The sequence below is a fragment of the Orycteropus afer genome, unplaced genomic scaffold, assembly GCF_000298275.1.
Source record: "Orycteropus afer afer isolate SDZICR_OR568_19922 unplaced genomic scaffold, OryAfe1.0 scaffold00219, whole genome shotgun sequence".
NCBI classification, from domain to species: Eukaryota; Metazoa; Chordata; class Mammalia; order Tubulidentata; family Orycteropodidae; genus Orycteropus; species Orycteropus afer.
Genome location: NW_006921806.1, coordinates 2,854,029 through 2,919,805, shown reverse-complemented (window position 1 = coordinate 2,919,805; position 65,777 = coordinate 2,854,029). Strand labels below are relative to the sequence as shown.

Sequence of the window (65,777 nt, the reverse complement as noted above, 5' to 3'; positions counted from 1 at the left end):
TAAATAAAGTAATTAATAAAACAATCAAAATAAATGCACAGATAAATTGAATATAAAATGCATAATTAATAAACAGAATAAAATAAAAGCAAAGAGAAGTGAGCTGCAATAAAATAAATAAAATTAAACACCGTAAAATGATACATTAGTTCATTAAATTAGTTAAAATAAGTGACTAAATATATTAAATTCTAAAATAAAGTAAACAAAAAACAAAATGAAATTTAATTAACTAAAATAATTTATTAAAACTAAGAAAGCAAAATAAATGAACAAAAGTTATCAAAGGAACAAAATGAAATAATTAAAACAAACCAAAAATTAAAAAGTAAATTAAATTATCTAAACATAATTAAATAAATTAAAGTAATAAAATAAAATAAAGACTTTACTCTTTTCATGACACCTGGGACATATATGACCCACCAACAAATTTAAGCCTCTCATATTTCTTGGGAAGCATCTATCCCAGTTTGTTTATGTGCTACTGCCTGCTGGGGACCTCTATAACTTTATGAATCTGAAGAAATGGGCTTCACTACACCAGTCTTACCACCAGAGTCCACTTGGGACATATGTGTCCCACATAAGTATAAAAAATCCATATTTCCTCTAAGAAATCTTTTCCCTGGATTTCAACTTGCCTTCCATTACTGAAAACACATGCTATCAACAAAAATTTCAAAGCAGAAAATAATTTACTCATGAAAGTTTAAAAGAAATAGAATATAATAAACAAAGCTAGATTTTCAAAAAGTCACCTGCTGACTTTGCTCTCTTTCAGGGCTCAGAACTAAGGCAGAGAGCCAAGGACAACAGATACTGGCCTTAAAGCATTACTGACTATTATGGATATAATTTATGTTAAATTCTTAATCCCTCTACCTGTGAATCTGACTTTGTTTGATAATAGGGTCTTTGAAGATATTATCAGTTAGGTTAACCTGAAGTCACACTAGAGCAGGGTGGGTCTAAATCACATCTGAGTGTTGTCCTTATGAAAGAGAAAAAGAGATACAGAGACCAGGAGATGGAAGAAGGACGTCAAGTGGTGCTGCAGCTCCAAGCCAAGGAACATCTGAGGCTACCAGAAATGAGGAAAGTGGCGTGGAACAGATTCCTCCCTCAGAGGCTCAGAAGGAATCAAACCAACTGAAACCAACTGACATGCTGTTTTGTACTCCTGACCTCCAGAACTTATAGTCCACCAGCTTGTGTGAAGGAAAGAAGTCCAAGATGTATGGGAGGAATTGGTGAAAAACAAGGCTCCGGAATTGATGGAATACCCACTGAGATGTTTCAACAAATGAATGAAGCTCTGGGGGAGCTTACTTATCTATGGCAGGAAATATGGAAGATGACTACCTGGCCAACCAACTGGAAGAGATCTATATTTGTGCCCATTCCAAAGAAAGGTGATTCAACAGAATGTGGAAATTATTAAACAATATCATTAATATCACATGCAAGTAAAATTTTGCCGAAGATAATTTAAAAAAGGTTGCAGCAGTATATTGACAGGGAACTTCCAGAAATCTAAACTGGATTCAGAAGAAGATGTGGGATGAGTGCTATCATTGCTGATGTCAGATGGATCTTAGCTGAAAGTGAAGATACCAGAAAGATGTTTACCTGTGCTTTTTTGACTATGCAAAGACATTTGACTGTGTGGATCATGACAAATTATAGATAGTATTGAGAAGATTGGGAATTCTAAAACACTTAATTATTCTTATGAGGAACCTGTACTTACACCAATAGGCTGTCATTCAAACAGAGCAAGGGAATACTGCATGGTTTAAAATTAGGAGAGGTGTGCATCAGGGTTGTATCTTTTCATCATACTTATTCAATTTGTATGCTGAGCAAATAATCCAAGAAGTTGGACTATATGAAGAGGAATGCAGCATTGGGATTGGAAGAAGACTCATTAACACCTGCCTTGCTTGCTGAAACTTAAGGCACTTTTTGATGAAGATCAAAGTCTTCAGTGTGCATTACACCTCAACATAAAGAAAACAAAACTCCTCACAACTGGACCAATAAGCAATATCATGATCAATGGAGAAAAAGTTGAAGTTGTCAAAGATTTCATTTTCCTTGGATCCACATCAACACTCATGGAGGCATCCATGAAGAAATCAGACATCTATTGCACTGGATAAATCTGCTGCAAAAGACCTCTTTAAAATGTTGAAGAGCAAAGATGTTACCATGCTTAACTCAAGCCATGGCATTTTCAATCACCTCGTATGCATGTGAAAGTTAGACAATAAATAAGGAAGACTGAAGGAGAATTAATGCCTTTAAATTGTGGTGTTAGTAAAGAATACTGAAAATACCATGGACTGCCAGAAGAATGAACAAACCTATTTTGGAAGTAGTGCAGCAGGAATGCTCCTTAGAAGTGAGAATTGTCAGACTCATCTACTTTGGTCATGTTGTCAGAAAGGACCACTCCCTGGAGGATATCATGCTTGGTAAAGTGGAGGGTCACCAAAAAAGGGGAAGACCCTCAATAAGATGGATTGACACAGTGGTTGCAACAATGAGCTCAAATATAGCAAGGATTGTGAGATTGGTGCAGGACCAGGCAATGTTTTGTTCTATTGTACCTAGGGTCGCTATGATTCAGACTAGACTCGATGACATTTAACAACAACAAGAAGCTTCCAATGTTTTGTTATGGTAGCCCCAGAGAAACAAACACATACTGACCTTCTCTGAGCCTATTTCTTTTCTGTGACATAAGGATTTCTCTTGAGGAGTGAGTGAGGCACCCCATGTAGCCCTGGCCATGGTGCTGGCTCAGGGTGTACTACATTGTGACCACATGGAGGCTCTGACCAAACCCCACTACCCCACATACTCCCTGATGAGTCCACAGGCCTGAGAGCTCACAGCAGCCCTAGCTGCCCCTCCTAGGCTACAACTGGTTCCTGGACTGGTGGAGCACCCACAAGTGGCTTCTCTAACATTCTTCTCTAGGCCCCACCTGGTACTGGGGGCCCAGTCCACCCTCTGGTGCATGGTTACTGGACTCAGGATCCAGGTTGAAATTTCCTGGAGCAGATGGCACCCCCTAAGTCCCAAGAGAGGCTCAGAACAGGAACCTGGCTGGTGGACTTCTGAGCTATAGGCTCGCCTACCACTGGCTACTGACTCAGGGATGCTAGCTCTACCCCACAGTCCCTATGGTGGAGCAGGGAGTCAGAAGCCCTCACTACCCAAGGCCAAGGTTCGGCCTGGGACTGGCAATGACAAGGTAAATCTCTCAGTTTGTCATCACTGAGTATCATGACTCTCATGAATGAATCATGTTCCCCCCACAATTTGTCAACTTTACTGGGCCATGATTCTCAGTGGTTTGACAGTTATCTAATGATGTAATCACCCCCTATAACTGATTAGCTGATCACATTATAGGGGATGATTGGGATGGGATGTAACACCCTTACTCAGGTCACAGTCCTGATCCAGTGTGAGGGGAGTTTCCCTGGGGTATGGCCTGTATCACCTTTTATCTTCCAAAAAAACAAAACCAAACTCACTGCCTTCGAGTTGGATCTGACTCATAGTGACCCCTCCTTGGGTTTCCAAGGCAGTATCACTATGGAAGTAGATTGCCCAACCTTCCTTCTGAGGAGTGGCTGGTGGGTTTGAACCGCCAGCCTTCTATTAGCAGTCAAATGCCTTAGGCACTACACCACCACAGCAGAGAGAGAGAGGGACCTCAGTACCACCAAGAAAGAGGAGCCAGAAGCAGAGCATATCCTTTGGACTCAGGGTCCCTGCACAGAGAACCTCTTAGACCCAGGAGAAATTGATGCCAAGGCACATGGAGATTTCTGAGTCACCAGGGTCACAGATGTTGAAGGAAGACAAGGACGTTTCCTCATTGCTGATAGAGGAAGAAAACCTTCCCTTAAATTTGGCACTCTGGTTTCAGACTTCTAGCTTTCTAAACTGTGAGAGAATAAATTTCTGTTTGTTAAAGCCACCCACTTTTGTTATAGCAGCACTGGATAATTAAGACACTGAGCACTCGTGACCCCAGCCCAGACTGCTGCTCCAAATGTGTTTCTCAGGAGGACTGGGGACTCGAGTTAAAGAGTCACACCAACCCACTGAACCAGTAGAAGGCTTATCCAAACTTGTTATTTTCCAGGCATCTAGAATGGGCAGGGGTGAGGCTTGAGGTTCTGGGTCCTGGGTTCTGGTCCTGTGTCCTGCATTCTTGGTCCAGGTTTATGCATCCTGGGTACTAGGTCCTTGGTCTGGGGTCCTATGTTCTGGAAACTGGGATCAGGTTTCTAAGCTCTATGTCCTACATTTCTGGTCTGAGCTCTGAGTCCTGGATTCTAGCCCCCAAGTCCTGGCTTTTGGGTCCTGGGTCCTTTGTCTTGGGTTTTTACTCCTGGATCCTGGGTCCTGAGTGCTGGTCCTGAGCCCTGGTTTCAGGTCCTGGGCTCTGGGTCTTGGGTCCTAGGTCCTAAGTCATAGGTCCTAGACTCTGGCTCTGGTCAGGAGTACTGGGTCCTGGACTCTGTGTCTGAGTCTTGGGCTCTGGTCCTTGGCCCTGGGTCATAGGTCCTGGTTCCTAGTCCTAGACTCTGAGTCCTGGACCTTGGGTCCTGAGTCCTGGTTACTAGGCCTAGACTCTGGTTCCTGGGTCCTGGGTCCTGGGTCCTGAATGTTGAGGCTGGGATCCTGAGAACTGATCCTAGGCCCAGGTCCTACAACCTGGTCTTGTTCCTGAGTCCAGGGTCTTGGGTTCAGGGTCCTGCTCAATCCTTCTTCTTGTTTCTGGGCCTGGAGTCTTGGGTCCTGATCCTGGGTCCTGGGTCTTGGTCCTGAATCCTCATGCTCATTTTGGGCCCTGAGCCCTGTGTTTTGCGTCCTAGTCCTGATCTTGAGTATTAGGTCTAGAGCCCTAGACTAGGAGTTATAGGCCCTGGTTCCTTGTTCCACATTCTGGGTCTTGACTCCTGGGCCTGGGTCTTGAGACTGATTCTTGGTCCTGGGTCCTTATTCTGGTTCTTGGGTCTGAGTCCTGGATCCTTGTCCTAGGTCCTGAGTTTTAGTTCTAGGTCTGGGTCCTGGGTTTTAGTCCTGGATGCTGGGTCCTGAGTTCTGGGTCTGGGGTACTTGTTTCTGAGTCTTAGTTCTAGGTCCTGGGTCCTGGGTCTTGGGTTCTGGGTCCTGAGTCCTGGTCCTAGTGTGTCCTGCTCCCTCTGCCAGCTCCACCTTGGCCCTCTGAACCATCCAACACCAGCAGAGGGTGCCAGAGGCCCTCCCACGTGCTCCACAATCAGAGGAAAACTGAGCTGCTATTCCTTAGTGTTTCTGTTTCCAGGGTTATCTGGCTGTCTGGGAGCCTGTAAGGGCTGTGGTGAGAGGTGGGAGAATGTGTGGGAATTCCTATGTGTAGCCGGCATGGTAGACACCAAGATGGATCCTGACCCCCTTGGGAGGAATAAAGCCTGCTGGGAAGGATAGACTCAGTAGTGTAGCCTACCAGACAAAACTGGACTCCCACCCCCTCCAATGTCCTGGCTATGAGCAAGGCTCCCACCTCCACTACCCACCCCTCTTTCCCCCTGGCCCCTGAAGGCTGCCCTAGGCCCCCTTTCTGAACACACCCTCATGGGCCATGACAGCCACACACATGTCCAGATCCACAGGGGCTACAGATTTCCAGATTAGGGGCCTGGGTCTCACAGCTTGGCACCCATCCACCATCTCACCACCAGTAAAAGGATGCACACACTCCATCATGGCTACTGCCTTGTGTCCAACCCCATGTGCCCCCTGATGGAAGAAGCTGCATCCTTTCCTGACCTCTTTAGTCCTCCTAGGGGAGGCACTGGATTAAACCACCAGCCACTCAGCTCTGGGCCTGACCACTACTGGAAACCAAGGCCTGCTGGGACAGAGCAGGCAGTAGTCAGGACCGAGAGGTCAACAGTCCTCTCCTCCCCCCCCCCCCATACTGAAACAGCAATTACAGCTTTACATTTGAGGCTGTTTGCAGAGAAAAAAGTTGTGCCATTCTTGGCACAACTCAGGGGTCTCTGCCAGAACTGGGCAGGGGATGCAGGTCCAGGCACCTTTCCCTTCTCCCTCATAAAGGGGGTCACCTCCCACAAGTGAATCCCTTTCCCAAGCACTACCTGCCACCTAAATGGAGACCAGCAGCCCTATATCCCAGACCTAGCTTCCTACCTGCAACCTCAAGCTGGGTGGACTCTATGCTGCCCACTTGCGCCACAGCCTGGAGACTTTACAAGGAGCATCCCAATAGGAGTGCTCCAAAACACTTTAAGAATAATCAAGAACTGTGTCCCTGGCTGGGGAAGGTTGTGGTGCTGGGTGACGTGTGGGATTTGAGTCACTGTGTTGGATCCTGACAGGGCTGAGTGTACTCCACAAGTCTAGATATAGTCAACAGGGCCCACATCTGCTGCAGTGTTTGCTGCTTCAATCCCCAAACAGAAACGAAGGCCACAGGCCCCAGGAGATGGACTAGTGGGTGTCTCCTAGTCCATCTGGACCATGAGTAAGATGGTCCAGCTGGACCTCAAGGCTGGCCAGTTGTGGGTAGGGTCACCCTGTCACTGCTGTTACCCCCACATCCATTCCCTCCCTCTAGGCACATGCACCAGATCTCTCAACCAGGTGAGAAGACCAAGCTGTCCCTGGTCACACAGCAAAGGGTTGGCAGAGCTAGCCTGCACCCAGCTCTGACCACCACAGCACATCAGGCACAAAGGCAGCAGTGTCTAGGAGCCAAAGTGTGTTTGGACCAAGAGAAGGAGGGTCTGTATAGCATTGAAGGTATGGTAGTCCTGGGGAGAGACCCTCAGGAGGAAGCTCATAGGGCACAGTCTCCTGGGACAGGGACTCAATGACACAAAACAAAGTCATTCTATGTTTATCCCTGAACAAGAGGGAATACTCCCTGAACAAGAGGGAGCACTCCCTTTTCCCCTGGGGCTGCTGGTCTGTGAGGGACCCCCTGACCAAAACTCGCCCCTAAACCCTAACTCAGTCCTCACTGAAATCACTGCGTGACTGGGAGCAGACAGGGGATGGGATCATGGCCAGAGCCATCTGCAGCTAATTGTGCCTCATTAGTGAATAGGGAAGGGGGACCCCAGGAAAGGGGACACTTGCCTCACTAAGAAGGCAAACATGGAGTTTAACGTAAACAGTGAGGGGACTGAGCCTCAGAAACAAGTCCCCACCTAGCACTGAGCCTCCTTCAGCCTCCCTGAACACCAGGTGTCACCCACCTACACCTGCTCTGAGAGCTGGACATGGGGCTAGAAGCCTATTGACAGGACAGAATCCCCAAAGTGCCCCAGGATAGAGTCAGACGCCCCCCATCCCTGGGCTGAAAGTGCCTGGGGAGGCTAGGAAGCCAGCCACAGGACAAGTGAACGTGGGACCTTGGGTCTAGAGTAGTCCAGCACGACCTGATGCTGTGTTTTTCATAAGGAGCCTCACTCCTTCCTGGCTCCTTGCTGCCCCTCAGAGGTCAGCCCAGGCTGCTGGCCCCCACAGCTCCCAGAGCCACTGGGAGGTCAGTACACTGGAAATGAGTCTCATTCACAAGAATGTTCTGGCTGCCCTTGGCCATTTCTGGGACCCCGTGATAGGCCCGGGAGCCCAGGTGTCCAAGGGGCGGGTGGTGGTAGGTCCCTGTGGCCTGGCTGCCTGGGAAGCTCCCACCCTCCTGCCCCAGCTGGCCGCCCACCTCCCACTTGGCTCTCACAACATCTAAATCTGCTCTCGGCTCTCAGGAAAAGAGCCAACCTTCTCCCACAGGCTCAGACAGCTATTAAAGAAATATTACTGCCAGATGTTTTGCTTTTTCCACAGAACTAGAGGCCAGTATGAGGTAACTGGAAAAAAGATTTAACCCATCCAAACCCACAGCCGGCAGATCCCATGTCCCCTGGCATTCCGGAGCCCTCGGCCCTGGATCTACTGCATAGCCTGTCCTGGAAACCCCCTGAACACATGAAGGAAGGCAGGCAGCTGCCACACTGAGCTTGCCCTTTCACGTGTGGGATCTACATGCTTACCCACCCCAGCCCACTCAGACGAAGAAACATCTTCTTAGAAGAGAAGGGGTGCTTGCTCTGAGGACCCATAGCTTCCAAAGATCCTGGGAATATTGGGGAACAAATGATTAATGGACGATGTCTTTGGGGTCAGGAGTGATGGACCAGGTCAACCCAGTCCCATGCTGTTTGGGCCAGGACAGGAATGATGCTCAGACCCCTCATATTGTCCTTCCCTCCCTCCACCTTGAGTGTTTCCCTTCCTCTGTGTTCCCCACTCAAAGAGACAGGTGAAGAGGGACTCCCAGAGCAAGGACTATGTGAGTCTATGAGGTGGCGGCACACACTGCTGGGATGCCCATGGCCCCTTCTTGCTCTTTGCCTCAGAGGGCAATAGCTTCGTCCCACCTCCAGGATGTTCTGTTGGCATATGGTCCCAGTGATATCACAAAAGGGTCCCCTTTATCCTCTAAAAGGTGAGTTTGAGGGTTGTCTCCCTCGTGTGGTTCCTTTTGGTGTCCTTGTCCAGTCACTGGCATCTTTTTCAGTGGACTCACAGCCCAGCAAACCCTCTGTGTCCACTCTGACTGGACAAGAAAACTCTCAGATTTAGATAACAAAGCAAGAATAACCAGACCACGGCACGTGGGGAGAGCTCAGGTGATCTGCCAAGATCCTCGAGTGCAGGCAGCGATGGCCAACCCTCGAGCTGGGAAGGAGGTCAGAGGAGACATCCAGTGGCTTCTCAGTGCCCTATTACAGAAAATCAGAGCATTCATGCAGCCATAATTAAAATAAACGAGAAAGAGAGCCAGGAGGTAATTCCTGGTGAGCATAAAAGTCCCTCCCACTCCATCCCGACTGGCCTTGCCCTGGGTTTCCGAAACTCTCCCAGGACAAGCCAGGAACACATGGCAGGCTCTGATCTGATGTGCCTCTGTGTGCACTAGTACCACCATTGGGGGCCTCACCTCCCTCCATTCTCTACCCTGCACAGGTGGGCCGAGGATTGTTGCATGGACCCCCAGTTCACTGGACAATCCCATCCTCCCCCACAAGCCTGTGGTGTGTTACCTAGTCTTTTCTGTTATGGACCATGCAGCAACAAGTAGGCAGGAGCTTTATGTGAATGTGTCTGTGGGATGCACTCCCAGCATTAAAGGTATTGGGGTGGGATTGGTATTCCACTTTACTCCCCCAACAAGATGTGAGTGGGCTATTTCCTACACCTCTCAGTAATAGGCACTAACACACCCCCCCCCCATCACTTCTCCAATCCTGTGGGTTAAGAGCTTAGAGTTCAGTGCATTACGAGTACTGCCATGAGCACTGCCCTCTCCCCCTTTGCTTTGTTTTCTGCTGGGGTTTTGCACAACTTTTCTAAGGAAGGGGCAGAGGGATAGGTCATTACATGGGGGGACAAGGCAGGACTTTGGGGGCATGGTGGGGCTTGGATGACAGGGTAGCACTGAGAACAGGGCAGTGCTAGGGAGGGGGCAGGATGGGACTGGTGCAATAGAACAGTGCTGGGGCAGACAGGGTGGTGCTGGGAAAATGGGGTGAGGCTCGGGGAACAGGGTGGGAGGCCAGCCTGGCATCAGTGTGGTTCCAATGTCCACATAGGCACGGCAGTCTGGAGACAGCATATGTGACCGTGGAAAACATGACTTTCTTAGATGAATCATGTTCTAAGTCGAGAAAAAAAATGCACTCTATAGTTGAGGCATTAAAAAGAAATCAAAACAGTCTTTGTTCAGCAGATGCTCAGAGGTTTGGGTATTCAATGTATATAAGTGAAGGAGTCCCTCCACCGCTCAGCCTAGGACAGTCAAGAAGTTTGGAGATACCCACAGTGACCTTGGAGAGCCTGGCCCTCTTTTCAGTCCCTGTCACCTCCTTGGCTAAGAGCTGGCTCACAGGCTGGTCTGCCACACCCCTCTTGGAACTTCTGGGTAGAAAACCCCGAACTCTCTACTCCAAGCCTCCTTGAGGGTAGAATGCAGGCTCACTGTCCAGAGAGAATTCCATTCCTGCATATCAGAGTGGGAAGGGCGCCAGGAGGCGCTGCACTGGGCTGGAAAAGCCTGTGTCAGCTGGGGGACTTGATGCAGTTCTTACATTTCTGTGAGGATGCCCTCTTCCCGCAAAACAGGACACCAACAACACTAGAAGGACTAGGCGTGCAGGCCCTTGTCCCAGCTGCACTCTGTCCACTGCTCCCCAGCTCTGTGGTCCCTGAGGCCTCCTGTAGAGCACAGTTTCATGAGTGTGTGGGACAACGCATCATACCCAAAGGGCCCTGATGGGGAAGGAGGGGCCCAGCCCAAGCAACAAGGGTATCCATGGTCAACAATTAGGTCTGTCTCCCTGGCTATGTACCAGCCATGTGACTCAGTTCATCACCTGGGCATGTGAGGTGAAGTCTGGCCAGCCATACCCCCATGAGTGAACATTTCCTGAGAAACTCAGCCGGAAGGCCCTCATGCACTAAACACGTGGCTGTAAACATCCAACTATAATCAAGACAAGGACCTCTGATGGCATAGTGCATAAGGCATTTAACTGCTGACCAGAAGGTTGGTGGTTCAAACCCACCAGCCACTCCGTGGAAGGAAGACTGGGCAATCTTCCTTCCTTGGTAAAGATTTACTACCTTGGAAACCCAAATGGGGTCGCTATGAGTCAGAATCCACTCAATGGCAGTGAGTTTGATTTTCAGTTTTTTTATAATCAAGACACTTCATTTCAGACCATAAACCCATATTTGGTCATAGTGGATTTTGGTCCCAAGGGCAGTATCATCTGAAGGGTCCACCTGGCCATATGGTGGCTGTAGACTCTCATTCTAATCCTGGAACTGAAGGCTTGTCCTCTAGTACTCCATCCACCCAGTCATCTGGTCCTCTGAAACCCAGAAGGATCCCGTTTAGTAGGAGTTCCACTCCCTGGATCCAGGTCCTGCATGCTGGCTGAGTGGACTCTCAGAGCAGGTAAAGCATGATCAGGTTGCAGATGGGGGGCACAGGGTCACCCTGAGTGGGCCAGGAGGACTGGTCTAGGGAACAGTGAGCAGTGCATGGGACCCCATATGTTATTTATGTACCAGGCATGTGCCTGGTTGGTGAGCAGCCCAGGGTGATGCCTCCAATCCTTAGTGAGGGATGGGCTCACTGTTGGCCACTTCCCTTCTATGGAGTTGCATTGAAGGCATAGGACACATGGGGGTGTGAGCAGTTGTGTTTGTGTCAGGGAGGGCAGGAGGACCCTCAGCATCAGGAGCTGCCAAGAAGAGGACACTTGGATCCTGCACTTGGATCACTCGCACTGTGGAGATTATGTGCTGTGTGACTACAATATTGTTTGAGATCATATATTGCAGCAGTGACATCATTAGGAGGGTAGGGGGGTGCAGACAGCACTGGGCGACACTGTCAGAGTGAATTCTATAGAATTTTTGTGCAGTGTTTCAGCAGAAATTCATTATTTATTTTATATAAAAATACCCATCCCTGTAGTTAGTTGAGGAGAGCTCTAGTGACATAGTGCCTAAGGCAACTGACTGCTAACCAGAAGGCTGGCAGTTCAAACCCACCAGCCACTCCTCGGAAGGAAGGTTGGGCAATCTACTTCCATAGTGATACTGCCTCAAAAACCCAAGGCAGGGTTACTATGAATAGGATCCGACTCACAGTGCGTTTGGTTTTTGGTTTGGTAGTTAGTTGTAACAATGAAAACACTTTTTTGTAAACCCAGATTACATGTATCAATATACCCACAAGGCTAAAAGTCTAGGAGAATTTACTTTTTGCTCCTTCTAGTTCGCTCCAAGGTGGTGCCATGGTCAAAGCATTTGGCTGCTAACCAAAAGGTTGGCAGCAGTTCGAATCCACCAGCTGCTCCACAGAAGAAAGATGAGGCAGTCTGCTTCCATAAAGATTTACAGTCTTGGAAACAATATGGGGCAATTCTACTCTGTTCTACAGGGTCACTATGAGTTGGAATCACTAGCTGTTTTTCGGTATTCTGTGGTTAAAATCAATAATAAATATTACTAAGGGATTCCATATTGTCAGGTATTGGAGGCAGTTCATAGGGTGGGGGTATGTGACACCAACCCTGGTTAACACTGTGCTGCAGGTTAGAAGCTGCAGTGATAACACAATCAGATAGTAGACACTCTGAGTCATCCAGCTGGGCCCTGATTTCTCTCTGGCACTGAGGTCAAAGAATGCTTCTCCAAAGGCAGGCAGCAGGGTGTCACTGCCTGAGGTGATGTGCACTGCTCCCCCACACCCCAGCCTGGACAGGTAGTGGTCATCCCCCTTCTCCCAGGTCCCCAGGGAGCTTGGAGTCAATACAGACTTGGTTCCACACTTTGCTGAGACCCCATGTTCCCAGCCTTAGGGGTATAGGGCTGCTACAGAGGCCCATCAGATGGAGAGACCTCACTGGAGGCCCCACGGGAAATCAAGGAAGCTGAGCATGTTCTTGGAAGGTGATGGTGGGGGTGGGGGTCCTCCTGCATAGGAAAGAGAGCCTTGGGGCTCTCACTGCTTAGCGTGGGGTTAGACTTGTTCTAATGGCCCTTGTGGCAAAGGCCTATCAGGGTGCCTTGGCACCAAGACCAGAGGGCAGGACTTGGAGGTTGGAGGGAGAGAAGTCATTTCAGGACCCTGGTAGTATGCATAGTGCCTAAGGCATTTGACTGCTAACCAGAAGGCTTCAGTTCAAACCCACCAGTCACCAGCCACTCTTTGGAAAGAAGATAGGGCAATATACTTCCATAGTGATACCGCCTTGGAAACTCAAGGAGCAGTCACTATGAGTCGACAGGACTGCAGTGAGGTGTTTTTTTGGTTTTTTTTTTTAAATCCTGTTCTGGATCTGCACCTCCTGGCCCTGATGGTTTTTCCTACTGTCCTGTCCATTTCCTGGGAGCTCTGGTAGTATAGTGCCTAAGGTACTTGACTGCTAACCAGAAGGCTGGCGGTTCAAACCCACCAGCCACTCCTCGGAAGGAAAATGGGGCAACCTACTTCCGTAGTGATACTCCCTCGGAAACCCAAGGAGGGGTCGCTATGAGTCGGGTCCCACTCCATGGCACATAACAACAACCACCACCTTGGCCATCGCCCTGTCAGCCTCTGTAGTAGGGTTGCCCTTTTCTGCAGCACCCATCTACCCAGACGCTTGTTTCCTGCCCGGTGGGGCTCAGAAGGTCCCACAGGGCGGAGTGGAGGGAGGTGTGAATGGCCCCCTACCCAATCCAGACTCGAGACTGTGCTTAGTAATTGTGCCAGCTGGAAGCCGAGTCACCCTGAGGACCGGCCTTTCACTCTAGTCCATAGCCAGCACAGTAAATCCCGGAAGCGGCGCCTCCAGCCACCGCGTTTCCCTGAAGCAAAAGGCAGTGAAAAGGAAAGGTGGGAAAGGGAGGAGGAACAGAATTTAGCAAAGGAAGGACTGGCCTTGCTCTGGCCGCAGAGGGGGCGCTGTTACTCCACGACGGGAGGGAGGGAGAGAAAAAGGAGGAGGGGACCGGAGCAGGAAGGGAGGGGCCGCCGCGTGGCTCTTGCCGTCCTTGTGCGCCCCGGGCGCTGGCTGACTGCGCCCGCGGGCCCCTTCTGAGCGCCTGGGCGCCTGGGGCGGGGTCTGCCCCAGAGTCTCCATTTGCTGCTTTTAGTGAAGGAAGGCAAAGGCAGTTTCTGTTAGGATCCTCTTTCTTTCCAACCGCTTGTGTCCACTTTTATGTGTTTGTTTAATCTGACAAGAGTCCGAGTGAATAATGACTCCTGTTCCCGCGCTCATTTTTCGAGGCACTAGAAGACTCAGAAGGGAAATAAGAAGGAGGGAAAGAAAACCAGATGACTCCATTCCCTGGTTGCACTCATCCAAGCCCTGCAAGAGGCTCCACTTTGAGCCGACCCCCTACTCCTCGAGGGGCTATCCGCTCGCTGCTTTGCTTGCCCAGTCATTCACCCCGTAAGCATGGCAGGAAAGCGTCCTGCTCTGGGTTATGGTGTTCCTGGCGCCTCTGACCACGGCCCGGTGTCAGTAGGGAACCCCTGCTGCGGGAACAGATTACTTCTCTGCAACAGCTGAGAATCACTCCCCCAAAATAGCGCTTGGCATGGGAAATTGGCGCCCAACTCCAGTGACCAAGGAGCAGGGGGCTTCTCCCAGGTCACTGGTCCCATGATCCCTGATCCCCACAGGTCCTCTAAGGACAGTCCTGTCCCCCAAACCTTCTGGGCTCCTCCCATACCCACCTCCTCTCAAACCCACCTCCTCCCCCCTCCTCCAGGTCATGCCTGGACACCAGTTCACTGGAGGGAGCATTGCCTGCTCAGCCCTGCCCCATATCCCCTAGCTGCTCCCTCTCAGCCCAGAATATCTAAGTCTGGTGTCCCCCTTTCCCCACACACACCCGGCAGAATCTCCGGCTTCACCTGTACCCTACCAGCACAACACATTGTTCATGCTTGGTTGCTCTGGGTGCCCTGCAGTCACACCTTTTCCCCTGGAGTACTCCTTGCCTGGAGATAGACTCTGATGCCCAGAGTGGTTCTGGGCTATTCTGGAGTGTTCCCAAGCCAAGGAGGGCTCCCTCCTGTGTTTTCGCATTGCTGTGAGTGATAGGCAGCTGGTTCTGGATCTCAGACAAAGGACTTGCCAGGGCCCAGGCCCATTTAGGAGCTTGGGAGAGAAGTCCCAGCCTGCAATATCCTGTGAAAGAGGAAGCACAGGGTTGCGCCCCTTCTCCTCCCTGCACACTGGGACGAAATAGTGGGCTTACTGCCCTCCCCCTTCTCAATGGTGCCCTGGCTGCACTCATCAATCAACCAACCTTCAGCTCAGAGAAAGCATAAGGACAGGTCAGCCCCACATGCCCCAGCAGTCCTCTTTCAGGCACTGGTTGGGTAGAGCAAAGAAGGAAGAAGTGACTGCCCTATGGACTGCATTGGGGTCAGAAGTGCCCCTATGGTTGCACAGTTTTCCTGTAGGAGCAGCCATCTCTCTGAGGCCTCGCTCCCACTGCACACAGGTTCCTGCGCATTGTCACATCACTGCCTCTTCCTATACAGGCAGCTTTGGCTTCTACCACATCCCAGAAGTCAGCCTGGGCTCATGCTCACAGGGCAGTCTTCAGGATTCTGTCTCTATTACCAATTTCTGCAGTCCTGCTGCTTCCCTCCGAGTCTCACTGGCCTTGCTAGGCTGAGGCTCCTTAACTGGCCATTCTGCTTCCTGTTCTTTATTCTGTTCATTAAGTTCCCAACAAAGAAGCAAAGTCAGGCTGGCCCCAGATTTCTCACCTGCGGCACCAACTTTAGCAGAGAGCAGAGCAGCACCCTGGAGTTTGAGGAAAAATGATTGTGACTCCAATTTTCATTATCATGTAGATCGGTGAAAACAGTGGAAAGGCGTTCTCAGTATGAAATGGTTAATAAATATAACGTGAGGCAGTGGTGGCTCAGTGGTAGAATTCTTGCCTTCTAGGCGGGAGATACAGGTTTGATTCCTGGTCAATGCGCTTCATTCACAGCCACCCCCTCACTATAAGTGGAAGCTTGAGTGCGGCTATGATGCTAAACAGGTTTCCTGAACATAATCTTAGTCCAAATTACGATGGATTAGGAACAAAGGCCTGGCGATCTACTTCCAAAGATCAGGCAGTGAAAACCCTATGGATCAGAACAGTCTGATCCACAACCTATCATGAGACTGGTAGAGGACCAGGCAGCATTTTGTTCTGTTGTGCATGAGGTCTCCATGAATCAGGGCTTGACTTGATAGCAGCTAATAACAATAGGAACAATAAATTATATCATGGCAACTAACAACAACAAGAGCTGATCTGTTGACTCTTGTTATGTTGTTGTTATGTGCCGTCAAGTCGGACCTGACTCATAGCCACCCCTCCTTGGGTTTCCGAGGCAGTATCACTACGGAAGTAGATTGCCCAGTCTTCCTTCCGAGGAGTGGCTGGTGGGTTTGAATCGCCAGCCTCTGGTTAGCAGGCAAGGGCCTTAGGCACTATGTACAACAGACGAAACACTGCCCGGTCCTGTGCCATCCTCACAAACGTCACTGTGTTTGAGCCCATTGTTGAAGTACTGTGTCCATCCATCCCATTGAGGGGCTTTCTCTTTTTTTCACTGACTCTCTGCTTTACCAAACATGATGTCCTTCTCCAGACACTGGTCACTCCTTGTAACATGTCTAAAGTATGTGAGACAAGGGTTTGCTATCCTAACTTCCAAGAAGCATTCTGGATGTACTTCTTCCAAGACAGATTTTGTTAGTTCTTTTTGCAGTCCGTGGTATATTCAATATTCTTTGCCAACACCATAATACAGAAGCATCAGTTCCTCTTCAGTTTTCCTTTTCATTGTCCAACTTTCACATGTATATGAAGTGATTGAAAAAAAAATCATGGTTTGGTTTGAGTCAGGCTCACCTTAGTCCTCAAAGTGACATCTTTCCTTTTTCACACTTTAAAGAGCTCTTTTGCAGCCGATGTGTCCAATGCAATATGTCATTTGATTTCTTGACTGCTGTTTCCATGGACCATTGTTGTGGATCCAAGTAAAATGAAATTCTTGACAACTTCAATCTTTTCTCCATTTATCATGCTGTTGCTTACTAGCCCAGATGTGAGGATTTTAGTTTTCTTTATGTTGAGGTTTTGAGGTGTAATCTATGCTAAAGGCTGTAGTTTTTGATCTTCATACATAAGTGCTTTAAGTCTTCACTTTCAGCAAAAAAAGTTGTGTCATCTGCATATGGAAAGTTCTTAATGAGTCTTCCTCCAATGCTAATACCGCTTTCTTTATATCCAGTTTCTCAGATTATTTTTGTTCAGCATACAGGTTGAGTAAGTATGGTGAAAGGATACAATTCTAACACACACACATACGTTTCCTAGTTTTCAACCACTGAGTATCCCCTTGTTCTGTTGAGTATCCCCTTGACTGTCTCTTGGTCTGTGTATACTTTGCTCATGAGCACAATTAAGTGTTCTGGAATTCCCATTCTTCAAAATGTTACCTGAAATTTGTTGTGATCCATAGGGTTGAATGCCTTTGCATAGCCAATAAAACACAGGTAAACATCTTTCTGGTATTTGTTTTCGAAAAAGATCCATCTGACATCAACAATGATATCTTTCAATCCATGTCCTCTTGTGAATCTGACTTGAATTTCTAGCAGTTCCTTATTGACGTATTGCCGCAACTGTTTTTGAATTACCTTCACAAAATTTTACTTGTATGTTATGTTAATGATATTGTTCAATAATTTCCACCTTGTGTTGGCTTACTTTCTTTGGAATGGGCACAAATATGGATCTTTTCCAATCTCTTGGCCAGGTAGCTATATTCCAAATTTCTTGGCATAGATGAGTGAGCACTTCCAGCATTGCATCCATTTGGTGAAACATCTAAACTGGTATCCTGTTCATTCCTTGAGCCTTGTTTTATGCCTGTGACTTCAGAGCATCTTGGACTTCTTCCTTCAATACCATCAGCTCTTGATCATATGCTACTTCCTCAAATGGAACATTGACCAATTCTTTTTGATACTGTGACTCTGTGTATTCCTTTCATCTTCTTTGATCTTTCCTGCATCATTCAACATTTTACCCATACAATCTTTCAGTATTGCAACTTGGGGCCTGCATTTTTTTCTTCAGTTCTTTCAGCTTGAGAAATGCTGAGCATGCTCTTCCCTTTTTATTTTCTAACTCCAAATCTTTGCACATTTCATTATAAAACTTTAGTTTGTCATCTTGAGCCAACCCTTGAAATTTTTAACAAAATCATGAGCACAATAAGTTTTTAATTCCATTAAGTAGATGTGGGAAAAATACCAGATGAAGATGAAATTCTAGAATATTAATTATTGGGTGGTGGGATAAAGTATGATTTTAAAATCTTTTCTCAAAACTTTCTTTATGCTTATATAGCTTTTGCATGTTTTCAAATGATAAAACATTTAAACTGACATTAGGCCAGTGTCAACAACTCCAGTTCTGGGCAAGGTCTTCTGGAACCTTCTCTGGGATGGAAGTGGATCTGACCACATCTGGATACCCCACTTCCGCAATGAAGGAATTATTAGAATTAATTATTATTAATAATAATAGAATTATTATTCTATTGTTAGAATCAGAGATCCTCTATATATACATTTTTTGTTAGTGCTGTTTCACATAATAAAAAAGTAATTATCTTCTGAAACTAAACCTTTAAGAAATATTTGCATAGAAAATAACTTAGAAATCCAACAAAGCAATGGGTTTGAAACATTTAGACAAATACAAACATCATTTGTGGAAAGCAGTTAGCTTGATGATTGGAGTGAACATGGAGATCAATACCACACGAAGACATTGGGATTGGCAACCACCAAAAAATGTTTCAAGGAAATTTGTCTTGGATTAAACGTTCCTTTTCAGACATTTCCAACTTTGCTGCAGTTTTGTTCTATGGAAAGAACAAAGATCCACCGTAAGTAAATAAAATACCCATGAACTTGTGAAAACTCACTGCCCTGAAGTCGATTCCAACTCATATCAATCCTATAGGACAGAGTAGAAATGCCCCTTAGGGTTCCAAGGCTGTAACTCTTTATGGAAGCTGACTGCCACATCTTTCTCCTATGAGAAAGCAGCTGGTGGGTTTGAGCTGCTGACTTTGAGTTAGGAATTGAGCACTTTAACCACAGCATCACCAGGGCTCCATGAACATGTGAAAAAATAGAATTCTTCCCTAGCTGAGTAAGATGCTAGGTCAAAACTGTTCCAGGGAATAGTGACTTTCCCTTTCAGGTTGGTTCTAGAGGGAAAGTGCCCCAAACTCGGGCTCCTGTGACTCACTCCAGAGTTGGAGCCGCACCCCCAGCCCTCTTCTGGGTTTGCCCCAGCCAGGCCCAGCCCCTCCCTACCCCTGCCCCCTCCTCCTCCCTTGCCCCTCCCTCCTTCCCTCCCTTCCTGGGTTGTAACTCCAGCCGGCAGCAGGAGAGCAGAAGACTGCCCCTTGCCTCTCCCTCTCCTCTCCCTCTCCTCTCTCTGGTCCGGAGACTCTACCTCTCTAACAGAGGGAACCCGCGGCCAGCGACATGAAGCTGGCCCGCGCTCTGCTCCCCCTGCTTCTGCAGGCCTGCTGGGCCACCGCCCAGGACGTCCCAGCCAACTCGAAGGCCATTGCATTCCAAGGTGAGTGGGCTTGCCCCATCTTTGTCTCCCTGCCATCAGGGAGATGGGCTCTGGGACCAAAAACAGCCTGGCCATTGCCTGGGCAGGTGAGCAGGACCCTATCCCCTCCCTTTTCATGAGAGCTGCAGATGAGAGGGTCTTGTTGGGGGAGCAGGGTGCTGTAGGTGTCTTCTTCATCCTCAGGAAGGCCTCTGGGCTCAACAGTATCTCTGCTATTGAAGGGACATTAGGCTGGGCAGGTTGGGGGAACCCACCAGTGAGAAGGAGCTGATGACATCATTCTGGTCTCAGTTTTTTCTGTTTTGCATGAACATAGATTCATCTTCTGTCCCAAAGTTTACTGTGATGGCCAAGTACTTTTTTTGTTTTGTTTTGTTTTTTGTTTTTTCGGTAGCTCAGTTAATGCCATTTGATTCCTTGCTTGACAGGCAATCATGAAACATGATCACAGGTTCAGATCACACCTTTATTATGAAGACCATGCCCCTGGTAGTTTTGAATTTGATTTGAAAACTTCCTGGGAAAAATAGTCTCAGTTGTCAAGTCCACAGGGACAAGGACATTTCTACCCTTCTGGAGGGTTGGTTGTTAGACACACATCTAACTCCAAGCTGGGTACAATTTTAGAGGCATAGGAGGGTTCTCTCATTGTCAGCCCCTCCTATCCCCTGGCTCAAGGTGGGCATGTTTTGCTGTTAAGGATGTGATTATGCAGTTGGGGGGTTAATGGCAGCCCACCGTCACAGAGAATGTGGTCTACACTGTGGCTGGAGGAGGATGGGAGGGGCAGCTGCTGAGAATCACCTGGGCGAAGGCACAGGGGATGAGCCTGAAGCCCTTCTTTTTCCCACTTGTGCCTAGACTGCCCGGTGGACCTATTTTTTGTCCTGGACACCTCTGAAAGTGTGGCTTTGAGGCTGAAGCCCTATGGAGCCTTGGTGGACAGGGTGAAGGCCTTCACCAAGCGTTTCATTGACAACCTGAGAGACAGGTAAGAATGGCACACACTTTGACATTCTCTCTTTCTGTACTGCTGCTGAACCTCCCAGAGAGAGGAGCAGGGGCCCAGGACACCTGAGGCCTGGTATCACACCACCACAGCCCAGAAGAGCAAGCCCAGCCTCAGCCTCCCCATCTGAGAAGAAAGCGTGTTGTCCACATAGCTCCAAATTCCCTCCCTAAGGAGCTCTGGTAGCGTAGTGCCAAAGGCACTTGATTGCTAACCAGAAGGCTAGCAGTTCAAACCCACCAGCCACTCCTCAGAAGGAAGGTTGGGCAATCTACTTCCAGAGTGATACCACCTCAGAAACCCAAGGAGGGGTCGCTATGAGTTGGGTCTGACTCGATGGCAAATAACGACAACAAGGTCCAAAGTGGTTGTGAAGTCTACAGGGATAGGGACAGGGATGAAAATGACACTGAGTTCCGTGTGGGCCCCTGAGGCCACAGAACAGGCTTCAGGTCTTCATTCAGTCAGTGAGGACCAGGGGGGACTGTGCGAAGCCTGCGGCTCATGGTATACAGGACCGGATGCAGGACCAGAAAAGGTGGCTTTCCCTCAACAAATGGAGCCTGTTCAATACATTGGCAACAACCCAATGAAGTATGCAGTTCAGCCTGCTGGCTGCAGAGGGCACCCCTCTTTAACACCTGGATGGTATCCCTAAGTGCGGGTTAGATCTCCTTACCCACTAAATGCCACCAGTTAGAGGTGTTGGAGGGACTGGAGGCACTAGTGAACCTCACTCAGTTCTGTGAGAGGCAGAAACTCTAGGCCTCCAGAACTGGAACTGGACAGGCCTTGGTTCTGAGGTTAAGGGTGTGGCACATTCGTTCATCTATTCATTCATTTACTTGCTCATCCATTCATCCAATGAATCCACCCAAGTCCCAGGCATATGCCAAACTGAGCGGTGCAGGGAGGCATGGGCCAGGGAACTCTAGGTCATAGGCCCTGGGTGTGGCTGGGTATGTGGACACACCTACCCTTGGGGCTAGGGCCATGGGAAGAGGTACAGTAGTTCTCTCACCTGTGATGTGAAAGCCCCCACTGCACTGCAGTCTGTAGGGGATTCACATGGGGGCTCAACTAGGGCAAGCCTTCCCACCCCTTACTCTGTCCATTATCATTGTTGAGAGCCATGAAGGGACCCTGAGCCTCTTACCCCCAGAAGGTGTCATAGGGACCATTCAATCCTCTCTTCTACCCCTGAGGGATGCCTTGCTTAGGACACTTATGGGACCAGAAGCCCACAGTGGACCTGAAATACCCATATCCATGAGGTCCTCGTGGGATGAGTTGACCCAGAAGCAGGGGTAGTGTGGGGTGAGAATGGTGGGGGCCCAGATATGGTTGGGCCTGGGAGAGGTCAGGACGTGCTACAGCAGCTGTGTGGCTCTGTGAGGGCAACCTCCTTAAGGTGCTCTTGTCCTGTTACTTGGCTTCTCTGGTCCTCAGTTTCCCCATCTGTGAAATGGAGTCCAGCTGTCTGCTATTGCTGCTATTAGTCAACCAAGTGAGTAGGCAAGGCAGGACCACTCCCAGGGCCACCCTCAGGTCCTGGGCAGAGCAGACCCTTGGGAGGCTTGAGGGAAGGGTTGGGCTGCCCCAGCCCTTGTACCCTTACATGAAGAGTACCTTGCTGGAGGAAGAGGGGATCCTGGGGCTTCTCTCTGAGACTGAAGGGCCTACCTAATAGTGCCACATCAAGGCCCCATTTAGAACTCTCCTTCATCCTGCCTGTCACCACTTGCACATATACCCATGCTGGATCTGCCCCTTCTTCCCCTCCTTTTGTGATTTCCCTCATTCCTCTGCTGGGGTAGGTGCCCATAGCTGCATCTTAGGTCCCAGGAGATAACAGTTCGCTCAGCTGATTGAGGCCAGCCCTCCTGGCCCTGGACTCCTACTGCCCATGTAATCTTTTAGGGCAAGGCCTCCACTTTCCAGGAGCTCATGCTGGCCAATCCTTCTCTAGAGCAGAGTGTGAATGGCTCTTCATCCAAACAATGGGGTGGTGATGGCGACCATCTGTGAGGTGCCCAATGGAACAGCTCATGATCCCGGCACTGTGCTCATCTGCACTGGGAGTCTGTGCAGGTGCCATCCCCACTCTCGTTCATGCCCCCCTCCAAAATCCTCTCCATGTCTCGCAGGTACTACCGATGTGACCGCAACCTGGTGTGGAATGCAGGCGCACTGCACTACAGCGATGAGGTGGAGATTATCAGTGGGCTGACACGCATGCCAAGTGGCCGCGATGCACTCAAGAGCAGCGTGGATGCTGTCAAGTACTTCGGCAAGGGCACCTACACTGACTGCGCCATCAAGAAGGGGCTGGAGGAACTGCTCATTGGGTGAGTGGGCCAGCATCCACATGTGGCTTCATCATGGGCCCTGCCATGCCCTGGCCCCTCCTCATACAATTCCTGTAGCCTGTCTGCCTTTTCATGAAAGGCATAGACCTCCCTCTTTCTTTGGGAGGTTGCATAGCCTCTGGCTTCACTTGACCTATTTGGTGGATGGGTGAAGTGTAGCCAGAGCAGGGCCAAGTGACTGTCCATTGGCACACCAAGCGGTGCAGAGAGAGGCAGGGACAGAAAGAGAAGCAAGACAAAGAGAGAGAGACAGAGTGAGACAGAGACAGAGATACATGGAGACAAATAGAGATATACACACAGAGACAGAGTGAGGCTGAGACAGAGATATACAGAGACATAGATGAAGAGAGATGTAGACAGAGAGAGATGGAGAGAAACAGAAGGAAAGAAGTAGGGAGAGGTAATTTCCTGAGGAAAGCAGTCAGTGCTGTGATGTGGTCAGTGCATTTAGTTGGTAGTTATGACCAGAACAACATTTGGGATGGACATTGTATATAATCCAGTGAAAGGACTGGTCTGTGACTGTGAGATCCATCCCAGCCACAGCCCCCAATTTCTTCCCGTTCCCTCATAGTGGGCAGATTCTTAGATGTCCAATCCAACTGCCCCGTGGTGGGGAGTCCTGTGGTCCTCAAATGAGATTGTGGCCTTTGAGGGGGCAGGATCCCAGGGAAGGAGAGAGATGGGTCTTTGGGTCCTGAATCCTGGCTGAAAGGCTGTGAGCTATTAGGTAGACTGTCACCAAGCACTGGGGGTTTGCCTGCAATTAACCTGACCACACAGTTCCCTCTCATGACAATAGGGGTTGGGCAGTGGACCTATGGGGATGTGCCACCAGAACCAGCTGACATGGTCTTGTTTAGAGCATGGAGGAACTTCCTTTGGGGCATCTTTCCTATTGGGAAGAGATTCCAAAAATTGATACGTGGGTGTTGAGTCTTAGTTTCTTAGTGCTGCTGTAACAGAAGTATCATAAATGGGTATTAAACAAACAAAAATATTTTAACAAACAAAAAAATCCTTCTCACATGTTAGGAGGCTTGAAGTTTGAATTCCGGGCACTGCCTCTAAGGGAACGCTTTATCTCTATATCACTCCTGGTGGAAGGTCCTTGTCTTTTTTCAGCAGTCTTCATGTGGCATGGCATCTAGCTTCCCCCATCTGTTTTCTTCTCTCTGTGCCTAATTGAATCCTTTTATATCCCAAAAGTAATTGGCTTGAAATACACTCTACACTGACATGGTTCTCATTATCATAACAAAGAAAACCCCATTTCCAAATGGGATTATACCCATAAATATGTTAACCTATGGCATTACACCCATAGATTAGGATTTACATTTATTGGAGGAGGGGGGCATGATTCAGTCCATAACAGAGATCATTCTCATGAGGTATACTCACCTTCTGATGTCCACCCACATACAGAAGGACATGGCTAGGTGCCTCCCACTGTGGTAGGGATGACACCCAGTGCTGGGAGAGTGTCTGCTTCTTAATCAAGACAATATTTGAGGAAGGCCAAATATTGGTGCTTGTGTCCATGAAGAGAGAGGTTGGGCATCCCTGACCTGCCTCAGCCCAGCCCCTCAACTGCCCCCAAGAAAACACTTCAATGCAAAATCATATCAAAGTCAGAATAGATGGCTTTGATTTACTTCATTTTTCAAGTGCATTTTCCAAGCTAAGGGGTTTCTTCTCAATGTCTCAAATTCTTTTCCTACAATAAAAGGGGTGGGGGAGACTTGATGGGTAAAATCTTGCCTCTTATGGCTGAGTCACTGAGAGGAGGAGGGGAGTGTGGCCTCCCCAGCCTGTGCTTACTCCAGAAATGGCAAAATAACACCAAGGGAGCACTAAAGACAAGTCAAGGTGGATGCTAGTGTTGCTCTGTCCACCCCTCAGCACCAGTTCACTCCTTGGCGGGCCTTGGCTGCAGCTACAGAGTGAGACCAGTGCTGGCAGGAGGAGGCACCAGGAGGGCAGCTCTGGAGGAGGCACAGGGATGAGAGGGGGGTGCAACAGGAGGAGGTGCAAGAGGGGGAGGCGCAAGAAAGGAAGGCGCAGGGATGGAGGAGTCATAGGAGCAGGTGTTTGTCTCTACACCCATCTTTCCTCTCCCATTTTTAGTCTGTAAGAAACCCAGTGTGTCCAGCATGAGGCTAGAGGAGACAAGCTTCCTCTGAGCCTCACTGAGTTCTTCTCAGCTGTGGGGTAGGTGTGCTGAATCCACAGGTTGAGTCCAAGTCCCCTTCTCTTTTCTTGTCTTTGCAGAGGGGACTTTGACAGTGTGTTGAGATGAGATCAAGGCTGCTGGATTTAGGGATGTGGCAGGAGAATTTGAGAGTATAGCCACATGTGGAATCCATTGACAGAAATGCTGTCCACTGTAAATAGACATGTGCATTTATCCTGAAAATACTCTTAGAGTGTTTCCATGTGGCCCAGGAAGAGGATACATACTATCTGTATTTTCAGTTTTCATCCTTTCCTCTTATTGGAAACCTTTTTTTTCTTGAGAAGAGGCCCTATTTTTTGTTTGGGGATGGTTTGAATTGGAGGCTACCTGTGGATTTTTCTGTTTTTTCCATTTCCCACAAAAATAAATAGTGCCTAAGCAACCATCAGTTTCAGCAGTGTACTGATGAAATTAGCCAGACCAGCTTAGCCGACATTTGCTGATTCATTATATCATCACTTCATAGGGCATCCCGGGTGGGGAGCACCTTCATGGATTCCTCTTTGCGGTGAAGCCCTGTGTCTCCCTTCTGGTGTATGTGTGTATTTCAAATCATTTGTATAGACATGAGATCCCCTAAAACTTTATTTTCTGTTTTAATACCTTTTTTGTAACCATCAGTGTGTAGCTATGATCAACAAAGAGAAGCAGAGTATAACAGATGAAAAGCCATGTCACAAAGCTGCCCCTGACCATCAACCCCTTCCCAGGGGTCTCTGCCCTGCACTTCACTTTGAGAACTCCCTCAGGGTCAGCTTAGACAGAAGAGCCTGGCATCAAAGGTGGGCTTGATTGTGTTCCACCCCTTTCAGGGGCTCCCATCTGAAAGAGAACAAATACCTGATTGTGGTGACAGACGGGCACCCCCTGGAGGGCTACAAAGAGCCATGTGGAGGCTTGGAGGATGCTGTCAATGAGGCCAAGCACCTGGGCATCAAAGTCTTCTCAGTGGCCATCACGCCTGACCACCTGGTAGGACCCTGCTGCACTCCCATGCATCCCCGAAAAGCTGAGGCTAGAAGTGGTGGTGGACAGAGTCAGGGTCTGCAGAGGGGACAAGTATCGCTCATCTACATGACAGTTGGCCAAGGTACACTGACTGCAGACTCTCCTGCCCTCCATGCCTCCTGTCCAGGTGTATGTTCAGGGTCCATCTCAAGGGCCCTTGTAGCCCCCCCAGGGTGGGGACACCCTTGAGCAGGCCCACCCCCTGAAGGCCTGGTGCATGGGCTCCAAGTATCAGGATCATAAGATCCCCAGAGGGTCAGAGTATAGATCAGGCTAGGCCAGTGAGCTATCTCAGTGTGGCAGGACCAGTTCCAGGCTGTAGCCACAACGTTTGCTCCTTGTTTGGATCATGCTTGGCTCAGGAGCCCCGGCTTAGCATCATTGCTACTGACCACACGTACCGGCGCAACTTCACGGCAGCTGACTGGGACCAGACAAGGGATGCAGAGGAGGCCATCAGCCAGACCATTGACACCATCATTGACATGATTGTGAGTGCTGCCCATCCCCCATGGCAAATGCCAGAAAATTCTGTGGTTGTAAGTAAAAATTAATTCGACCTTTCCATTTCACTTTCCAGAAAAATAACGTGGAGCAAGTGGTAAGAAATCCCTCCTCACCCCTCATTATCAAGGCATCGCCTGCCCCCTTCAGCTGTCCCATGCCTGACCTCACCTCTCATTCCCCACCATCACTCCCACTGGGTGATGAATAGGCCTAAATACTGCTGGGGTCATATAGTTCAGTCTCCCAGAGGTCGTTGGAATGAGGCAGTTGGGAGGGGGTGCTGTCTGTGCCCCTCAATGTCTGACTTGTGGCTTCTGTCCCCCTTTCCACAGTGCTGCTCTTTCGAGTGCCAGGTGAGTGTGGGTGTGGCTACCCTCAGGGCCTTGGGCCATCCCGTTGTGTCTCAGACTGACTGCCTCTTGTGTCTTGCAGCCTGCCAGGGGACCTCCTGGGCCACGAGGTGACCCTGGATACGAGGTGAGTGGCTCTGTGCTTGCATCCCCTGAAGCTGGTAAGAGAAAGATCCTTGTAGCCTCAGGTCCACAATGTAAGATTAAAGCATTACTCCAGCACTTGCTGCTTGCCTCCTGCTGGGCTGTGCTTAAAAACCAAAAAACCAAACTCACTGTCGTTGTTGAGTCGTTTCCAACTCATAGCGACCCTTTGGGTTTCTGAGGCGGTATCTCTATGGAAGTAGGTTGCCCAATCTTCCTTTTGAACTGCTAGCCTTCTGATTAACAGTCAAATGCCTTAGGCACTATGCCACCAGGGCTGTGCTTGTTGTTGTTGTTGTTATGTGCCCTCGAGTCGGCCCCGACTCATAGCGACCCCTCCTTGGGTTTCTGAGGCAGTATCACTACGGAAGTAGGATTGCCCAACCTTCCTTCCGAGGAGTGGCTGGTGGGTTTGAACTGCCAGCCGTCTGGTTAGCAGACAAGTGTGTTAGTCACTATGCTACCAGAGCTCCCTTAGGGGGCAGTAAAGGAGCCTGACATCCACCAAGGTGCTCCTGGACCTTGGGCAAGATGGCTGGGTGCAGTGAGGCCAGGGCAGTCCCTGTGGCCATATGGTATGTGGCAGCTCCCAGGCCTGCCTAGAGGTCCAACCCACCCAGCCCCTTTCCTGGTGGCCATTAAGTGGAAAAGCTGTGGAGCCCATAGTAGAGGTCATGGCCCTTCTGAAGGGGACTCTCCACATACCATGGACCTGTACCCTGTCTTGGGCCAGGGCCTGCTGGTAGAATGGGGTGGAAATGTGGGTCCTGGTTTCACAGCTTGGGAGATTGCACATCAAAGCCCTGGTTTCTGGGAGCTTGGTCTGCATGGCTGGGGTCTGACCAGTGGGAGAGGGGAATAGCTCATGTGGCCCTGAGCTGTGACTCCAAGACAGGCCAAGAGTGGTGGGGGGTGGCACCTGAGCCATGGAAACCCTGGGGATGGAGGGAGTATCCTGTAAAAAGCTTTCCCGTGGGAGGAAGTCAGGGCTCCCTCACCGGTTCCACCTATGTTTTATGTTCCAGGGAGAGCGTGGGAAGCCAGGGCTCCCAGGAGAGAAAGGAGAAGCTGGAGACCCCGTGAGTGTCGACCAGGACTGGGGATGGTTTACCTGGGGGTGGTAAACAGGGCAGACGGGACAGTCAATGGAATCTTCTCTATGGATGACTGGTTTCTGGATGCTGCTCTGCACTTATGGGTGGAAGAAGCCCAGGAGGCAGGCACAAACCCCTCTTTCCAAAACTCCATAGGCTTCCAGATAGGTCCTGCCTGCGCTCAGGTGAGGGACGTGGCCAGGTGGGCTTCACCATGGAAAAAAAAAGTCACAAGGACTTCCGCTGCAGGCTCATGCTGATCTCCCCTCAGAGCACCACCCTAGCTCCTCCTGGGGTGCCCTTGACCACATGCCAGTTCTCCTGGGCATCTCTGTAGCCTGACCCACTTGCAGCCCCCAGGTTCCCAGGCCTTTGGTGGCCTCTCCTTCAGTGAAGGATGATTCTCCCAGATCACAGAGCCCACAGTCTTTCCCACTGCTGGATGGCCCCTCAGCCAACCAGAGTTTCCCACCCTCTCCCCAAAGAGGAGGAGGCCTGGGGAAGGCCCAGCTGGTCCCAAGGAATGGGCTGTCCTGAGCTGGAGCAATAGGGTGGGTGGACTGTGGCACAGGGTCTGCCTGCCCCTACAAAGTATCTGACGTGCCCCCTCCTCTCTGTTCCAGGGAAGGCCAGGGGACCTCGGACCTGTTGGCTACCAGGGAATGAAAGTGAGTCCCTCCTGCACTCCTCCCCAATGTCTTCCTGGGGCCAAGCTTCCAGGCTAGCCCTCACAGCCTCCTCTTGTCTCTATTTTGGTGTTTAGGGAGAAAAAGGAAGCCGTGGGGAGAAGGTAAGCAAGACACAGCACCCACAGCCTTCCTCTGGTCTCAGGGGCCTATGACCTCTTAACATGGACAGGCCTGGGAACACAGCCTTGGTTCAGGCAACCCTGCCCTAATCTGCCAGCACAATGCCGGGTGTCTTCTCACCCAGACAGTGAGGCTGCCACTCGTGACCTCATTGCTCTGAGAGCCTAACATGGGGTGCAGAGATTGGCTGGTGTCCCCATAATGAAAGGGTGTGGCAGCAGATCCCTCTTTGCCATTCCTGCCCTCTCCCATCTCTGTGGAGACCCAGCCAGTTACCTGGTGAGCTTCACTGGCAGGCTATGCTGCTCTGTCTTTGGAGTCATCTTGGCACTGGGACGTCGTCGAGGCTGCCACTGGTGGTTCCTGAAAGACACTCAAGCACAGGCACTTTCCAGAGTTGCACCTTCCCAGCTTTCCTTCTGTGATTTGGGGGCCATTTTGACTCCTCTGCAGTGGGCTCCCTTCCCTTGGGATCTGCCCACCCTGAGCAGGACACCTTTACTGGCCCCAAGCTGGGCCAACCCAAGGTGGAGGGTCTGCTTGTGGGCCCAGGCCTGCCTCACTGTCCTTCCTGTGTCCACAGGGCTCAAGGGGACCCAAGGGCTACAAGGTAAGTTGCACATCAGGGTATGAGTTTGTGGGTTGAGGACATTGGTTACTACCCCTGGGTAGACACTATGCATCCCACTATGTCTGACCTTCTCTTTCATCTTTGTGCCTCACAGGGCGAGAAGGGCAAACGAGGCATCGATGGTGTGGATGGCATGAAGGTAACCCATGGCTGGCAGGAGAGCATGGTGTGGGCACAGGGGCTATGAACAGTGCCAGATCCCTGCCCTAGGGTGGGCAGGCATGAGATCATGAGCATGGACATTCGCAGATGACTCTGACACGACATGAAAGTCAGGAGAAAGTTTCTTGTGAACATTTCCTGCCAATCCCCAGGTCCCAGTGGACCCTAAGTCCCCTAAGCTCAGAGCATCTTCTGGGCTAGTGGGCTTTCTTGAGAGAGACAATACAGAAGAATGGGTGAGCAGAGATGACGAATTTGAAGTGGAATCCCACTTAGTTTGTGACTTTACAACCTTGCCATTTTCTTCCTTCTCCCAGGGGGAATCAGGGTACCCAGGGCTGCCAGGCTGCAAGGGCTCACCTGGATTCGACGTAAGTCCTTCGCTCTTCCATGTGCTTTCAGGGATAATTGGCTCATGTGCTTCTTCCAACACTGAGAGATCTCACACAGGTAGCAGAGTGTGGACACTCCCCTTGTTAGTTGATTCATGTTTAAATTTGGTTTGCATTTGTGTGTGACCTCTGGGATGCTTTGTGAGGGCTTTCCAGTTTGTACTCGTGTGACAGTGCCGTCATACCATCTTCTTGTAGGGCATCCAAGGACCCCCTGGGCCCAAGGGAGATCCTGGTGCTTTTGGACTGAAAGGAGGAAAGGTCAGTGACCATGTCCCTTGGGGCTGGGAGGGGCAGAGGGCTGCTATTGCCCACCAAGTATTCAATCAGGGATTCTCCCTGGAAGCAGACCCTATGCCAACAGTTTAAGGGCTGGGCACCAGCCCATCAGGCTGACTGCACTACATGGCCTCTGGAGCAGGAAACTACAGAACGAAGAGAGGGGAGAAGCTGTGGGTGCCATGACAGGAACAGAGTTATGGATCCATTTGCAGGCCTTGGTTACTGATGTCGTTTTAGCCCCCAAACATTCTCTCTTCTCCATCACTCTGATTGATCTGAAGCAGAAGGGGAGATAGCCATGAGAAATCCTTTCCCAACTGCCCAAGGGATTTCTGTGTGCAGTCCCAGAACTGTTTAAGAAGAATGTGATGCTAGTGGCTGTGGTAGGCAGAAAGGCTCAGCATGAAGAGAGAACTTTTTAAGAGTCTGGTCCATAGCCGAGTTCCTCGTTGCTGTTGTTTTCCTCTGGGATTTCCTATTACAACAGAAAGTGTTATGAAAGATGTGGGAAAAGTAATATTAGCTCTTCCCCAAACTTGCTTTGAGATGGATTTCCTGGAATCCAGCAAAATGGCTTCAACATCTCACCTAAACATTCACAGATTACCCCATGGGCCTGGATTTGAGTTTGCTGGTTCATCACTTTCACAAAACTATACCCTCACTGATAAAAACTGGATTTTACTCTTAAGAAAAAACAGTTGCTATCAAGCTAACCCCAACTCATGGAAGGAAGGAAGGAAATTCCAGACATTTCTTCTGAAATACCTCTGGGTGGACTTGAACCTCTGACCTATCGGCTAGCAGCTGAGAGCACTAACTGATTGCACCACCCAGTTATAAGGGGTGGTTGGCAAGCGGTGAAGCTCTTGACTAATAACCAAAGGTTGGCAGTTTGAACCCATTCAGAGTTGCCTCAGAAGAAAGGCCTGGCAATCTGCTTCTGAAAAATCAGTCACTGAAAACCCTACGGAGCACAGCTCTACTCTGACACACATGGGGTTGCCATGAGTTGGGATCAACTCAGTGGCATCTGGTTAATAGTTAGCAAATTTAATATTTAACAAAGCTAAAATATTCAAGCAAGTTTTTGTGTAGAGATAGGTATGTGGGGTCTTTGGGATCCAGAGGTGAAGTTGCCATTGGTGGGATAGAGTGGTCTGGAGCTCAGGTGAGGAGACCCAGGGCATGCAGGACCCTTAGTCACCCAGGACAACCTTGGATGTGGCCTTGAATAGGTGAAATAACCCACAGCCACTGCAAGCTGTATGTCTGCCCTCAGAGCCCCATGGAGACCACCAACTGCACCCTGCAGTGAGCGTTGTGACCTTGACTCTCTCTGCTCTCTCCCAGGGTGAGCCTGGAGCAGATGGGGAGCCTGGAAGGCAGGGGAGCACAGGGCCCCCTGGAGATCAGGTAAGGAGTGGACAATCTAGAAACAGGGTCCCCATGAGGGAGTCAAGATTTTGAGCCCAGGCCATGCACCAGGCCGTGGGTCAGAGAGGTAAACAGTCGTATCTGTGTTCCTACTCTAGGGCGAGCCAGGAGAGCCTGGCCTTCCAGGAGAGAAAGGAGAAGCCGGGGATGAAGTAAGCAGCACCCCAATGCCTGTGTCTCCTGCTCCCGACCCCCAAGACAATGCACAGACTCCCATGTAAATTGACGCTTGTCTGTTCATCTTCATTGCAGGGGAACCCGGGACCTGACGGACCCCCTGGGGAGAAGGTAAGTGCTGGTGGGGGTGGCACTTTGCTGCATGCTCTGTCCTCACCATTGAGCTGTGCAAGAGGCTGGAACTGCCACATTCATTTGTCTGGTGCTGACATTACACACAGTTTCAAGCCACAGGGGTTTTTTCTCTGCATAAGCGATACCTTCCTAACCAAAAAACCAAACTCACTGCCGTCGAGTGGGACCTAGCTCCTAGTGACCCCTTCTTGGGTTTCCCAGGCAGTATTACTACAGAAGTAGATTGCCCAACCTTCTTTCCAAGGAGTGGCTGTTGAATTTGAATCACCGGCCTTCTGGTTAGCAGTCAAGTGCCTAATACCTTCCTGGAGCTGTGTTTATTTATAGCTGGAGGTTGGACAGCAAAAACCTCCCCCCTAATAACTGGGAGGATTTTAATCCTATGAGGAGTCCCTGGAGGTGCAAACAGTTAACACACTTGACTGCTAACTGAAATGTTGGAGGTTCCAAGTCTACCCAGAGGTGCCTTGGAAGAAAGGCCTGGTGATCTACTTCCAAAAAATGAGCCATTGAAAACTCTATGGAGTTGAATCAACTGTCACTAGGTGGATTTTATCCTGTGAACCAGTGGTGTAGATGGGCTGTTTGGGTTCTTGTAGACATACACAGTCTCAAAGGCTGTGGAAGTAGATGGAGAGGTCTTGGGGTATCCTGTGGGATGGGGAAGGTTATCCCAGGGTCCCCAGGCCAGGAAGCCCCAGCACATGCCACAGCTCATCCTACTTCTCTCCACACAGGGTGGCCCTGGAGAAAGAGGACAACAGGGGACGCCTGGCCTGCGAGGCCCCAGAGGAGACCCAGTGAGTCACATTTCTACAGCACAGGCTGCATCTATGTGGGCACTGGGCAGAGAACCAGACCATCAGAGCTCCCTCTATCCCCCGTACCCCAGCTTCTAACTGATCACATGCTCACCTTCTGTTTTCCCAAACAAAGATGATCCCCCTACCCCTGGCTCAGGGAGCTCAAGATCAGACTACTGAGTGTGAGCAACATCCTTAGCCCTGGCCTTCTCAGAGGTCTGTCTGGTTTTGAAAGAGGGAGACAGTCTTGGGGGCAAAGCTCAGAGATAAAAGGTCAACACAGAGCAATGAGACTGATCTCACCTCCCTTACGGACACTCACCAGGAGCCTGCTTCATGCGCAGCACCAACCCTGTTTGCTCAGGAAGCACCCTATTTCCAAATTATACTGAGGAAAACAATAACCTAATTTTAAAAGAATTAATTTAATTTTTAAGAATTAACTTTAAAAAATTACACCTAGACATAACAGCGGGGTTTTCTTTGTGATCCCTTGTCTGTGTGTAAGCGCATTCCCACCAGGTTGTGATTGTTGAGTACGTACCCACCTGTTCTGTGTTTACAAGTCCATGCTTTCTCATAAAGCTCCAAAGTCTCTGTGTTTATCAATTATCTAGCCAGATGGATTTCATGCAAAATGCAGCCTTATTTATTCCACTGGTCCCCAACCACCACTCCTACAGAATTGTCTAAACATTTGTATCCCCTGCCTCCAGCAACTCCATCTACAGCAGAGCCTGCATTCTTTTTTGGAATCATTTTCCTTTGTTGAAATTTCAAGGGTGAGGATGTTGGGTCAAACTCCACACAGGAGAATAGGCCAGCAAGGTACTCAGCCACAGAAAACTTCATTGCAGAGGTGCTAGCAGAAATTGAGGCTATTATCTATGGGTTTATCACAGTGGCTCAGCCTCTCCCACACCAGCGGCCCCATAGCCCAGCCCCTCAATCAAGAAGCAGAGCAGGGTTCACTCTCCCTACCTATGATTCCAGGAAAAAGCTTTACTGCATCCAAAGGGTGGGCAGCCAGGCAAAGCTCTATGCCCACCACACCTGCCCTGGGAGTGTGGATGGGAGTCAGGAAGAAAGAATATTCTGTGACGCTGAATCACACAACTACTGTGACAGTGCCAGACCTCCTGTCACCTTCAGGCATTCACTGCAGACTCCAGTGAGGCCCCTGTCCCACCAGGATCCCTGAGAACAGGAACTCCTAGCCCTGTGGAGTCCCCAGGACAGGTCACAGGGTCCCTCTCATCAGGAACCCTCAGACTGGTTGGAAATGCTCTTCCTGGGATCACGATGTGGGATGGGGGGTGGGGTGGCGGAAGGCAGGAGGAGAATGAATCACTGATTGGCGGGTGGTGAGCCCAACCAAGCCCAAGACCCAGGGAGAGGACTTGGCTCAAGGCAATGTAGGGGCTTTGTGATCCCTCCCTGCTCCCTGGGGTTCACCCAAACTTCCATGGGGAGGCACCCCAGAGCTGAGGTAGTGTGGCCTTTGACCTCCCCAGTCATACTCCCTAGATCAGGAGATGGAAGTTAGTCTAGGCCCAGGAGACAGACAGGGGTTAGAGCTCCAAATCTTGGGACATTTCCCAAACCGCAGAAAGTGAGTAGGTGGGGAGGCCAGGAAGCAAAGGATTAAACCTGTGAAGCGTGAAGCTACCCTCGGTGTGCCCTCTGCAAAAAAGCTCAAAATGTGGAGAGTTGAGAGGAGGGGTAGTGGCCTGGTGCTAAGTCAGACAGTGACCCTCCTACTCTGCTGGGCCAGGCCACTCCTGCAGTCGCCCTACCCCCCGCAGCAGCTTGTGGGCTGTGCACCCTCTGCAAGTGCTGGCTATGACAGTTGGCCATGCAGCTGGACATCACACTTACAGGGTATTTCTCCCCAGGGTGAAGCTGGACCTCAAGGTGACCAGGGAAGAGAAGGCCCTGTTGGCGTCCCTGGGGACCCGGTAAGGATCTTGGCTGTGGGGTGGACAGCAGGGTGGTGAAGGCTGTGTCCCCAACTTGACTGGCACAAGCACTGGAGGGAGAAAATCTCCATCAAATTTGTCGCTCTCCACCCTGCCTCAGGGTGCCTCCTGCTGGGGGTTCCTGGTGGATGAGGTGACAGAGAGCTGGGGGCAGCCACAGGAGGATGGGTGAAAGCCTGGGACAGGTTGGGAGCTGTCAGGGGAGGGAGTAGTTCCTGTGGCATTGGCGCTTGGCCAGAGGACCCAGATCTTCAGGTCAGTAGGACGCCATCCTCCCCAGAACCCTGAACCCAAAGCATAGCTGGGAGAGGTCAGTGACTGGAGGGGTGCAGTGTGGGGTACAGAGAGTGGACAAGAGCTTGAAGGCTTGGGCTTAGGCGGAGACAAGGTGGCAGCAGGCATCAGAGGGACTGTCCACCAGGCTGTTGGAAGGGACAGGGCCTGAGTGGTGCTCAGAAGCAGACCCCTGGGCCCCTGTGCCACCCTCGGTGGGCCAGGAGATTAGAGACCCCTGTGGAAGAATGCTCGGTCCCTGGGACCCTGATACGGGGAACACTCTGGCATGAGGTGCTCTGCATGGGGGATGTGTCATCTTGTGTGTGGGGGGGGGCACTCTACTGCTGCTTGTTGACTGGGTTTGGAACCAGGTGTGAGATCCTGGCTACAGGTTGATTTGGGAGTATCAGTATATGGAAGGTTCTAGAATCCCCAGGTGTGGCTGAGTCCTTCCAGGAGCAGTGCCAGGGAGGAGAGGAGAGTGAGGGTCAAAGAGAAGAAAATGTGATCTGAGAGGGTACAGTGGCCTAGAGGAGTTGGGGTCCCCCTTCCTGACTGCAGGGGAGACATGAAGGAGGGGGACAAGAGGGCTGACCTTCAGAGAAGGAGTGATTGCCCAGTCCTCAAAGAACAGACACTCATTGTTACCTCCAGAACATCTGACTAGGTATCACAGGTCCAACACATCATGCACAGGTGAGAGGATGAGAGAGCAGGATGGGAGGATGACAGTGAACAGCACAGAGAACACAGCGTTGGAGTGCATTGTCAATCTGACATGTGAAACTCAACAAACAGATGTGACTGGCTCTGTGGGCTTTCTTGGAGTTGGGGTTTCTTGGAGTAAAGAATGGTCTCCACGGACCCATTGCTGTCCTTGCACCTCACACTGGGGCTACTGGTAGCCTCCAGGCCCCCTTCTTGTCCAGCTCCCCCTCATAAATCTCCCTCAATGTCCCTCCCCCTATACCAGGAGTCTTGTGAGCCCCCTTCAAGCCTATAGCCTGGCCCTTTCAAGGGGGTATTGAAAGATGGGGTGTCTCAGTCTCCCTTGCCTGCTATAATAACATACACAAACTAGGTGGCTTATAGGACAGAAATGTATTCTCTCACAGATCCTGAGGTTGAAGTCCAAATTCAGGGCATCAGCAGGGCCATGTTCTCTGTCCACTCTGAGGGAGGATCTTCCTTGTTTCTCCCAGCTTCTGGTAGCCCCAGACATCTCTTGTGGGTCCTTGGATTGTAGATGCTTCTTCACATGATGTCTTCCCTCTGCATCTCTCTCTGTGCCTCTTATGAGGATACCATTCAGATGGGATTAGGAATTAGGACATGTCTATCTGCCTGTATCACTGCCATCAAGTCATATCTGACTTATAGTGACCCCTCCTTGGTTTCCGAGGCAGTATCACTACAGAAGTAGATTGCCCATTCTTCCTTTCGAGGAGTGCCTGGTGGGTTTGAACCACCAGGCTCAATATGACCCAACCGATAACTTCTGCAAAGACTCTGTTTCCAAACTAGGTCATATTCACAGGTACAGGGGTTAGGACTTCAACACATCTCTTTTGGGGACACAATTCCGCCCATAACACAGGACACACACTTTTGCAGTGGATGGAGCTTGCATTGGGCTGGGACCAGGTGCTGAGTGGGCAGATTTCAGTGGCCCCTGCTTGCCATCTCTGCTCCTGGGGCAGCCTTACTTGCATTCCTGGCTCCGAGGATCCCCTACTCCACCCACCCTGCCCAGCTGGGTGAGAACTTAGTATGTGATTGTTTTATGGATGGTACATGGACTATATACGTATACACACACACACACACACACATATATACACACACACATATGGGAGCTCTGGTAACATAGTGCCTAAGGCACTTGACTGCTAACCAGAAGGCTGGCAGTTCAAACCCACCAGCCACTCCTCGGAAGGAAGGTGGGGCAATCTACTTACATAGTGATAGTGCCTCAGAAACCCAAGGAGGGGTTGCTATGGGTCAGATCCAACTCCACGGCAAACAACAACAACAACAAATACACATATACACATATACACCTATATATACATATGTATGTATGTATGTAAATACACACACACACATACACACATATATATATACCAGGGTTTTCCTGTATGTGTGTGTATATATATATATATATATATATATATACACACACATACACATACAGGAAAACCCTGGTATTTCCCACTCCTGAGGCAGGTAGAAGCAGGTGTTTATTGATAGAACCTACTAGCCCTGGGCCCTGCTCTCTATTACCTGGTGGCCCCCTGGGGCCCAGTGACAGCATCTGGGCAGCACTTATGCACCCCTGCACCTCAAAACCTTCCCTGCCCTACTACTGGGAGTGCAGAGCAACTCACCAGGTGCCCATCTCCCGGAGCCAGCTACTTCTACCCATATTTGAAGAGCATTAGGTAATCATGCGCTCTGAAATTTCTTCCTTTGTGTGCGCTTTGGTTTTGTGATGCTTGTCTGCCCCCAGGCGGCTTCCTGCCCCTTCTTTCCTAACCTGGGACACTAAGCATAGGACTAGGCAGGTGCTCGTCAAAAGGGTTCCCACACTCCTCTGCTTGAACCACCTACCTTCAGGGTAAGGTGTGCTGCTTGGGTGGAGCATGTGGAGGTAAGGTGGAGATGACCTCAGTGAGAAGAGGGAGCTCTGGGGCGTAGGATACCGAACTGAAGCTGGCTGAGGGCTAGGGAGAATGGTCACAGCCCCCCAGGAGGCTTGGTCCTTGTCTTCAAGTTTTTGGTTACTTTTCTAATGGAGAGAAATTAGGAATGATAGTTTAAGAAAAGACATAAAAGTAAGAAGCAGCAGCCACGCTGCGGCAGAGCTAGAGCAGTTTGTAAAACTTCCTGACAGAGCATTAAAATCACACCTTGGGTCCATTCCCAGGAGAGAGTGGAGAAGGACATGGACCTGTTTATGATATAAATATAAATATGGTTCAAGATGGTCAGGAGAGCTCAACGGAAAACTTTTCTCACACATACTTTAAAGTTAAAATCGTTGAAGCCATCTGCCTGAGGAATGTGTCTGCTTTCTCTGGGCCTGGGACCACGTGTGCACAGAGATGGCATGTGATGGGCTCTGGGGCTGTGGCTACCCTGGAACCTGGGCTGCCTGCCAACGAGACCAGCGCGTGACTGTTTCTGGTTCTCTCTCTTCTTGGCAGTAAATGGGGGATAATGTGTCTCAAATAAAATAAGGCTTAGAGCTGCTTTGAGCACTTAAAGACTTCTAGATGATTAGAAGTGATCCCATCAGGTTTCTGTTTGTTTCAAATAGAAGAAATACATTTACATGGCTGAAAATAATGACTCGCTCCAACAAAAGAAAGACATAAGAAGAAATATAAAAGTCTCTGTCAGTGACATCACTAGGGTTGGTGAGAGCCAGTGAGGTAACTCCTGGTGTCACACACCGCCCCCCATGGACCTCCTCCCATACCAAACCATACAGAATCCTTAATAACGTTTATTATCTATTTAATCATAGAATAATATGTGATAAATACAGCTGTAGATGTATTTGTAAATACATCTACAGATGTAGATGTAAATGTTTCTTAGACTGTATGGTGGCATAGTGGTTAAAACATTTGGCTGCTAACCAAAAGGTTGGTGGTTCAAACTCCACAACTGCTCCACAGGAGAAAGATGGAGCAGTCTGTTTCCATAAAGATTTACAGCCTTGGAAACCCTATGGGACAGTTCTACTCTGTCCTATAGAGCCACTATGAGTCAGAATCAACTTGATGGCAGTAGGTTTTTTGTTTTTTTTTTAAACAATAAAATTGTTTTGTAAAATCTTTCTACATTGTTGAATTACAGCATCATTAGTAACTGAGCGGAAGCTTTTTTTGATGTTTCCCCTTCTTTTCCTTTAACTACTGCTTTTTTCTCAAGAGTTACTCTTATGGGTTCACAAATAATGCTTACCACAGAATTGCAGCTAAAATATCAGAAAATTTGACAAAATCAGTGACTATAAAAATAACAGCAGCTTTGGAGCATCATTGTAATTGGGTAAAAATGACATCTCTGACCAGAATGAGTTAGAAGTTTCAAAAAGTAAATTAGCAGAGTTTTAGCCTTGTAGGTATAGAGAGCTCTGGTAGTGTAGTGCCTAAGGCACTTGACTGCTAACCAGAAGGCTGACAGTTCAAACCCACCAGCCACTCCTCGGAAGGAAGTGTGGGCAATCTACTTCCGTGGTGATATCGCTTCAGAAACCCAAGGAGAGGTCACTATGAGTCGGGTCCGACTCAACGGCACATAACAACAGGTATAGAGATACATGTAACCTGGGCTTACAAAAAATATTTTTATTGTTATAACTAACTTTAGGGATATTTTTTTTTTAAGTAAAAAATTTCTGCCGTAACTGCAGAAAAAAATTTTATAGACAGTCATTTTAGTGCTATTCCTTCTGACAGTGTCACCCAGTGTGGTCTGCAACCCGTGCACCCCACTAGTGACACCGTTGGTTTCCTTTTCCTTCTCCTCCACCCCACCAAAAGTATTAATTTTTGGTTTCTTGTGAATTCTTCTAGGAAAAGTATTATGTCTGTGAGAAAGAGTATGAGTGTATATCTATTACTTATACAAACAGAAGCATATTGTGGTCCTTGTCTCATATAACTCATCTTGAAGATGACCCAGCTCATTCCTTTTTTTACAACTCCATAGTATTCCACTGTATAAACTTATCAATCATACTTATACAATCCTCTACTAATATGCATTGAGATGGTCTCCAGGAATTTGCTTTACAAAAAAAATATTGCAGTAAATATCTCTCTGTTTACCTATCAGCCTGTCTGTCTGTTCATCTATCTGCCCATCTGTTCATCCATCCATCACTTATCTATCATCTCTCCATTATCCATCATTTATCTATCTACCATTTATCTATCTGTCTGTCCTTATCTATCTATCATTTATCCATCTGTAATATATCTATCTTGAAATATTTCCAAGGCTATATCCACAGGGCAAATTCATAGCATCGGAATTTCTTGGCCAAGACCTGTATATGTGTGTGTATTGATATTAGCCAAATAATTCTACAACAAAAGTAGCCCCAACTTGCAATGTCCCTAGTGTAACACAATGACTATATCCCACCCTTCACCAGCATTAGATATGATTAAACTTCAATTTTGCTTCTCAAATGAAGACATGTGTCCTGTCTTGGCTTGGACAACTCTATCCATACCCTATCACATCTCCAGGCTCCCGATATTTCTCTTTCTGCCTGTTTATGAAGCATGTTCATTTTCCCAATGGATTCCACATGTTCTCCATGTTGATGTGTGTAAGGTTCTTATCTATGTTGATACGTTTTTTCAAACTTGTCATCTGTTTTTTGACTTTGTCTATAGTAATTTCAAAGTGCAGGAAGTTGTTACTAGGTCACTAAATGCATCTATCCTTTTCACTGTGGCTTTTGTTTAGAATGCTCTGCTCATTTACAAGATTGCAAAGACATCCACTTATTTCTATTGTATTTTAATGCTTCAGGGTTTGGTTCATCAAGAACATATGTTGTTTGGTTAGAAGTGAGATGAGATCTAGCTTGACTTCTCTGAATGATGAGCCAGTTGTCTCAGACAATTTAATGTATAAACTGTCTTTCTCCCAGTGGTTAAAAAACACCCTTGTAGCATTCTAAATTTCTTTTTTGTATTGCTCTTTTGAAATTGCTCTTTGATGCCCTTTATCTATCTATTTCTACCCTGATTATAACTATTGTAACTATTGAAGCTTCATAATATGCTTTAATGGAGTCTCTGGGTGGTTCAAACAATTAAACACATTCAGCTGCTATCCAAAAGGTTGGTGGTTCAAGACCACCCAGAGACTGACTCCTTGGAAGAAAGGCCTGGTGATCAACTTCAAAATATAAACCATTGAAAACTCTGTGGAGCACAGCTCTACTCTAATGCAAATGAGGTTGCCATGTATTGGAGCTGACTCGATGACAGCTCATAAAATTGTGCTATAACCCCAGGCCAGCTAGTCTTGTTTCTCAGATGCTTTGGGGCTTCCCTGTTCTTCTCAGGCATCAAAGCCTCTGGATAGTCACACTCAGGAACACAGGAGATTCCGTTTTGGAGGTTGGTCTAGTTTTACGTTCAAAACAATTTTTATACCAAATGTTTGGGACTGCCAATTCACTATGCATGAGGTCAGATTCTGAACAAAGGGAGCTGTTCCTCATAGCAGGAGTGGACCTCAACCTATGGGGATATGTAAGGGGTTGTCACAGTTTAAGCCACACTTTTATTTCCAAATATGGAGAGAAAGTATGCTTTTGTGTTGCCAAATTTAAATAACTGTATAGTCATCTATATCTGGGACAGGACTTGGCAAGTGGAGGCTATGCTGCATGGACTACCCCAAGTCCTGACCACCATGTGCTGAATTCTTATCTTACTACTTCTCAAAGTCTTGGTGCTCCCAAACCTCAGTGCCAGGCTCTGTGTGGTCTATCCAGGGGTGGGACCAAGCCAGTAGGGACACAGGCTTTAGAAGCAGCCCACACAATCCCACAGCACATAAGTAGGGGGAAGAGACTATCCAGGTCAGTTTTGGGGCTCTGCTACATCAGATCTGTCAGGCAGTCAAACTCATCTGTACTTCCCTGTTGCACTCCAGGCCCCCAAAAGTTAGTTCTGTTCCATCTTCAGAGGAGCATAAACCAAAGCAAAAATGGTGGCTGGATCTTGGTTCCCAAGAGCAAGTGAAGGAATGTAGGTGGAACTGTCTCACTATAAGTCAGTGTTCTGGGGACACACACTGGCTTCCAGAGCAGGTTTGCTCCCAACTACTGGAATAATTCCACTTTGTTCCCTGTGGCAGTGTTTAGAAAATTGTTTTGAGACATCACTAGCATGGAACATGAAACACTGAATCCGGTACTCTAATAAGAGTACATGTGCTCAGGGACTGAGCGTGTGCTTCACATTCAATAGCATCTGTTTTATGTTTCCCTATTTTCAAAGTAATGAATACTTATTGTGAAAAAGAAAGAAACTATCAGAGTATGAGGAAGAGAGGGAGTCCAACCACCTGCCCAGGCTGTAGAGATGCCTGCCACTGCAGGGTGGACTACTTCCTCTGGGTCCTCTCACCCTGTGAAGAGTTCACACCTCCATGGGAACCTACCAAGTCCCAGAGGCTCAGCTTCTGCTCCAAGGAATCCCTGTTTTTGTCCTGGCCTGTGGCCCAACCCAGGACAATTCACCCCTGACTCACTGCCCCCAGTGAGATTGGCACTTACGCACCTGACTCTTCCTGGAGATGAAGGGTTAGGCAGCTTTGGAGCAGCCTCACTGGCTAGCAGCTTTCCAGGGCTTTGTGCTATTTTTACCTCCAGAGCCCAGCCATTCCCCCTTCTGACCCAATTATATGTATGTATGTATAACAGCTCCAGGGACCCTAGATACAATTATCAGTTCATCTCCAGGCTCTGCACATGTTTTCATACAGAAAATGTCTTGGCTAATGCATCTTTTCCCAGTTTCCAAAACAAAGAAGTTGAGAAATCACGAAGATGGGGGAAAGTATTACAATTCTCCTCATATTACTTGTCTGAACTCTTCCCTGCTTAATCCCTGTTAGGTGTCACCCTTTCCTTCCACCCCAGCTTCATCTATAGGTGCCACCCCTCCCTCCCTGTTTTGGTACCAGAAGGGATGGTGCCTATGGGGCTGGGCCCAAGGAGGCGTCCATCCAGCCACTCTGCCAGATAACGCCATAGATACTCATCACAGAGTTTAGGCTCCTGCCCTCTTTGTTGCACCATTGTGGTCCTGTGCATTTTCAGAGGTGTTATTGGGAGCTCTGGTAGCATAGTGGCTAAGGCACTTGACTGCTAACCAGAAGGCTGGTGGTTCAAACCCACCAGCCACTCCTCGGAAGGAAGATGGGGCAATCTACTTCCATAGTGATACTGCCTCGGAAACCCAAGGAGGGGTCGCTATGAGTCAGGTCTGACTCAACGGCACATAACAACAACAACAACAACATTGGGAGCAGGAGGTACACATCAGCCAAGGCCCCTGTGCATCATATTCTCCTCTGTTTTCTGTCCCCCACAGATTCCCTCCTGTCCTCCTTCTCATGTTTCAACGTAAAGTCTCAGAGCCCCTGTGAATCCCAAGAAGGGAGGGCTGGTGACTAACTTCGTGGACATGTACAAAGCACAGGGTTAAGTGTGCAAGTCCACATTGCATGTGAAAGTACCCAGTTCAGGGGTGTGCTGGCAGAGACAACCTGCTAAGTCAAGGCATGGGTAGCAGTACACTAGAAGTTTCCAATTGGACTGCAGAGGCCATAGACATATGACTAGTAACTGAACAATTCTGTTCATTGGAACATCATAAAAATAGAGGAGGCTAGAATGTATAACCAAACTACGGTACATACACACAATGGAATACTATGCAATACTAAAGAATAATGTAAAATCTTCAAAACACCACATAACATGGATGAACTTGGAAGACATTATGCTGAGTGAAATAAGTCAATCACAGAAGGACAAATATAGTATTAGTTCATTATTGTAAAAAGTCAAGGAAAGGTTTATAAGAAGGAAACTTTTATAAGGAAAGAAAGGTTTATAAAGGAAGGAAAATTTTTTGTTGGTTAGTAGGGGTGGGGAGGGAACACTGCAAAAAAAATGCATTGACCCATTGCACTTTAGTTTTGTATATTTCACTGTACATAAATTATACTTCAATAAAATGTACTTAAAAAAAATAGAGGAGGCCAGCCAATAAAGGCCTCCTTGAGAAGTGTCAGCCTCATAATGGGAACAAAGAACAACATGAGTTGACCCTGGGCAGGCAGTGGAGAGAGACTTAACCAAACTCCACCCCTTCTGTGCACAGAGGCTCCAACAGGGTATATCCATCTCTTTCCAGGGTGAGGCTGGTCCTGTTGGACCTAAAGGATACCGAGGTGATGAGGGACCCCCAGGGGCTGAGGTGAGTAGCCATCCCTGCCTCCTGCCCACCCATGAGCCTTGTGCCCACTTCCTGATGCTGACTCCTCACCCATCTGGGCGTGCTTGGCCTCCACAGCATCTTCCATTCCCATTCTTTCAGTTTATGCCCCTGGGAGGGCCCTTTGGGTTGGAAAAAGCTACCTCATTATGTTTACCTTCATTAATGTTCTATTTTATTTTATATGACAATTTTAGAAAATTTGGAAAACATGAAAAGCTAACTAATAATAATAAATTAATTAAAATTTTTTAAGATTCTACCACCCAGAGATAATAAATGTGAACATTATGGCTTTTTTCCAAATTCTTCCCCCCTACCCCTCTGCATAAAAGGAACTCTGGTGGTATAGTGGGTAAACTATTTGGCTGCTCACTGGTAGCATAGTGCCTAAGGCACTTGACTGCTAACCAGAAGGCTGGCAGTTCAAACCCACCAGCCACTCCTTAGAAGGAAGGCTGGGCAACCTACTTCCATAGTGATACTGCCTGGGAAACCAAAGGAGGGTCGCCATGAGTCAAGTCTGACTTGAGGGCACATAACAACAACAACAACAACACAACCAGAAGGTTGGGAGTTCAAACCCACAAGCTGCTCCATGGGAGGAAGATAAGGCAGTCTACTTCCATAAAGATTTATACCCTTGGAAACCCAATGGGGGTCACCATAAGTCAGAATAGACTCTATGGCAGTGAGTTTGGTTTTTTGGCTTGACCCCTTGGCATACTATTTTTTGTTTTTTCATTATAAGCATTTTCCTAAAACTTTAAGGATTTTTAAAAACATCATTGATATGTACTTACAGTAGCCACAGCTATGATCATACCATCTGTTTCTCCAAATTCCTATTGTTGGGCTGGCAGACTGTTTGAATCTCTCAACACGTAATTCCCCAGTAGCCCACTGTGGATCTCTGTCCACATTTCCTATCCCCTGATGTGGAATTTACTGACAAAGCGTGTGACACCTGTTTTACTGCATCCACACCAGCATGGAGGACTGTCCTTAAAACTTTCTTTTAATCTTTGCCTAGTTGATGTATGAGATGTTTTGTTTATTGAATTCATCTTTTACCCACTTGATGAGGCTCTGGGCCTGAAGCCTGCCCTAGATTCAACTTAGTTTTCCAGAGAAGCCCCTCTCTGTCTTTAGGGTACCAGAGGTGTTCCAGGACCTGCAGGCCCACCCGGAGACCCTGGGCTGATGGGTGAGAGGGTGAGTGACTATCCACCCAAGAACAGTGTGAGGCCAGATATCAGCAGGCAGACTTCCACTGGGGCACACATTCCTGATGTGGGGGGCTGGGATGCAAGCTTGGAGGGTTGTCTGGGCTGATGTGTCTGTCCTGTGGGCAGAGTGTCCCAGGTGGGAGGTGGCCCTGGGCCTGGGGGACTCCCACAGTGACCATTGACCCTACTTGCTCTTTCCTCAGGGAGAGGACGGCTCTCCAGGAAACGGTACTGAGGGCTTCCCTGGATTTCCGGTAAGTGCTTTGAACCATCCACTCTGCAATGCCCACCCTGGGAAGTCCATGCCACCCTCTTTGGCCAGCTGGGCACTTGGACAGGCCGGATTAAACCCAAGACCTAGAGCAGGTCCTAAAATCTGATGACAGGTCTCCTCCCAGCTCTGAGCCCCTCACTCCAGTGATTCTTTCACTGACCTCCCAGTCAGAACCTGGTGTGACTATCCTGTCTTTCCACCTGCAGGGGTATCCAGGCAACAGAGGCCCTCCTGGGATCAACGTGAGTACACACCCACTGCACTGTGCACACTCTCACATACACTCACATGCACATACATGGCACATGACAGGGAACTGAAGGGCTAAGCCCTGAGACAGATCCACATTGCACAAACCTGAACACAACTCACTGGCATTCACTAATACCTCAGGGATCTCAGCAAGCCCTTGAGCCCCCCATCTTCCAGAAATGGCACAGCACTTCCATATCTATCTTGCTCTGAGAGAGTTCAGTCAAATGCCTAGCTTCAGGAACAAAACTCAAAATCATTAACCAAAAAAAAACATTCCACGCTTACTGGTCTGATAGAGACTGATGAAACCCCTGAGACAATGGCCCCTATTCACCCTTTGGGCCTGGAATTGAACTCACTCCCATGGCTTCCAGTCAAACAATAGATAGGCGTATAAGGTGAACATTTGCACCAGGTAGGTACACTCCTTAGAACAGTTAACCATGGGAAATCAGAAGGGCAGTATTTTCACAGGCAGTTAGCTCACAGGACAGCAATGCATAGGGAAAAACACAGGGAAAAGGTAGTTACAGGAAGGAAGTAGGAGGAGGGCTGTTCCATTGTGGGGATTGCAACCAATGTCATGAAACAAAATGTGTATGAATTCTTGTATGGAAAATGAATTTGCTCTGTAAACTTTTTCCCAAATCACAATAAAAATAAAATAATAATAAAATGCTTAACTTGGGGGTGTGGGCTCTGCTGCCATCGACCCCAAAGGTCTGAACTCCCTGGGTCAGTGGGCTGCTAGTTGAGGGTTGAGCTATGGACTGACTTGCATGGCTCCCTATCACCTACAGGGCACTAAAGGCTACCCTGGACTCAAAGGGGATGAAGGTGATGCCGGGGACCCAGGAGAAGACGTAAGTGCTGGACTTGGGGGTGGGCCAAGGAGGTTTGGAGGGATTGGGAGGCGTGACCTTGAGTCTGCCCTGAGCACAAAGGGTGGAAACTGCAGTTCACTGGAGCAGTGGGGGTGGGGCAGAGGCAGCCCTGTGACCAGGGCTGCTGAAGATCTTTGTGGGTGGAAGTTCTGGGCACCCAGGTGTGGCCTGAGGAGATGCTATTTTCTTCCAGAACAATGATATTTCACCTCGAGGTATCAAAGGAGCCAAGGGATATCGGGGTTCTGAAGGCCCTCAGGTGAGTCCCCCAGCTAGGCCCACCCTGGGGGGAGGGGGGGGGAGGGCTGCACCCAGGGGTCTGATAAAGGTGGAGTGCAGGGAGAGGCCTACAGATCTGGGGGGGAAGGGTCAGAGAGGGAGCAGTTGTGAGGAAGAATCTGGAAGGCCTTGGACATGGCAGGACTGGAGGGAAGAGGACTACACTTGAGAGGGGAGCCAGGGAGGGCAGAGGATGCAGCATGGGGAGCAGAAGGTTCAGAGCAGAAGAGTGGGACAGCCACAAAGGTAAGAATGAGGCAGGTGTAAAGCTGGGCACAGCTCACACATAACACCTGGGGGGAGCTGCAGTTCCTGGGTCAGCAGCATTCGAAGACCTATGGAATATTCTAGGCCACAAGTGAATGGTGAGCAGATACAAGGCAGTCTGAGCAGAGCATCCACTTGCCCCAAATGAGGATCTATGTTCATTGGCAATTTCATACCTGACAGGCTATTGTTTAATGTATGGACCTCAGGACCCCTGTGATATGCTCCTGCAGAGGGAGCATCCCCAGGCTAGGGTCTGCTGAGCTGGGGTAGTGGGGATCAGGGAAAGGGTTGTTGCTTCACAGGCCCTCTCTGGTCCCTTCTCCAACAGGGACCTCCAGGACACATGGGACCACCAGGACCCGACGTAAGTGGTTGTCTGGAAGTGATCCTGGGGTCCCACACTGTCCAGGGACCCCAGGGCCCTGCATTTGAAACCCATGTAGACTGTCCAGGAAATGGAAGGTCACCCCGCTGGGTGACTCTGCAGACTGCTTGGCACCCCATGTGTTCCTACAACTCTGAGTCCTTGCTTTGCAGCTCACACAGCTACCCCCTGCATCCATCCACCCCTGCACCTGGGCAATGCCTGAGTCTGTGTGCGGGGCTGAAGGGAATGCAGGGAGTCTGTGAGCTCCTGTGCCCTGGCCTCTGCCACACCTCTAGTGGGAGGTGGGGGCAGTGCAGAGCCTGGATTCAGGGTACTGGGCATCCCTTTCGCTAAGCCTGGTCCTGCATTGAAGACCCACAGGGGAAGAGTGGGTGGTGGCCACGCACCCTGGTACAGCCAGCATATAATGGCAGGGCAGTGTACATCCGGGAAGTGAGAACAGGCCTAGCCCACCCTGGAGGAAGTCTAGTGAGGAAGGGAGCATTGTGGCATTGATGCATGTGGCTCTTCTCTCTCCAGGAGTGCGAAATTTTGGACATCATCATGAAAATGTGCTGTAAGTATAACTGACTCTTTAGATAAAGGCCTTAATTAAGAGAACACCCTCCCTTCACCCCCTGTGACCAACGTGCCTGGAACCCATCTTTTTAGAAAGTATATCAGGAGGAGAGCAGTGGGGAGAGGCTGCCAGTCACTCTGAGGGAGTGAAGTTCAGAGGCCCCTGTCCCTCTCCTCTAGTGGGGTTAGAGCAATAACATGTCACTCTAAGGTAGATAGACATGGGCTTCAATGATAGGCTGCTCTCACCCTCACCCCTCCCAATCTGCCCACCCTGAGCAACCCGCAAAGACCCTCCCAGAACAGGACAGGGAGGCATGGGACACTAGCCCAGGGGGTTCAATCTCCCTGACTGTGAAAACAGTGTGGGACCTTGACTGTGGTTAATTTCATTTTTCCTTTTTCCCTAGCTTGCTGTGGTAAGTATTACCTTCCAACTCATTAGAAAATTCCTCAGGTGTTTTTATTTGTTAGTAGAAGGGCCACAGTGGGTGGTGGAGGTCAGCCCACTTATATCAGAACATATGTGACCAGCATTACAGCTGACACCCACCTACCACCACTCACCCACCAACTCACCAACCCACTCACTCACTCACTCTCTCAACCATTACCTTACCCACTAATTCACCCACCCACTCACCCACCAATCCACTCACCCACCTCTCCACCCACCCATACACTCCTCCACCTGACCACTTGATCCTTCACCCTCCTATCTCTCCACCCACCTATCCATCTGCCCATGCACCTGCCTATCCACTCATCTTGCCACCTACCTGCTCCCCCCTTCCACCAGTGAGTGCTCCCCCATGCTCAGGCATACCTGGGGTGCATGGCCATTCCCACAATCCCTTTCCCATGAACTGTAACACCCAGTGACAGGCCAGGGCCAGACACCAGCCGCAGAACCTGTTCCTGACCCTTCTTCCATACAGGCTCCTAGCCTGGGTCACTGGAGTGGCAGGCAGCAGCAAGGCCTGATCCAAGCAGTGTGGGGAATCAGTCCACACTGTAGGGGGAGGGGTGCCGGAGAGGCTAAGGACTGACCACTGCCCATGCTGTCCCACAGAGTGCAAGTGTGGCCCCATTGACGTCCTCTTCGTACTGGACAGCTCTGAGAGCATTGGCCTACAAAATTTTGAGATCGCCAAGGACTTCATTATCAAGGTCATTGACCGGCTAAGTCGGGATGAGCTGGTCAAGGTAAGGCAGCTGGCAGTGGGGGCCATACACACGGGCAGGTATACCCATGAAGGTAGGCTGGGACACAGTGGTGCCCCTCAGACACTTTGCTCCCTCCTGCCTGTAGTGAAGGCTGTGTCCCTGATACAGAGTCTGGACAAAGCAGTGTTAGAGCAGCTGGTGGGCTCTCTGGGAGGTGTGATCCCCCAGGTTTTGCTGAGCAAGGACAGGCCGCCCCTCCCCAGGGCTGCCCTTCACAGCAAAGTACAACAAAGTGAGGTGGCAGGTGATCCTGGGGAGAGACACGTTTAAGGAAGCCTAGGGAACAGAGGGATCTCTCCAGATACATGCCTTTCCATGTGGGGCCTTTTCATCATTAGAGGGGGACATGCATGTTAGAGGCTCTGATCTGCCTTGCCTGGACTATCGGCGAGGGTTATGCTTCCCCTTCTGACTCTTCTCTTGGCCTGGCTGCTGCCAGCCCCCCACCTCAGACTGGGGCAGAGTGGGACTCTAGAGAGTGACACCTCTGTCTCTGAGAGCCTGTCTGTGTGGATCTGCACCAGTCAAAACAGGGACATCAGGCCTAGTCCTTCCCTCAGCCCCTGATGGGGCCACAATACTCCCTGTTACCCAAGACCACTGGAGATGCATGACAAGGTGTCTCAAAACCCTGATCCCAGACTCATAAATGTGAGTCATCAAGGATGTGTGTGTGCCAGGGGCAGGGGCTGGGCAGGAAAGGGTTGCCCACAGGGAGGGGATACTCTCTGACCACAGTACCCACCCCTACTCCCCTCCCTGTAACCATGCAGTTTGAGCCAGGGCAGTCCCACGCAGGTGTGGTACAGTATAGCCACAACCAGATGCAGGAGCACGTGGACCTGAGGAGCCCCAACATCAGGAACATGCAGGAACTGAAGGAGTGAGTGCACATGGCATGGCTTCCCAGTCATCTGAGCCACCCATCCTCATGAGCCCTGGCCCTGGCCCTGACCCTGACTACCCACCCCCCCACCACACAGAGCCATCAAGAAGCTGCAGTGGATGGCAGGGGGCACATTCACAGGGGAGGCCCTACAGTACACCCGGGACCGGCTGATGCCACCCTCCTCGAACAACCGCATCGCCCTGGTCATCACAGATGGGCGCTCAGACACCCAGAGGGACACCACACCCCTCAATGTGCTCTGTGGCCCTGACATCCAGGTGGGGCCCTGTGCATGACAGGGAGAAGGGAAAGTGTGGACCCTGATGGCCTGACCCTGGTGTGAACAGCCCTTCCCAGTATGATCAGGGCCTGCCTCTGGTGTGAGCAGGGCAGGGCCCCATTGTGAATGTAGCTGGGTCTTGACATGAGCACCCCTTCTCCCCATAGGTGGTCTCTGTGGGTATCATGGACTTGTTTGGCTCATCCCCAAGCTCTGACCAGCTGAACGTCATCTCCTGCCAAGGCCTGTCAACCCAACGCCGGCCAAGCATCTCACTTGTCAAGGAAAACTATGCAGAGCTGTTAGAAGACAGCTTCCTAAAGAATGTAACTGCTGAGATCTGCATAGGTGGGCACAGGGGGTTGATGGTTGGGTTTGGGGATTAGGAGCCCCCACAGAGTTATGTTGGGAAATGGCACGGGGCAGCAGTAAGTCTGAGTACATTCACTATCAAACAGCACTGTGACCCATGGACACAGGAGTCAGACACCCTGACCCAAGGAATGGCCTTCCCTTCTCGAGCCACCTTGAACTCTCACCTCATAAGGATGGGTTGGCATGAAGGTGCTCTCAGAACTGTGGGTCTGCTCTGGGTCCCTGCCCTTGGTCCTGGGGTCTATGACCATATGTGTATGGTCAAACCAAGGGCAGATACACTCACACACGTGTGTAATGGTCAGCCTGAGACTGAACTTGCTCAGATACATGTATGTGCATGCTCACTATGGCCACCCAGGGCCAGCACAGCAGACCCAATAGCCGGCTGCCAAAGAGAGTTTCTGGGATCTCACTCAGGCCCCTCTACCAATGGACACGTGGTCAGTATCTCTAGGGACAGCATTGCACTGGGTGTGGCCCTGGACTTCTGTCCTGAGCCCCAGGTGAGCCACTCATTGGTACCATGTGACCTGTAGGCCATCTTTCCCCTCCTGAGCCTCCGTTTCACCATTCACAGCAAGGGCCAGACTTTGCTCCACACAACTCATTTAATGGTATGAGGACCATGAAGTAGAGCCTGGGGCACCATTCTGTGACCTCCAGAGGTCCTCCTTGGTAAGCGGATGCTGGGATGACAGTCATCGCAAGATGCAGTATTCATGGAGAAACCAAAAAAACCTCACTGCTGTTGAGTCGATTTGACTTGGGTTTCCTTCTTGGTTTTCCAAGGCAGTATGTCTGCAGAAGTAGATTGCCCAGTCTTCCTTCCAAGGAGTGGCTGGTGGGTTTGAACCTCCAGCCTTCTGGTTAGCAGTGAAATGCCTTAGACACTGCACCATGGAGAGACAGGTTGATCTGAGCAGAAGAGTCACCTGTGCACATGCCACACTTGTGCTTCACCTGGGGATATCTTAGCACTGTTTCATTGTAGGGGTGACAGGCAGATCACAGGCTCACATGACATGGTATTCTTCTCTTACAGATAAGAAGTGTCCAGATTACACCTGCCCAAGTGAGTACCACATGCCCAGGTCAACTGAAGTGGGTGGAGAGGGGCATAATGTGGGGACACCTGCTGAGGGAGGAGAGTCTGAGGGATAAAGAAAAATATGAATGAGGCTGGGGCCTGGTCAGATATGGCAAGTCACCCCAGGCCCATGTGCCCTCATGAGGCTGGGCTGGCATCTCTGAATCTCTGAGGCCTTGGTGGCCTCTGGCCCATGACAGCTGTGAAGCCCTATGGCCATGGCACAGCTCCATGGCATTGCTAATGGCTGCTTGCCCCCCACAGTCACATTCTCCTCCCCGGCCGACATCACCATCCTATTGGACAGCTCAGCCAGCGTGGGCAGCCACAATTTTGAGACCACCAAGAACTTTGCCAAGCGCCTGGCTGAGCGCTTTCTCACAGCAAAGCACAAGGACCCCTCCCATGATGTGCGTGTGTCAGTGGTACAGTACAGTGGTACAGGACAGCAGAGGCCAGAACGGGCAGCACTGCAGTTCTTACAGAACTACACAGTGGTGGCAAACAGTGTGGACAGCATGGGCTTCCTCAATGATGCCACTGATGTCATCGACGCCCTGCGCTATGTCACCCGCTTCTACCAAGAGACCTCCTCAGGCACTGCCAAGAAGAAGCTGCTGCTATTCTCAGATGGCAACTCACAGGGCATCACAGCAGCTGCCATAGAGAAGGCTGTGCAGGAGGCCCAGCGGGCAGGCATCGAGATCTTCGTGGTGGTGGTGGGTCCCCAGGTGAATGAGCCCCACATCCGTGTGCTGGTCACTGGCAAGACAGCTGAGTACGACGTGACCTTTGGTGAGCGGCATCTATTCCGTGTACCCAGCTACCAGGCCCTGCTTCAGGGCGTCTTCTACCAGACCGTCTCCCGGAAGGTGGCACTGGGCTAATGCCCACCTGTGGGCACTACTACCAGCTCCCTTCCCAGTTCCTCCCCATCCTTCACTACAACAGAAGTAAAAACATGATGTGAATTTTCCTCATCAACTTTATTAGCTAGAATTTTTAAAAGGAAAAGCTTGAACAGCCACACTATGATGTGTTCTGCAAAACTGTCCCTCCTTCTCTTGCCCCTTCCTGCTGTGTTTACATCTACTCTCTCTGCTGTGATCTGCCTCAGCCCCTCTCCCCTGCAAATCTGGATCACTCCATCTATGACTTACTTAGCATCCCTAGAATCTCCTTTCTATTCCATGGAGTCAGATGTCCTGAAGGTTCATTTCTCTGCCCCACTTACCCCACCATGTTGGTTAGACATGGCCTCTTTTCCTTCACCCTCCTCATAGCTTAATTGTTTTTCACTGATCCTACCGAGCTCTTCATTTAACATTTCATTTACACTTATAGCAAATTTTACTGCTTAATTCATGTGAGCTGTTGAGCTATGTTTCATTTTTGGAAAAGCAAGATTAAGAGGATTTTTATAAAACATAAATCTTGATGAGTCAACTCCTTTATGAGGTTCTTGCCCCTAATGGAATGGACCCTGGACCTTGGTTCCCTCAGTCCCTAGGGCACTCCATGGCTCAGAGAAGAGCCACTCACCCTCTTCATGTCCTTTCAGATTCTGAGAATAAAGGTGCTACCCTTGCCACAGGGCCTTCCTCCCTCACGTCACATGCTGATGCCTGGGCCTTGACTGGGCACATTTTCATGGAGTCAGGAGCAATGTGTTTTATTCAAAACAAACCAGGGCTCTTTTTCCTTAAAATAGTGATCTGTTCTATATTTTAGTGAAGATCCTCTTTAAATGTTAGTTTTACTTTTACTCCTTCCAGTGTTTTTTTCTCAACCATGTCCATGTCAATACTTCTTCCAAATAAAGTTTTTCCATCTCCTCTCCATGGTTATCTTTCTAATGAGTTAAAATATCACCTGCATTTGCTTTTCACACAGTGTTGTTGTTAGGTGACTTCAAATTATTTTCAACTCATAGTGATCCCGTATGACAGAGTAAAACTGTCCCATACAGTTTTCTTTGCTGTAATCTTTATGGAAACACATCACCAGGTCTTTCTCCTGCCCAGCCACTGGGTGAGTTCAAACACACATTAACGTGAGGAAAATCTGAAGGTGATTGGTGGTGTCCAGTGGAACGCTCATCTCCTACTCCTCTCCATTGGCTAGATGCTGTCCTTATGACTGTACATCTGCATTCCTTGTCTGTGTCTTGGAGGATGGCACTGATGACATGAAGATCACATCCGTAGAAGGGAAGAGCTGGGAGGGAGGCCCTGAAGACCTGAGGTTACAGAAGGAGAAGCTAACTAGGTTTTGATGGGTTGGGACAACTGGCCAGGTACATCAAGTTTAAACCCCAAAAGAACCAGTGTCAAGCCCTACATTCTGCATTCTGGTACCAAAATTACCCTCAGAAGCTCAGAAAGGGGAATCAGAATCTAACAGGACTCCGGAGGAAGAAGTCACAGTGAATGTGGCAGCCCCCACCAAGCCAAGCTTAGGTTGCGTCATTAGTGTGGCCCCTGGCCAGACAAATGATTTATGTGGGAGGGTGAGCGTTTATGGATAAGCAGATTTTGGCTCAGTCTCAAAAGGAAGAAATGCCAAGTGGCTTAGTTTCTTAGTATTGCAGCAACAAATATCACAAGTTGGCTTTAGGGAACTGAAATGAATTTTCTCACATTTTAGGCTAGATGTCTGAGTTCAGGGCACAGACTCTAGGGAAAGGCTTTCTTTCTCTTCATTGGCTCTGGGGAAAGATCTTTATCTCTTTCTGTTTCTGTTCCTTGGTTCCTTGCTGATATTCAAGTGGATCTGTCTTCTTTTGTTTGTCCCTTCTTGATCTGCTCTTTTTTTTAACTCAGAAGAGATTAGGTTCAGGACAGATCCTACACTGATAGGGCCTCATTAACATAACAAAGAAAACCCTATTCCAAATGGGATTATATCCACAGTATAGGAATCAGGATTCCAGTATATATTTCGGGGGATACAATTTAATCCATAACATCTGGTCCTGAGAACCAGTCTTGAGTACTCATCTCTACCCACCTCATAAGGTTGCTGGGGTGGGGAGTAGTTAGGGAATGTGGGATTGGGCTCCTCAAAGGCTGTGCCACTGAAGAAGAAGGGCAGTGGGAGCCACAGGTGGGGTGGGCATGGAGCACAGTTGTTGTTGTTGTTGTTGTTAGATGACATCAAATTGTCCTCTGATTCATAGCAATGCCATGCACAGCAGAACTAAACATCGCCTGGTCCCATGCCAGCTCCACAATCCTAGCTATACTTGAGCCCATTGCCGCAGCCATCATGTGCATCCATCTCATTGAGGGCCTTCCCCTCTTTTGTCGACCCTCCACCTTACTGAGCATGACATCCTTCTTTAGGGAAAGGTCCCTTCTGATAACATGACCAAAGTAGGTGACACAAAGTCTGGCCATTCTCACTTCCATGGAGCATTCTGGCTGCACTTCCTCCAGGACAGATCTGTTAGTTCTTTTAGCAGTCCATGGTACTTTCAGCATTCTTCACCAGCACCACAACTCAAAAGCATCAATTCTTCTTCAGTCTTGCTTATTCATTGTCCAGCTCTCACATGCATATGAGACAATTGAAAATATCGTGGCTTGTGTCAGGTGCACCTTAGTCCTCAAGGAGACATCTTTGCTCCTCAGCACTGCTTCATTCAATATTTTCCCATGGAAACTTTCAGTATTGCAACTCGAAACTTAACTTTTTTATTCAGTTCTTTCAGCTTGAGAAATGCTGAGTGTGGTCTTCCCTTTTGGTTTTCTAACTCCAGGTCTTTGCCCATTACACTATAGTAATTGGCTTTGCCTTCTCAAACTGCTATTTGAAATCTTCTGTTCTGCTTTTTATGTTGTCGTTTCTTCCATTTGCTTTAGCTACTCTCTGCTCAAGGGCAAGTTTCAGAGTCTCTTCTGACATCCATTTTGGTGTTTTCTTCTTTATCATCTTTTTAATGATTTCTTGCTTTCTTCATGGATGGTGTTCTTGATGTCATCACACAATTCTTCTGATTTTTGGTCATTGGTGTTCAGTGCATCAAATCTATTCTTTAGATGGTCTCTAAATTCAGGAGGGATATATTCAAGGTCATATTTTGGCTCAAGTGGATTTGTTTTAATTGTCTTCAAGTTGAATTTGCTTATAAGCAGTTGATAGTCTGTTCCACAATCAGCTCCTGGCCTGGTTTTGGCTAAAGATATTGAGCTTTTCCATATCCTCTTTCCACAGAGGTAGTCAGTCTGATTCCTGTGTACTCCATCTGGTGAGCTCCACGTGTATACCCACTGTTTGTGTTGTTGAAAAAGGTATTTGCAATGAATAAGTCATTGGTCTTGAAAAGTTCTATCATGCAATTTCTGGCATCATTTCTGTCACCAAGGCCAAATTTTCCAACTACTGGTGATTCTTCTTTGTTTCTAACTTTTGCATTCCAGTCACCAGTGATAATTAACACATCTTGATTGCACATTCGGACAATTTCAGACTGCACGAGCTGGGAAAAATCTTCAATTTCCTCATCTTTGGCTTTGGTGGTTGGTGCATAAATTTGAATAATAGTCATATTAACTGGTCTTCCTTGTAGGCATATAGATATTATCCTATCACTGACAGCATTGTACTTCAGGACAGATCTTGAAACATCCTTTGTGATGAGGAATGCCATGCCATTCCTCTTCAAATTGTCATTCCCAGTATAGTAAATCATATGGTTGTCTGATTCAAAATGGCCAAAAGCAGATCATTTCAGCTCACTAATGCCTAGGATGTCAATCTTTATGCATTCCATTTCATTTTTGACAACTTCTAATTTTCCTAGATTCATACTTTGTACATTCCATGTTCTGGTTATTAATGCATATTTGCAGCTGTTTCTCCTCAATTTGAGTCATGCCACATCAGCAAATGGAAGTCTCAAAAGCTTTACTTTATCCATATCAGTAAGGTTGGTTCTACTCTGATGATGTAGCTCTTTCCCAGTTGTATTTTGAGAGACTTCCGACCTAAGGGCTTCATCCTCTTGCACTGTATTGGACAATGTTTCCAGGCTATTCATAAAGTTATGCAGTAATGTATCAGACAATGTTTCTCTGCTATTCATAAGATTTTCCCTGGCCAATTCTTTGAGAAGTGGATGGCCTCTTCTTTCTTCCTAATCTGTCTCAGTCTGTAAGCTGCATTGAAACCTGTGCACCATGTGCAACCCTGCTGGCATTTGAAACACCAGTGACACAGCCTCAAGCCTCACAGCAACACACAAGCCACCACAGTACAACAAACTGACAGACAAGTTTATCTCCCGTAGCTGTTCAAAACCTCTCTGCCCTCCCCTTACCTGAATCCCTGCCACTGCTGCTGGGTCAGTCTGGTCGCCTGGCTTTTCTTTCCCCCACTTTCCTGTACAGAGGGGACACCTATCAGCACCTGTGGCCAGGAGAAGCAGGTAGCATGGCCTTCATATGCTCCTTATCAAGAGAATATTTGGTGAACATCACTCAAGTGGGGCTGCTCTTTGACTGCAGGTGACCCTGACTGCCCAAGGTGAGTATGGAAAGGTACACACTTCACTTGAATGTCTCACAAAGCACGTCCACTTGCCACTGAAAAAAATACTGCAAGAACACCAGACATTCAGGCCTTGGCTACATAGGGACAATGCCTCTTAGGTCCTTTCTGTTACAGGTGGAGGACAGAGACCCCCAAATAGGATTATAGGGAGAATGAATGAATGAAACTGGCACAGAAGAAGCATGCTTTCTACAGTTTCCAGGGTGTATGACTCACAGAGAGGCCTTTTGCCTCTGGATGATGTCATGCACAGAAGCAATAAAAACCAGACAGCTTCTACCAGTAAAGATGCTGTTAGTGCGAGTTTTCATCCACATAGTTGCCATTCATGGGTCCATTCTCTGCAATAGAATCTAACAGTTCATAAGCCACTGCATGTGTCATCACATTCTGCAAGCCTCTGCCCCAGCCAGGCTGAGGAAGATGTCTCTCTGCAGCCATTTAGTGGCCCCAGCATGTCAAACAGCTGTCCTGGCCCCCCAGCTACAGCAGAGGTACACCTAGAGCCTGATCCTTCCCAGACCCCATGCTCCTTTCTCCAATGTATGTAGAGATTTACATGTTTCCCAAACGTAAAAGAGGTTAATAACACCATTGGAAAAAAAAAAAAAAAAACACTCACTGCCATTGAGGCTATTTTGACTCGTAGCCACCCCTTTGTGGGTTTCTGAGACAGTATCTCTATGGAGTAGATTGCTCAGTCTTCCTTCTGAGGAGTGCCGGTGTCTGCTTAGCAGTCAAATGTGTTAGGTACTACACCACCAGAGCTCCTAATAGCATCAAAGCATCACCTAAGACTAACCAGAAAGTTAGTAGTTCAAACCCACCAGCCACTCTGCAGAAGGAAGACTGGACAATCTATTTCTGTAAAGATTTACTGACTTAATGGCAGTGGGTTTGGTTTATCACCTAAGAGGGTTATGGTGAGATGTCTGAAGAACACTCACTGGGCCACCATCACATCATAGAGAGGCCAGAATGTCCTCACTCATTAATTCTGAATCAAGGCAGCTTGGATATGCCTATGCAGCTAGCAGCCCCACACTTGATAGGAATTAAGAGGATGGCCAGAAAGCTGGCTGGAAAGGGCAGTTTTATGAGAGTAAGAGTCTGGGCCTGGAAAAGCACAGAGCAGGTGAGCTCCTGGGTAGGAAGGGACCAAGCTGTCTTCCAACTTCCTTCTGCACCCCTACCATGCACAAGCTTCCACCTGGATCTCCCTCATGTTTGCACATTGGGTCCTGATGCCATCTGAGTCAGCTTCTCCCAGAACCTGGGTCTGGGGTTTCTCTTCCTCTTTACCTTTGTGATATTTCATTTCAGGGTGATGGGGGGATCACTCCAGGAACTCAACTCTTAGCAGTTCACTGGCTTCAGGGCTAGAGGACCACATAGGTCCTCTGAGCCCTGATTCTCATGCTTGTTAGGGTCATGGATTTCTTTGGGACCCAGTGGGAGCTTTGGCCCTCGTGCCTGGATCCTTCATCCAAACAAAACCTCAATTATAGAATCCAAGGCACAGAGGTAGGGGGTTCCCAAAAACCTACAGTGAGTCAATGGTAGATGCTGTGCCTGCTACAAACTGTCCCCAAACTGCAGTCCTCACCACTCCTGCCAGGAACTTCACCTCCTCTCCCTTCCCTATGCCACTCAGACCCTCTCTTCAGTGAGTATCACTGAAGCCATCCTTAATCTTCTACTTCATGACCAGCTCCTCTCCCAAGGCACTGGCTCCTGTCACCCACCAAGCACACCATTGATGACTGGGTCCTGGGCCAGAAGAATTATTATGGAGAATGGGTACAGGTCTCCCTTGGGCTGGCTGCCTACAGCCTTGGGTCTGCTTTACATGCCCAGGTGGAGCTGTCTCCAGAGCCACCATCCACCTTTCCCTTAAAGCTTCTTCCGCTCTCCATGAAGTTGGACCCCCAACCCCAAACCCAAACCTATGGGCCTAGAGCAGGCCCCTGTCTCTGGATTTGGCACTGGGTCTTCTGGCACCCCTGGCCTTGCACATGTCCAAATCACATTGGAAAAACAAAGCTTAGGGAAGAAAATGGTAGGACCATTCTCAGCCTCCTGGATCTCCAGGAAGATTCTAGAAGTGCCTAAAGAAGGCCCTTTTAAGCACCAGCATCCATCCTTCCCCATAAGGAATAAAACTTTGGGTAAGGAGTAAAAGTCTCTGCAGAAGGAAAACAGACAGCCAATGGAACACATGTGTGGAATGTAGCTGGGAACTGTGGTGGAGGTGTGGATATTCTGTACAATTTCCAGTGGGAGAAACATTTACTACTGGTCTCACCAGAGTCTCAAACAAGGCCCCTTTGATAGCTGTGCAAGGCCAATTAAGGGTGTGTCATCTTCTTGGAATATAACTAAGAGCAAGACACAGTTCAAAGGACAGTGTGACAGCCATCCCTGTGAGCTTCTCAGGCCTAGGGGCTGTAAATAATCAGTGATGGTAACTACCTTTACCAGGGTTGCAAGATGCTAAGGCAAGAATGCTAAGAAATCTTTCTTCCCTGTTGACATTGTTTCACCTTTCTGTCTCTCAGACTAAAACCCATTTCCATCAAGTTGATTCTGACTCATAATGACACTCTAGAGCACAGCAGAACTGCCCCATATGGTTCCCAAGGCAGTAATCTTTACAGAAGCTGACTACCACATCTTTCTTCCACAGAGTGGCTGGTGGGTTCAAATCACTGAACTTTCAATTAGTAACTGAGTGCTTAACCATTGCACCACCAAGGGAGCCTTGCTTCCCAGCTTACTGGTCAATAAAAAGGAATGAACAACTAATACACACACAACATGGCTGAATCTCAAAGTGAAAAAAATCAGACATGGAGGAATACATAAAGTGCAGTTCTATTTACAGGAAATTCAAAATAGGCAAAACTAATGAATGCTGGTAAAAATCAGAACAATGATCATTTCTGTGGGTGGCAATTGGTTGGAAAATATTGTCTATCTTGAGGGAGTGTGGGTTACATGGATGCACATACATCAAAATTCTTTGACTTGTGCAAGTAAATTCTGTCCATTCCTTGTTTGTCCTTTACCTAAAAAAAGAAAACCAGAATCATGACCACTAGTCCACCAGTTCACCAGTCTGACCACCAGCTTCCACAACTCCTGAATTCTCATTTCTCATTTTCTCATTTCTTACTGCTCTCCAAATTCAAGTCTTTGATACTCACAACCCTACACCTGGTTCCTTCTGGGCTGGGACTCCCAGTGATTATAGGACCTCACCCCAGCACTTAACCTAGCCTTCCAGGGTGGGAAATCCATTACGAACAATCCTCCCTTCACATTTCCATTAATGGATCAATTAATGCAGTCACACTCACTCTTTTGATGGTGGAACATACAATTTATTCATGTTGAGATGGTTCCTATGATCTCCACCCTCATGAACATGTCCTATGTCATCCTTTCCCTTTGAGTGGGAATATGATGTGATATCACTCCTGTGATTATGCTATCTTATATGTCACATGAGATTTTGCAGATGTAATTAAGGTCTCTAATAACTGACATTGAATTAACCAAATGGAAGATTACCCTGGGTGGGTTTGATCTAATCAGGTAATTCCTCAAAAGACATCAGGGAGATTTGAAGCCAAAAGAAATTTATCCCTTTGACCTTGAAGAAGCAAACAACTGTGCTGTGAACTCCCTGTGAAGGGTATCACATGGCCTCTAGGAGCTGTGAATGGTCCCTGGTTAACAACCAGCAACAAAGTGAGGACAAAAAATTTCACCAAAAAGGATATTCAAATGGCCAACAAACACATGAAAATATGCTCAACATCTTTAGCCATCAGATATATGCAAACCAAAACCACAACGAGATACACTTTATTCTTACTAGAATGGCTAAGATTTAAATAAATACATAACAAATTTTGGCAATGATGTGGGGATATTGGAACACTTATACTATGATGTTGGGAATGCAAAATGGTACAGCCACTGTGGAAAACAGTGTAGTGATTCCTCAAAAAACTAAAAATAAAACTATCATATAACCCAGAAATTCCACTTCTAGGTATATACCCAAGAGACTTAAAAGAAGCAATGCTTTTAAGCCAAAAGGTGAAAACAACCTAAATGCCCATCAATGGAGAATGGATAAATAAAATGTGGAATATACACACAATGGAATACCACTCAGCCAAAAAGAAAAATGAAGTCTCTATGCATGTAAAATCTCATCATATTTTTAATGGCCTTTCCCTCTCCTCATTCCTTCTTCCTGGAATTGGGGGGAGCTCTGGTGGTGTAGTGCCTAAGGCATGTGGCTGCTAACCAGAAGGCTGGAAGTTCAAACCCACCAACCCTTCCTCAGAAGGAAGGTTGGGCAATCTACTTCTATAGTAGTAGTAGTAGATACCACCTCGGAAACCCAAGGAGGGGTAACTATGAGTCGCATCTGACTTGACAGTAGTGAGTTTGGTTTTGGGTTCTCTCATGAGTACTGGAGGCAAATCGCCCCCTCAGATTTTCATATAGGGTCTACCTCTTTCTGCAGTTTTCCCTTCCTTCCCTTCACCAAGGCCCATTAGACCTCCCATCCCACTTAGCATAGCCCAGCCATTTTGAAAAATTCCTGAGCAGGAGTCCTGGTGTCAGCAGAACAACAGCCCAACACAGTGCCCTGGCCCCAACACCACCACTTCCATCTTCATCTAGAGCCTCAGTGTCCTCAAGCCGATTTTCCTCCTCCTTTATAGTTTAGGCCCTTCTGGGAAGAGAGAGGTAGGGCAGGATGAGTGTCATGCACTGATGTTCCCTACAGACCCAAACAGCAACCATCTTTCTTTTGGTCCCCTCCTTGCTCCAAGCACAGCTGGAGAGTACCCTGCTCTACTTAGCAGTCTTTGAGAATCCCCGCCTGTGGCTTCACAATCCTGGTCCTATTTGGACTGGCCACATGATGACTAGGTCACCCTGAGCTTTCTTCTCCACAGCCAGGGCTCTTAAAGGACACCTGTGGTCCTCAATACTTGTTCAGTTTCCTGTTCTCCCAGCGTCTTCTGTGATCATAGTCAGAGATGCACTTGGGGAACTGTTGGCTCTCCTGTGCCCTCATGCTCTCAAGAGAAAGCTTCTCTACTTGGAGTCCATGCTACTGAATTCCACTGCCCCAGATTCCACGTGGACCATCTACATTTGTGCTCCAGTCACCACCCATTCATGTTTAGGTTGAATCCAGATCATAACTCTTAAATACCTCAGATCATACCTCTGACTGGGCCTTAAAATAAAATTCCAAGTGGAATTTCCAAGTCCAATAACCCATATCTTTTTAGTTTTAGATGCATGTTGTCATGCCTCCCCAGGATGGCTGGCTTTCTTCCCATCCTGCATCAAAACTAGGGCCTCATCATCCGACAGCCAGAGCTCCATATGTTTTTCTGCCATTATCAATGAGAAGAGCTGCTTTTCTCCTTTTCCTTTTCTTTTTCCTCCCCTTTCTCTTCCTCTTCTCTATCCTTCTCATCCTTCTCCTTCTCCTCTTCCTTCCTCTTCTCCCCTTTTTCTTATTTTTCTCCTTCTTCTTTGTATTTCTTCAGTGAATGGCCTGTTCATGCCTTTTGCCCCTTTGCCAGTTGGAGAATCCACCAGTGTCACCTCTTTACAAGAGTTCCTTGTGTTGATGATTTTAAAACATACAGTATCCTCTTGTTCTGTCTGAATGACTGCCTCTTGATCTATGTATAAGTTCCTCATAAGCACAGTTAAATATTTTGGATTCCTATTCTTTGCGATGTTATGCATAATTTGTTATGATCCACACCATTGAATGCTATTGTATAGTCAATGAAACACATGTAAACATCTCTCTGAGATTCTCTGCTTTCACCCAAGATCCATCTGACATCAGCAATGACATCTCTCATTCCAAGTCCTCTTCTGAATCCAGCTTGAATTTTGAGAGTTCCCTGTTGATGTACTGCTGCCACCACTTAAATTATTTTCAGCAAAATTTTATTTGTGTGTGATATTAATGATATGGTTCAATAATTTTTGCATTCTGTTGGATCACCTTACTTTGGAATGAGCACAAATACAGATCTCCTCCAGTCAATTGTCCAGGTAATTGTCTTTCACATTTTTTGGCATAAATAATTGAATGCTTCCAGCATTACATAGACCAGGAGGCTGTCATTCAAACAGAACAAGGGAATACTGTATGGTTTAAAATCAAGAAGGGAGTGTGTCAGGTTGTATCCTTTCACCATACTTATTCAACTTGTATGTTGAGCAAATAATCCAAAAAGCTGGACTATATGAAGAAGAACATGGCATCAGGATTAGAGGAAGACTCGTTAACAACCTGCAGTACACAGACAACACAACTTTGCTTGCTGAAAGTGAGGATGACTTGAAGCACTTTCTGATGAAGACTAAAGACTACGGTCTGCAGTATGGATTACACTTCAATATAAAGAAAACAAAAATCCTCACACCTGGACCAATAAACAGCATCACAATAGATAGAGAAAAGATTGAAGTTGTCAAAGACTTCATATTACTTATTACTTGATTCCACAACCAACGTCAATGGAAGCAGCAGTTAAGACATCAGACGATTTGCATTGGGCAAATCTGTTGCAAAAGCTTTCTTTCAAGTGCTGAAGAGCAAAGATATCTGCTTGAAGACTAAGATGCACTTAACCCAAGCCATGGTATTTTCAATCACCTCATACACATGTGAGAGCTGGACAATGAATAAGGAAGACCAAAGAAGAGTTGATGTTTTTGAGTTGTGGTGTTGGCAAAGAATGCTGAAAGTACCATGAACTGCTAAAAGAACTAACAAATCTGTCCTGGAAGAAGTGCAGCTAGAGTGATTCTTGGCAGCAAGAATGGCCAGACTTTATCTCACCTACTTTGGTCATATTGTCAGAAGGGACCATTCTCTGGAGACAGGTGTCATGCTTGGTAAAGTGGAGGGTCAATGAAGGGGGCAAGGGCCTCAACAAGATAGACTGACATGGTGGCTGCAGCAATGGACTCAGTATAGTCGGGATCAAGAGGTTGGCACAGGACTGGGCAATGTTTCTTTCTGTTGTAGATAAGGTTGCTATGAGTCAGAGATGACTCAACAGCACATAATAACAACAACAACATTGCTTCAGTTTGTTGAAACATCTCACTTGGCATTTCATCAACTCCTGGAGTCTTGTTTTTCACCAATTCCTTTATTGTAGCTTGGACTTCTTCCTTCAATACATTGGTCCTTGACCTCCTGAAATGGTTGGACTTCATCCATATCTTTTTGGTAGAGTAACTGTGTATTCCTTTCGTCATCTTTTGATACGTCCTTCATAGTTCAATATTTGGCCCATAAAATTCTTCAATATTACAAATCGAGGCTTGAATCTTTTCTTCAGTTCTTGCAGTTTAAGAAATATTGAGCATGGTCTTTCCTCTTTATGATCTAACTCCAGGTCTTTGAACAATTCATTATACTACTTTACTTTGTCTTCTTAAGCTGTCCTTTGAAATCTTCTTTCAGCTCTTTTACTCTATCATTTCTTCCATTCACGTTAGCTACTTTGCATTCAAGAGCTAGTTGCAGAGTCTCTTCAGACATCCGTTTTGGTCTTTTCTTCTTTCCTGCCATTTTAATGACCTTTTACTTTCTTCACATATGAAGAATGCCATTCAACAACTGATCTGGTCAGTCGTTATGTTCAATATGTCAAATCTATTCAGATGATCTCTAAATTCAGGTGGATATACTTAAGGTCATATATTGGCTCTTAGGGACTTGTTTTAATTTTCTTCAGCTTCAACTCAAACTTGCATATGAGCAATTGATTATCTGATTCATAGTCAGGCCCTGGCCTTGCTCTGACTGTGATATCTAGCTTATCCATTGTCTTTTTCTATAGATGTAGTTGATTTGATTCCTATGTATTCCATCTGGTGAGGTTCATGTATATAGTAGCCATTTATGTTGCTGAAAAAGGTTATTTGCAATGAGTAAGTCATTGGTCTTGCAAACTTCTATCATATGATCTCCAGCGTCATTTCTTTTCTTTCTTTCTTTTTTTTTTTTTTT

At 48.2% G+C, this 65,777-nt stretch overlaps 1 protein-coding gene across 1 annotated transcript; it reads left to right on the top strand.

Moving 5' to 3' along the window:
* Positions 1-19,190: 19,190 nt before the first annotated feature.
* On the top strand, positions 19,191-53,025 carry COL6A1 (collagen type VI alpha 1 chain). Its single transcript, XM_007948685.2, has 35 exons — positions 19,191-19,287; positions 20,149-20,278; positions 22,444-22,644; positions 25,720-25,879; positions 26,278-26,406; positions 26,496-26,516; positions 26,755-26,775; positions 26,855-26,899; positions 27,942-27,995; positions 28,634-28,678; positions 28,774-28,800; positions 29,403-29,429; positions 29,545-29,589; positions 29,930-29,983; positions 30,203-30,265; positions 31,640-31,702; positions 31,822-31,875; positions 31,976-32,011; positions 32,773-32,835; positions 34,734-34,796; positions 44,060-44,122; positions 45,293-45,355; positions 45,573-45,623; positions 45,850-45,885; positions 46,699-46,761; positions 46,976-47,041; positions 47,660-47,695; positions 48,239-48,275; positions 48,688-48,696; positions 49,350-49,483; positions 50,278-50,387; positions 50,488-50,671; positions 50,841-51,021; positions 52,094-52,123; positions 52,403-53,025. The coding sequence occupies exons 1-35, from the start codon at positions 19,191-19,193 to the stop codon at positions 53,023-53,025; spliced, it is 3,084 nt and encodes a 1,027-aa protein (XP_007946876.1).
* Positions 53,026-65,777: the final 12,752 nt, after the last annotated feature.

Excerpts from the sequence above, each read along its gene's own strand:
- COL6A1 (XM_007948685.2), top strand. The coding sequence starts at position 19,191 with ATGAAGCTGGCCCGCGCTCTGCTCCCCCTGCTTCTGCAGGCCTGCTGG. Across the intron at positions 26,517-26,754 it reads AAAATAACGTGGAGCAAGTG|TGCTGCTCTTTCGAGTGCCA; the intron begins GTAAGAAATCCC and ends CCCTTTCCACAG. Across the intron at positions 52,124-52,402 it reads TCCAGATTACACCTGCCCAA|TCACATTCTCCTCCCCGGCC; the intron begins GTGAGTACCACA and ends TGCCCCCCACAG.